The following is a 72,089-nucleotide window of genomic DNA, read 5'->3' as shown; positions in this document are numbered from 1 at the left end:
TCCAAAAAACATTTTATATTCACACGCATATCCATGATAGTCTGCACCAAATTTGAGCTATTCTTCACAACCATGGGTAAGCACTGTAAGTTCCTCAATGCAAACTAGTTGTGTGTGGGAGATGCAAAAACTCATAGCAGAGGAACTTGCACATGACTTGCTGAGTCGGGCAATTGGGCTGTGCATTACACGTTATGCCTCTGGTTACAGCGCCTTGAATAACGTAGTGTGGAAAACAACCCAAGAAACTGGTTCCCCGAGACGATGACAAGTAAATGGCAGTGCGATCGACCCAGGTGCTAATTTTGTTATGAAAGTAATGCGGCTTAGTTAGTTTTTGGAATATATTGTGTAGATTTGTTTCTCTAGAAAGGCGGTAAGTGAATTGATGGAAACAGTTATATTTGTGGAGTGATTTGCAGTCACGAAATGGCATTAATTTGGAAAGAAAAGTAAAATAAAATTAATAAATAAATAGCATGCGTAACACAAGAAGAAACATCGCAATGTGATTCCGGACGTCAGGTCTTGGACTGTGTATTAGAGTTTATTTTTCTATGTTGTTAGAATATAAATAGCATCCTGAGAGATATTTCATACCGAGGCGACAAACTACAAGTGTCGCTTAGAAGCGAGCAGTCCGTAATCAATGCAGCCTTTCGAACCGTAGGGACACAAGCTCTGACTGCACCGTTTCCGCAAGGAGATTTTACACCAAAGCGACACGCGACAAATGATACGAGGATTTCACACCAAAGCGACACGGGTCCTTCGGTCCAAGGCAACTTTCACACCGAAGCGACACATGTTGCTTGGAAACGAGCCAATCAAGAGCAACATTTCACATCGTAGCGGCATGACGGGAAGCACAAGCAAGCATTCGGTTGGTGAAATCCTCAAGCGATAAGTGTCGCGTGCCGATTGTCGCTTTGGTGCGCAATCTCACTAAAGCAAGACACTCATTGCATCGCGTATGCGCAAACAACAAACCACGGCAACATGTTGCAAGCTATTGAGGAAATGGCCCAGTTTGAGCGACGCAGAAGCGACATGTGTTGCCTATCATGTTGCCTAGATCTGTAGTTGTAATGTGCGGTTTATCGTGTCGCCTATCTGTTGTTCGCAAGCAACGCTTGCTAATAGACTGAAGGCACCATGTCGCTTGTCACTTAGTTGGGAACTCCCCCTGTAGCGCGTCGCTTTGGTCTCAGCACCCTTCCTTTAAGGAGCTTTCTGACCGAAGTAACAAGTAGCATGCGAATACGCCATATGAACGTGTCGTTTGCTGTTTGGACCCTCATGTGCAATGAATGCTATTTTACAGTCTGGAAGTGTGTGTCACTAGTGTGACAGTGTGAACATCCAGTGTCGCTTGTCCCATTGGTTTGAAGGTTGCCTTACAATCATGTCGATGGCACTAAGAAAGTTTTGTGGAGTTCCCCACAAAATCATATTTTCATCATCACCGCGATTAGTTTAAAGCGGAAGAAAAGAGAAAGTAAATATCAAAAATACAAATGCTTCAGTGTGTATATCTTTAAAAGAAATGATGATGATAATAATAACGAACCTAATTCATACACAAAAATTTAGTTGCCAAGAGCATTCCACGCGTATTTTTTCTCCTGTATTATTAACGAAAGTATGACGATAACAGGACGTGGTCGACTGTCTAGAATGTTCGTTAAGATCTTCGCGACCACTGTACCAAATATCATAGCAATTATCACATTCATAGAAATGCTTCATGTAAAAGAATCGGATGTTGCAGTGAAAACTCCATTTACTTCCATTATAAGTAGTCGAACACCAGCGCCTCTAGCGGATCATTTTCGAGTGGAACCATCCAGAGAGCGCAGAAGCATGCCGTTTTCCACACTACGTTATTCTAGGCGCTGTAGTCTGGTGATGTATGGGAGTTATGATTTAATACTGCATCATAGAGTTTGAGTCCTAACATGATTAGGTGAATGACTGGACACTATGAATGAATGTTTCCATGGAAATCAAAATGTTTATGCCAATTTTTGAATAACACATGGATTTCGAGGATGGGATATTCCATGGACATTTAAAGGATATCATGATATCCATGGATCTGATGTGGACTTCTTCTTCTTCTTCTCTTCCATTCCCTTATGCCGTTAAGCGTCGGGTACCTCGTTCTGTCCATCTCATCCACTCCGTCCGGTCTCGACTCATTCTTCTCATTTCGTTCTTAGTTTTTCCATATTTTAATCCTATCTTTTCTATTCTATCTTCCCATGTATTTCTTGGCCTGCCTCTTCCTACTCTACCCTCAACCCTCATCTCCATCACTTGCTTGGCTTTCCTATCTTCATTCATTCTATTTACATGTCCATACCACTTCAGCTGGCGTTCCTCTACTACGTCAGTCATTGTCTTCTTTTGTTTTACCTCTTCTCTTATTCTTTCATTTCTTATTCTGTCTCTTCGAGTTTTCCCCACTGTTCTTCTAAGATATTTCATCTCTATTGCTTGAAATTTACTTAGATGTTTGTCTTGGAGTGCTAAGCTTTCTGTGCCATAGCCCATGATGGGAACTACAATTGAGTTGTAGAGTTGCATTTTTGTTTTTATACTGATCTCTCTTTTTCCCACCAAAGTATTACTCATTTGATAATATGCTGATGCTGCCTTCTTTGTCCTATTCATTATCTCTTGATCAATTTTCCCACTGTTACTTATGATAGTTCCTAAGTATTCATATGTTTCTACTTTCTCTAGTTGTTTCCCTTCGCATATTATATTCAGGGCTTCATTTTCCTTGTCCTCTTTAGTCACCCGCATGATCTTACTCTTTTCTATATTAATCTTCATGCCTTTCCTTTTAAGTTCTTCATACCATTCTTCCACTGCTTGCTGAAGTCTCTCAGGTGTATCTGATATCAGTACGATATCATCGGCATATAATAGTGCTTGGATATATACTGGCCTTAATCTCCACATACCTATCTTCGTTCTGTGTGTTCGTCGTTTGCATATTTTAGCAATTTCGTCTAAAAAGACGTTAAATAGGATTGGACTGAGGCTATCTCCTTGTTTTATGCCTTTCTCAATGTCAAATTCACCTGAGTATTCGCCATCTACTCTAATTATTCCTACAGGATTATTATATACAATTTTTATTGCATTCAACAATCTTACTGGTACTTTCTTTGCCTCCAATGCTTCCCATACATATTGCCTAGGGACTGAATCAAAAGCAGCTGTTAGGTCTATAAAAGCTAGGTATGTGTCCTTGTTCTTGGCAATTCTTTTTTCCATAATCGTTCTTATAGTATATATATGATCTTGTGTTTGCCTTTTAGGGCGGAATGCTGCCTGCTTCTCCTCCATATCTTCCTCCACCACTTTTCTGAGACGTCTTTCTAGTATCCTTGTGTATAATTTATAAGCGACTGATGAGAGGCATATTGCTCTGTAGTTATTACAGTCATAGCTACTGCCCTTCTTATGTAGTGGGATAATGATATTCTTCCTCCATTCATTTGGTATTTTGTTTTCCTTCCATATTCTTTGAAACATCTTGGTTAAATTCTTAACTACTTCCATACCTCCATATTTTATTAATTCTGGATTTATTCCATCGGATCCTGCTGCTTTTCCTGTATTCATCAGTTCTATTGCTATTTGTACTTCATCTTCCTTTATTTCCCCTTCTATATCTGAGTCTTGTACCTCCATGTATGGTCCATATATCACCCCTACCTCCTCTGGGTTATTATTTTCTTTCTGGAATTTTTCACCATAGTGTTTCCGCCATACATCCAACACATCCTTTTTTTCTGTGATCAATTTATCTCCATCTTTAATGGTTCTTATTGTTTTTCCATATTTTCCTCTCAAGTTCTTTACAACTTTCCAAAATTGCCTTGTATTCTTTTCTCTAGCTTTTTCTTCAACCATATTTCCAAATTTTTCCCAGGATGTTATTTTAGCTTCCTTCACTATTTCCTTGACTTCATTTCTTTTTTCAATGTATTTCCTTCTATGTTCTTCTGTCTGAGACATAATATATTTTTTCCATGCTTCCTTTTTGTTTTTTACTTTTTGTTTCACTTCTTCATTCCACCAAGATGTTTTCTTTTTTCTTGTATCTACTATTTTCTTTCCGCATACTTCTTCTGCAGATTTTATGAGTGCCTTTTTAATTCTCTTCCATATTTCTTCTATCTCTAGTTGTTCTACATCTGGTCCTTCTGTCAGTCTGGCTGTTACCTGTTCTTTATACTCTTCCTTCTTCTCTTTTTTCTGTAACTCATTTATCTTAATTGTTTGGTATTTTTTCATTCTGGGCTTTGGTGGTCTCGTGAAGCGTGTGTCCACTATTAATAATCTATGGTCTGTACCCAGTTCAGCACCTCTTATAACTTTAACATCCATTATGTTTCTCCTAATACTACTGGTATATATTATGTAGTCTATTATGCTTTTAGCATTTCTTCCTTCAGCCTGGAAGGTTATTTTATGTACTTCCTTATGTGGGAAGAAGGAGTTTCCAAGAAGCAACTGATTTTCTACACAAAACTCCAGTAATCTTTTGCCATTCTCATTCAATGTCTTTTCTCCCCCGTAGCTTCCCATACTACCATGGGCTACCTTCTTATCTTTACCTGTTCTTGCATTTAAGTCTCCCACTATCATTACATACCGTCCCTCCATTACTTCTTTATCTACTGTCCTCTGGAGTTGTACATAAAATTCTTCCTTATCAAGCACAGAGGCATCTTCTGTTGGTGCATATACTTGGATATATGATATTTTATATTCTATATCAAATTTAACTACAATTATTCTTGAGTTAACTGGTTCCCAGCCACTGACCTTTGTTTCATATTCCTGACTTGTTACAATTCCTACCCCTTCTTTTGCTCTTCTTCCCTGTCCAACACCTGAATATCTCAAGGTATATCCCTCCTCAAGCCTTTGTATGCCATTTCCTTTCTTTCTTACTTCACTAATTCCCATTACGTCTATCTTACGTATCTTCATTTCCTGTACTAATTCAACTTCTTTTCCTAATATAGTTTTAATGTTCCATGTTCCCATTCTCGTTTTCCTTTTCCAGTCCGGTCGTTGCTGTGTTGATCTGTCCATTCCGAGGCTCCTGTTTTTTCTCTGAATCCGTTAATACCCTTGCGTGGGGGATTGGCCCAACGCAGGGTGGATTTATTTAGGGTTTACTCCCCTAGGGCAGTTGGCTTTACCATGCCTTTTGAGTCTGCCCCACCCTTGGTTTTCTGTCAGGGTATCCTTCCCTTAGCCTTTGGGGATCCCTCCCCTCCCTGCAAGGCAGCAGGGGCAGTGCTTATTTAATGGCGGCACTTCCTCGCCATGTCACAGTGCTGTCAATGGGCTTTTCTGGGTTTTAATGAGGATGGTCCTGCCACAAACCAAACCCCCAGACCCTGTTAGCACTGCCGCCTCGGTCCGGGACTGCTTATTTGGCATTGCCTTATTCGCAGCTAACCACCATATCTGATGGCCGTTCGCTATCCGCCACCTGCGACCCGCCCGGTTGCTGAGGCTCGCCCCTCCCATAGGAGGCCGGGTCTGATGTGGACATGATGTATAAATTCCTTGGAAATTTCTGTTGTATGGGTAACACATATTTTACTCCATGATTGTAAACATCTGAAATGTTTGACCTCCCAAAAATGAAGTATCAGATATAAAGAAAACAATGCCATGACTGCTTTCAGCAATACCTGATTAGCAAAACATGATAGCATGTTGTAGGGCCTCCCTGATGGTGCAGTGGTAGCGTCGTTGCCTTGTAATTAAGGGGTCCCGGGTTTGATACCTGGTGGTGGCACATAGTGGTTCAGATCCCACTTTAAACTCTAGGTCCAGTCCCAATTAGCCTTACTGTGCACAAAGTGGACTTAAAACACCAAATCAATCAATGATAGCATGTTGCAAAGAAGTTTTGAGTTTTACATGTCATTTTTAAGGTTTGGAATTATTTTTTTTGTTTGCATTTGAAAGATTTTGATTTGATTTATTTTACTTCGCGTTTTGTCCCTCTTGGCTAATTTGTGAAGATGGGGATGAGTGATGAAATGATGAAATTGATGAATGGACATTCACAAACAACCAAGCCCAACCGGGTTTCGAACCCGGGACCCTTGGCATCGCAGCGCGATGTGCTAACCACTCGGCCACAGGGTCGGGCCGCATTTGAAAGAATGTGTTCACATTTGAATGGGGGTGTATATAAAGCGACTAAAATATAATCCTCTTTTAGGTAAGCTCTTTATAGCTTGGTATGGAATTCCATCCATTCCTGGTGCTGAATTTTTAACTCTATGAAGTATATTATGTAATTCTATGACAGTCACAGCTGGAAACTCTTGTAAAAGTTTGTTGTGGAACCAGAGGTGGTTGATGTTATGTACTGTAAAAGGCGCAATCATGGAGAGAAATTAATTTTGCCAGGTTACATCAATTGTCTGTTTCCTGCTTAGTTGCGGGTGTCTTAAGGAATTAAATTTTTTTCAGGCTATTTTTTTGTCTTTTTTGAAAGGTCTTTTGGCAAGAGCCTGACTTCTCTTCCAGGCAATTTTGTGGGTAATTGTGGGTAGCAAATGTTTTCTCATCACGTTTACGATTCTGTTTAGCAGTCTCACATTCTGGTGTCCACCAATATAATTGTAGGAATCTATGCGTATCTTGCCCTTTTGAACGTATACCTACGATATTCAGAGTTTTTGTAACGAGTTGTATAAATTGAGCATACGAGATGTCGGTATTAGATCGTAAATTTTCTGATAATATCAAGTAATCAATTGTTGCGGAATACAGTAACCAGTCAATAAGGTTAGTTTTCCAGCGTTGAAGGAGAGGTGCATTTCGCGGGATCTGTACATTATACATAAATCTTCCTTGAACATGTATGGGTAAGTGATCACTTCCACACATATCCTCATCCACAAACCAGGTAAGTTGGGTGAAAATTTCATCAGACACTATGAATAGATCTATCACAGAAGGATTATTTCCGGATCGAGGAATATGTGTTATGGAACCATCATTAAGTATGATAAAATTATCATGTTCTATCCAGTCCACTAAAATCTGGCCTAAATGATCTGATCGTGAACTGCCCCACACTGGATGATGCCCATTAAAATCTCCTACACAAATATAAGGGCCTGGAATATTGTCCAGAATACCTTGAAAATCTTGTAGTTGTATTTTTCGAGAACGAATTCGAAGGTATGTAAAAAATTAATAATACTGAAATAAAAAAATTGTATTTTTATGTGCACTGCTATGATTTCTACATGATATCTGTTTACTATATTAACTTGTGGGTATAAAAAAAAAGTTTGGTGGGCCACACACTCATGAATGTGTATGCTCACACCTCTTTCATTGTGTTTAAATGGAGGACCTATAGTATTATAATATTTGAGATTGTATTTCTCGTATTGCTTTCCTTTAGTATCATGTAAACAGAGAATTAAGGGATGGGATTCCTCAATTAGTTTATTTAATTCTATTTTACGTGTGGAAAAACTATTTATATTCCAAAAAAAAGGTAAAGTGCTCCCCTGTGCATAGCACCACACCATGAAGGCGTATAGGGGGTGTGGTGGTAACGCCCAGGGGCGGCGCCAGAAATTTTCGACCGGGTGGGCAGAAGCTCCTTATTGATAGATTAGGGAGGGCAGTATAAATGTATGACCATATACCGCGTGAGGCACCTAAAATTACCACCTGAAATAGCGAAGAAACCAGAAACTGTAGCGATGTGAGGTTTGCGGGAAACAATAATATCAAATGGGGCTCGTAAATCGGAGGTATGGGGTGAGTCGAAAAATATCGACAAATGGGGCATCTGGAGCAAAGTCATATTTTTTAAATGGAACGATATACAATAACATGCATAATATAAAAGAGCACACGCAGAGAAACACAACGCCGTTGGTCTCATGCATCTACTGCACATAGGAACGAAGATATGGCCATGTGAAAATATTTAAACAAACTAACAAGTGGCCCACTTGACCGTCAGTACCACGGCATGTACAAGTATGAGATGTCGGAAGCCATTGGACAAGATGAAGACAGAACGTGTTAAAGGAAGAAAAAATACAGTAGACATTGTCAGCACCATGTATTTGACAGTGTTACAGCACAATGAAAATGACCATGACAGTATGTCGAAGAACCACTGCGTAAGAAGCGAGAACCTGTCAAAGTGTGTGTTCAAAGTGGTGGCCGTCAGCTGCGATACATGCAACGAGGCGCCCACGCAAAGATCGTTGCACAGAATGTAGCATCTCGTAGGGAATGTCCCTACAGGCCGCAGTAATGCGATGTTGCATATCCTCTGGAGTTGTTGGCACATCTCGGTAGACAATGTCCTTCAGCTTTCCCCACAGGAAAAAGTCTAACGGTGTCAAATCTGGGGAACGAGCCGGCCATTTGACAGGCCCTCCACGTCCAATCCAATGATTTGGAAATGTATTTTCGACACATGCTGTAGCGCGTCTTGTACTGTGAGCTGGGCACCCGTCATGTTGGTACCACATTTCCCTCCTTGTCTGAAGTAGTATGTCCTCCAATAGTACAGGCAGTTCATGTTGTAAAAACTGTATGTATCGGTCAGCATTCAGTGTCCCTTGTATAAAATAAGGGCCAATGAGATGTTCACCCACTATACCACACCACACGTTCACACTCCATGGGCGCTGGCGTTCCACTTGGCGAAGCCAATGTGGATTTGTCACCGACCAATAGTGCATGTTCCTTAGGTTGATATTTCCATGATTGGTAGAAGTTGCCTCGTCAGTGAAGAGGATACGTGACAAATCGGGTGTGTCGTGTCGTAACATCCATGTGCAAAACCGAACACGGTCCACAAAATCATTCCCGTGAAGTTCCTGATTGAGGGAGATATGATATGGGTGAAACTTGTGTGTGTGCAGAATGCGCAATACACTTCGCTGACTCATCCCAGCATCCCTGGCAATTTCACGGGAGCTAACGTGCGGATTCACAGCAACAGCGGCGAGAACATTTGTTGCACCTGCTTCACCTGTAGTTGGCTTGTTCCGCACACGTGCTCGTGGTGTTACACTTCCGGTGTCTCTTAATTTAATAAATAACTTACCAAACAGATGTCGAGATGGCTGTCATCTGTCCGGATATCTCTCTGCGTACACACGGTAGGCTTCTGAGGCATTCTTTCGGCATTCAACATAAATCAGGATCATGTCCGCTTTTTCTATGTTTGTGAACACCATAATCTTCGCTCTTACCCCTACGACTGCTTGCTATGAACTAACACGATCTCGTGGATCTGCTATCAAAACTTGCTCTGCGTAAAGGCAGTTCTGTCAGGCACCTGAGAAGTCGTACATGCCGTGGTACTGACGGTCAAGTGGGCCACTTGTTAGTTTGTTTACATATTTTCACATGGCCATATCTTCGTTCCTATGTGCAGTAGATGCATGAGACCAACGGCGTTGTGTTTCTCTGCGTGTGCTCTTTTATATTATGCATGTTATTGTATATCGTTCCATTAAAAAATATATGACTTTGCTCCAGATGCCCCATTTGTCGATATTTTTCGACCCACCCCATACCTCCGATTTACGAGCCCCATTTGATATTATTGTTTCCCGCAAACCTCACATCGCTACTGTTTCTGGTTTCTTCGCTATTTCAGGTGGTACTTTTAGGTGCCTCACGCGGTATAGTATGTATGTGTATGTAAGACGTATGTATCCCCCTCTCCCTTACACTACCGATTTTCCTCTTACTTATTTTCCCTTTCCTTTTCTTGTTTTCCTCTTTATTTTTCTAATCTATTCTCGCATCTTGTTCCATTTTCTTTCGCTTTGTCTCTGATGGTCACAATTATTTCAAGGAAGTGTTTACCAATGGGCAGCCATACCTCGTCATACATTCTAAATCACATTCTTTCATGCATGTTAATACATTGAAATAAATGTGAATTAGGTTTAAGCTTGTGTTGCAAATACAAGGCACATACTTGATTTTATGTATTCGGCGACAATGATAGAGAGTGCGACGGTAAATAATCGTGAAGTTTCTCGTAATTTAAATGCATGTTCCTGAGCATAGTATTTTCATCGTATGAGTTTTTAACTGAAAGAGTTTTCTTACTCATTCGGGGTCACTTTTCTTAGCTTACATAGTTTGTACACCTGAGAAATCTATCTGAATGTTTGTAGTAGCGGCGATTGGGTGCCAACATTTGAGGGGCAGGGACAATATACTTTTTCTTGGTAGAAAAGGCTTAGCGTAAAAAGGCCATAGTGCGGGGGCCAAAAGTGGCAAAATTTGGCGAAGGAACTGCATCCCCCACTTCCTGCTCCTACTAATCGCCGCCACTGAATGTTTGGATTAAAATGAACGTCTTAATAGGAATGATTTAAAACACTCACGGAAATCAAATTCTTTGTTCATTGTCCATGAAGTATTCCTAGGTTAATGAAAGGCTATTTTCACAGAATATCACTCACAAACAAGTAAGATCCAAAAATCTGTTCAGAATTGAAGATTTTATTAGGTAAGTTGCTATTCATTGCACTGTCATGTTACTAATGCGGGAGAAGCAATACACGTATGGTTGGTTACAAGAAAATATTTTTTGAGGTAACAAAATGATTTAGGACACAAGGAATTCATCGAAGTTGATCACCGTGCCAGTAATAATTCATCTATTTTTCATAATGACTTGGGTTGCATGGCGTGACCATTTCGAACACACTAGAATATCAACCTCTATCCTGTGCAACACACCCTGGAAACTTGATTCTTTCAGGCAACGAGTCCCTGGCGCTTGGAATCACTGTCAAAGTAATAATTTATGAGGGTTTGTATTTTGAGTGTCAGCTTGTGTTTGTTTTCGCCCCTTCGTAACTTTAATCTAATCACCATTGAACCTTATCGTCGTCATTATCAAAATTAGCAGAAAAATGACTTTAACCTTTAAACAGCCAATGGGTCATATATGACCCATGGTGCCGATTACAACATTCACGTGCTTTTAGGACCTTCATACTTGTACGTGAGGTTGTAAACGCTGACAGATGTTGAGATAAGACATTGAAATGTCATGTGGAAGAAAACCCACCCCCTCCCCCCTTTTTATAATATGCAAATTAGCTATTTTCAGCTAAAATGCAAATTGTACATATTTCAGCCTGTATGAGAACTAGGAACTTGAAATAAGTTTCACTTTGTTGCAAAAGGTCTACTCTTTGAAAACAATTCAAAATTGCACCCTTTCCCAAAAGAACGCCAGATTTTTTCATTGAAATTTATGGACTTGGCCCCTCCCAACCCCGTTTTTCTCACGTGGGCTATCTGAATTGTACACGGTCGCGTGCTCCGATGTTTTTACTTTCAAACAAAAGTTATCCGAAGTAGATTTCTCAAATAGTCTCCGAGATATACTAATTTATTCTCTAATATGCAAATTAGCCATTTTTGCCTAAATGCAGGATTGTACATATTGCGTCATATTTCAGCCTGTAGGAGGACTAGAGACTTGAAAGAAGTTTCCCTTTGTTGCAAAAGGTCTATTCTTTGAATACAATGCAAAAGTTTGCGGCCTTTTTCCAAAATAATGGGACAAGAGTCGAACGCCAGATTTTTTTTTCATTGAAATTTGGGAACTTTGCCCCTCCCAACCCGTTTTTCTCACTTGGGCTTTCTGAATTGTACACGGTCGCGTGCTCCGATGTTTTTGTTTTCAAACGAAAGTTATCCGAAGGAGATTGCTCAAATAGTCTCAGAGATATAACGTTTTTCTGAAATAAGTGTAAAAATTTAAAAATCGCGCGCAAAGGCCGCGGCGAGAGGGGTTACTTTCGAAAACCGGCTTGGCTGTTTAAAGGTTAAATATAACAAATCAACCACAACTTACTCTTTCAAAAATGGAGTTGCATTAGTTCATAGCTCTTAGAAAGTTAAGATGGTAGTTTCAGTTGCACAGCGTTTCATTAGTGGATCAAGGCAGCTAATTCCGTGAACAATGATGTTGTTTTCCGAAAGTCTCAAATATTTATCTCAGGCAATCACCCTCTTAAAATTGACGCATCTTCTGTGGTGATAAAATGCCACGTTTTGTGCGAGTTCTTTCTGTATATTTTTCCCCAAAGGCATAACGCTGTCGCATTATAATGAAGAGGTCCTGTGTTCGACTCCCCTTCCTCTGGTGGAAGCACAATGTACATTAGTTCCACGCTAAACTGTAGGTTTAGTCCCGGTTAGGCTATCTGAGCATAAAAGTGGATTTAAAAACAAACTAATAAAATCGTCTGCTGGATACTTCGTGACATAACTTGTTTTTTCTTTACTTCAGCTGCATCTACAGATTCTGTTGACATTTTCGGCTGATTCATATGGCAAAATTTATGTATGGGACGAGGATTTCTAAATAGGATAAGCCACTCATTAGCAATTGAATAATTCTGTAGCTTTTTCCATACATAACTGGTTTATTAAAATTTATTCACTGCAGTATTGTAGTGATTATTGTGATTCCTTCTTATTAGTAGAATGAATATAAAGTTGATATTTCGCATACCATATTGATATTTGAAGATAACAAGTCTATAAAAATTGTAATGAAATAAAAAAGGGACACTTCTGGAATTTTAATGCAGAGCTAATTAAAACTATATTATACTCTCTAGAATACTTAAACCCGAAGGTTTATGGCTTCGGCAACAGAAGCCTTCAATCCAATCTTTTCGATCCTAGCCTTTCATTAAGCTAGGAATACTTCATGGACAATGAACAAAGAATTTGATTTCCGTGAGTGTTTTAAATCATTCCTATTAAGACGTTCATTTTAATCCAAACATTCAGTGGCGGCGATTAGTAGGAGCAGGAAGTGGGGGATGCAGTTCCTTCGCCAAATTTTGCCACTTTTTGCCCCCGCACTATGGCCTTTTTATGCTAAGCCTTTTCTTTTAGGTCCATCTCAACGTTATCCCTCCATCCTCGTCTTGGCCTTAATACTGGTCTCTTACCAGCAGGTTTCCCAACAAGAATCCTGTAAACTATTTTTTCCTCTGCCATTTGTGTCACATGGCCTGCCCATCTAAGTCTTCTTGATTAAATTATTCTAATAATAATAATAAATAAAAAGTCAAAATAATGTATTGCGTTGCCGGAGTAAGTAACGCTAAGATGATGATTTTATTTGTTTATTTAGAGATTATTTTAACCGTACCCAGGCCGGGATTTATATACGTATGTGGAGGCCCGGAGCTGCAGTCCTCAAGCTCAACCTAAATTCTGATCTAATATTGATCATACCCTGCATAATTTTGAGCATATTCTAGCATAGATAATATTCACAAGTAAAATATGCATGTTATGAACACCAGAATACACTTATTTATCGAATTATTCATATATCTCCAAGTATATGTACTTATTGAATTTGATTGGGTGGGCAATCGGGTGGGCACAGGAATTTTTGGGTGGGCGCTTGCCCACCCGTGCCCACCCCTGGCGCCGTCCCTGGTAACGCCCCACACTTTCTTGATCCAGTTGTGAGTGGGGGTGATGTGATCAGCATCACGCCCTTGACTGCCTTTACCCCCCAGGTACCCATGTTATTCGATGCTGGGACCGCTTCCATCGTTAGAAAAGTTCCCGGATTTGAACTGGCCGGGGATCGAACCTGGGACCTTTAGCATGGTAGTCAGACGCGTTACCGACTGAGCCACCGGGGCCACTATTTATATTCCACTGAATTAAAAATCCCATTCCCTACAATATAGGCCTACTATTGATTTTTTTTTGATACCTGGATTTATGAAATTGTTTGTAAAACAGTCAAGACATTTCCTGTTAGCTCATGAATATGTTGAAGTAGTGGTTGTTGCCTTCTAAGTTCTGATATATTTATTAGTGCTGACCACAGCTCTGGCAAAGTTTGCATTAAAGTAGTGTGATTTGTGGTACAACCAGTGCGAGAAATGATGAACCCCCTCTCAGGCAGATTTGGCTACACTTAAAACAAGCTCAACATGCCCATATGAGCTTTTTGCTCAAGTGTGGAACCCTGTCTAATCCAAGATTTTTGTAAAAATGCCCTCGGGAAGTTCCTGTGAAATGATGAGCCCCCTCAGACTGATTTGTCCACACTTACAAAAGGCACTTCTGTCAGATTGTTGTCCATAATCCTGTCAAAAATATGCCCCTCTTGATATTTTTTTTGCCCACGCCTAAAACTAAGCCCCCCTCACCCACACCCACCCACACCCACCCATATTTACTTCTGGTTTAAGTTCAATTGGACACCAGCCTCAACTCATATATCTAGTACTAAGACAATGTAATATGCAAAAATCTTCTAGAATTGCTCTGTGACTCTCTCATTTCTTACATCATAAACATATGATTTTTCACCTATGAGAATAACACTACATATGGTGTCATCAGGGAGTGTATCGTGGAATTCACAGATAATTTTAATGTTTGTCCTGTCATTAACCACAACTTGTTTTCTTTTTGAAGTGTTGATGACAAACATGGGTCTCTGTGCTTTAAATTCATCTGTTGTGTAATACATGTCAGTATTGCCAGTAGTAACCCTTTTGTATGCTGTAAATGCTTCACATAATTTAAGGAAATCATCCTTGGACATGTCTAAATTATAATTTTCACTAGGAAATACCTCATTTCTGCCATTTTTAAGATATATGTTCTTGATGTTGCAGTTATCAAATCTACTTGAATTTTTTTCCTGATTATTGTATCTTCCAGTCTGAAACAGTACCACCACAAAATCCGGCATGTCATATTGTATACTGGAGAATGAATTTGTAGCATCAAACTCATAATAAGTACCAGCGGCAGGCTTCTGTACACATTGATATGTATAAAATTGTAAAGGAACCTGTGGATTTTTTATTATATCTGCTTTGTATTTAAGAGCATAACTGGCTTCATATTCAACAACCGGGATTCTTAGCTCCATAGTCTGAATAATGCATTTGCCTTCATCAGGTAGGGTATTGGGCAGAGCTTCCCCTGTAGAGTTTAATGTGCTGTACCTCATCAAAGCATTATTATCATTGGCAGCTCTTCTAAATGTGATTCTTAAACCACCCTTCCACATAATATCTTTGTAATCTGAGAAGAATCCTGGCAACAGGCGCATAGGGAACAGCACTGTGTGGCTCTTAGATATAATTTTATCACCAGCCTCAAATCCACCTATTTTGTAGTAAGAAGCCTCGGTTTTGGATAATTTTAGTGTGGCCAAAGCTGTGGAGGTAATGCCGGGATAATCCACTCTGTTTATAACAACACCATGTTTTCTGATCTCAATTTCAGAGAACAGATGTGGCACAAAATTGTCCACCAATCTTATATTTGAATTTGCCGGATAATCTGTTCCATCGAGCTTTACAACATCAAATTTGATGTATAGATCTGCTCTGTGGGGGTGTATAAAGCCATCCCCTACATCAAGATCAACCTCAATTTCTGTGTTGGGTTGATTCAAATTTGCAAATGTCCTCCTGTTTGGGGGAATGATTGTAGCTCATAACTCTCAATATTTTCCATTTTTTTTGTATGTATTTTTATTTAAATATTAATCTCTATGATTGCAGTTGTTGTGGCTCCAGCAAAATCAACTAATTCTTCTTTTTCATTAGTGACCATCAACTCAATGTAATCTATTCTATTATGGCACACAGGAAAATATAATGTTGGGGATGGAGTGTAGATGATGGGCTCCATAAATTCAGAATTAGGTTTAAATGTTGCAATGATGCCAGTTTGTTTGTGAGTGCCTATGCCATTTGATTTGGTGATCATACCCTCGGCCACATTACAGTGAATATTCAGAGTCTCTATGGCTAAGAATTTAGGTATATTAATAGCAGTGTGTTTGATGGCCAGTTCAAGTTTTGTGTTGTTCTCAAATCCTAACAGCTCTCCTATAGTACCCAGATCCACTGTTTCTGTAGCAGATACAATCTCTACTCTGTGAGTGACAGAATTTTGAGTTAATACTATACCTCTGGGTAATTGAGCATTTAGAGTAGATAGATTATATTGCCCTGGAGTGATGACAATTTTTTGATCCCCTACTGCAATTTTGTTGTTGTGGTGTGTAATATTAGGGATCAAGTACATGCCATAAAATGCTCTGAGAGCTATTGTTTTGGGATACACTATATCATCATGTAATTTGAGTTTCAATATTGAATTTTGGCTGGTGAGATGGAATACCCCCATGATGTTTTAAATACCACAAGGCCTTTTGAAAATTTTCAATTGATGGTTTATTTATTTGAGACAGATATCTGAGAACAGATAAACACAAATGTCCACAATTAACATCTTTGAAGTTTTGAACACGGGCATTATTGTAATAAAGATTAGCTGATTTTAGATATTTTACTAAATTTTCAGGTGGATCACCTCCAAATGAATCAAACACAAATGCCTCATCTTTTAAATATTTAAGATAACAGATCCAGTGAGTGCCCTGATTTTTGTACTTATCCAAATTAACTATGCCACACTCTTTGTTGAGTGGTTGTTCTGGTAAAGAATCAGACATGTACACACCTCTAAAATTTTTGATGCCCAGTGGCTTGATTAAAGCTTCAATATCTTGGTTTGTAAGCGGCTCTTGTTTTTTTTAAACTTATTCATGGCTCTCTTAACACCTTTGCCTTGTTTCTCCATGGCCAGGTTATGGCGCTTCAATTCATCTAATTCTGCCCTATTCTTCTTGGCATCTATTACTGTTTTTGCTATGGCAGCTGATCCCCCAGCCAAGCTCCCAACAGCCCCAAGTGCTGCTAAGATGACCGGGATAGTAAATATGAAACCCCCCACATGTGATTTTTTTCTAGATTGTTGTAATTTTTTTAATTGGGGGGTACTAAGCAACAATTTCATACCATGGCCCTTTGCAAGACAAGAGCTTTTTTTCTTGCGCTGCTTTTTGGTTAAAAGACTATCAATAGTTTTAAGAGATTTAAGACCTGCATAAGGTATTTGATACATAACACCCTTGGCCTTCATTGTAGGTTTATTATATACATATTCACAGCCCCCACCCCAGTTTTTGTTTGGTGTTCATAGCTATGGTGGTCCCCAATGCTGCTATTTTTTCACTTAAAGAAGCATCTTTGCTTACAAATCTACCAAATGCAGCCTCTTCTAATTTCTTGTCTGCAACATGTCTCTTGTCAAGATCAGAATGTGTGTTGTATGCTATGTCATGGTCTCTGCAAGCAGCATCTAGGGGATTAACACCAGGATCACCTCTGTTTAATCTATGGTCCAATTTTGTGCCTGGACCACAATACTGATAGCCTGGAATATGTAGTTCAAATGACAGCTTGTTTATAATGTCATTAACCAGTCCCCGGCCCTCAGAAATATTCCAAAATTTAGGTGGTAGAGTATTAATAATTTTTATAAGATATCCAATCCCCTTAGTGTCATTCACTATAAAATTAGACAATTTTGTGCTTATCATGTCCATAATTCCAACCTTTTCATTGTAAAAATTGTGGTTGCCAGCATTTTCCTCCCCAGCTATCACCAATAACCTATCTACAAGTTTCCTGACATCATCAACCCAGACAAATTCTTTAGGCAGGGTGTTGTATTGTTTGATTCCACTGCCTGTCTTAATTTGTGACCATATGGGCTTGATTAAATTGTTGTATTTTGCTCCACTGCTAGACTTGACTCTTTTTTGTGTGGGATCATTGTTCTGGTATAGGGCATCTGATTTTATTAATATTTCTTTGTAATGCTCATAATCTTGATCTGTATAGCTGCCAGGCCTTTTCCTAGTCATCAGTTCCCACAATCCAGGTGTGCCGGGATATTTAACAAAACCACCTTTTTCTCCAAGATGAGATTCTGAATATGCAATGAGATAATCTCCCATAAATGTTACTCTGAAATTTCCATCACGCTCTGTGTCAGCATATAAGCCAAAGACCTCATCTTTGTTGTCTTTAGGTGTGCTTAAATATTTTTGAGCAAGAAGACCCAATTCAATAGGATCCAGAGTAGCTTCAATTCTTCGAGGAGCAACAGGACTAGGTGTATGAATACTGGAAAGTGGGGTGATTGGATAAACTAATATGTTCCTTGCAGCTACAGGTACAAGCTCTGTGATCAAATTTTGATTTTGCTCTGTAACAGTTTTGATATTTTTACCCAATTCACTAATAGCATCAATAATAGGCTGTTCTGTTTGTTTGTGTTGTTCATAAATTCCTCGGTTCTGTGATTTCCATCCCTTAAATCTTTTTACAAGATAATCTCTTAATTTAAGATCATCAATGATTGACCTTTTCATGGTTATTTATATATGTTTGAATGTCTAGAAAATTGTTGATTTTATTTCTGTATTTGCCACTATTGGGTTTTCTTGTCATATCAATTGTGACAAACCCATAACTGTCCTGGTTCCAGCACCTACTGCAAAACTTGGAAAAATCATTGTAGCTCAAGTCCCCACCTACATATTCATCATGTATGTGTTTGAGGTTGGTATGATCTTGATGAAACACACATATAAAATTGCTGTTGTCTCGGATCATCTGCTTCGGTATTTTAGAAAAAGTCTGTGCCAGGTAGAAGCAATCTATGTTTTTGTGCCGCCCCTGTGTAAAGAAATTTCTAACCTTGTTTTGATTATCCAGTATAATGTCATCAAACACAACAACAGAATTATCGAAACATTCATGAAGTGGCTTAACATCTGATTCAAAAGTGGCAATATCCAATCCATCATATGGCTTCATCAGCTGCTGATATTTTAATTGTTCCAAGCTCTTAGAGAAAACATACAACTGCCTGTTTTTCCAGTCTAACCAGTTGGGTGCCAATAAAAAATTATCAATCATAAGTGTAGTTTTACCACAAGCCGATGGCCCAACAATAAGACATCTAATATTATCAGGCAGCAACTTGCCATTTCTCTTAATCTGCTGTTCAGGTTCTGGCAGCCTTTTTATAACATCCCAGGTGCTCATATTATCACTTTGTCTGCATCGATCCAGCTGTGTTCTGGAAGTCCTAGCCATTTGACAAATAACTTGTTGCCTTTTCTGCGGATGATTTTTTCTATGAGATATGTGTCAGGCTGTTTAGTTTTGCTGAGTTCTTCTTCATAGAATCTGCCTTTGAGAATTTCTCCTCGGTGGTCTTTTATTATATGTGTGTTAAGGGTCCCAGGTTTAACTTGAACCACTGTAAATAATTCAGTGCTCCAGTTTCTTGTAAAGCCTCTTTTGAATAAGTGCTTATATTTGCTGATTCTTACTTGATCACCCACCTTGTATTTGGCCTTTCTTGTTGTTGGCTGGTATCTAGGATAATAAACAGTCCTGATCAATTTTTGCTCATCAGATGAAGTTACTTCAGAGGGTTTCATGTTGATTGTGGAATGGACCGAGTTGTTATATTTATGTAGAAGTTCTGGAAGAATATTAAGCCATTTATAATTACCTTGAAGTGTAAATTGTTTATACATAAGATTTTTTAGGGTTTTGTTGAATCTCTCTACAATTGAGGCCTTGAGATCACTGTAACTCGAATAATGTTGTATTGACTGGCTTTTAATAAATTGTTGGAACACAGAATTATAAAATTCCTTGCCATTATCTGTTTGCAAATAGCGCGGTGATCTTCCACTCTGATTGATGATTGTCCTGAAGGCTTCTGTAACACATTTTCCAGTCTTGGATTTGAGTGGCACAGCCCAGGCAAATTTTGAAAATGTATCTATTACAGTGAGTAGATACTTGTAGCCCTTGTTGATTTTGTCTAAGTTTTTCAGCTGTCCACTTGCCATCTCAATCAAGTCGCTCTGCCATAAATCATCTATGCCTTTTGTAACTACTGGCAGTCTCTTATAATTATGTCTGGCTTGTCTGTGTAATTCATCAACAATAATTTGTCTAGACATAATATGTAAACAGGAATATTGCAACTATGGGGTGTTCAGCAGCTGATACTACAGGATTTTCTAAATATAATTTGTCTCCTATTTGTATATGAAATTCCAGAGAGCCATCATGTTCAGCATAAGATGTTTCTAATGTATTGGGATCTGTTAAATCCTCTAACTCTACATTGGTGATTTTTGGTTTGTTGTCAGCATTTGTTATTGATAAGGTGGGGTAGTGGTGTGCCTGTGGTTGAAACCAATATTTGATCTTGATTGGTCTCAGTGTGCCCCCAACAAAAACTGGTAATAAAATTGTGCAGGGGACAGCATATATATTTTGCCACCTGGTGTAAATGGTGAATCATATTCTTTGTTGGGGATGCTGTACAATTCAAGAATTACTGTATGTTTATGATTCTCGATTATGCCGGTTATTTCTTTTTCTGCTGTAAGCAATCTGCTTGTTACAGATTCAAGGTGCTCATTGATGGTCCTAACAACATCGTCATGGCCTGGCTTGATTTTTATGTCCACAACAAGTTTCTTGTATTGTTGCACAATCTCTTGAAGCTGGGTGGCAAAAACAGACAGAGCATTTGCTTGATTGGATTCCATGGTCCCTAGCTGTTGCTTGATATTAGCTACAATTTGTTGCAAATTTTCAATAACTGTCAATTTTGAATTTTGAGCAGTAAGATCATGGACTTGTCTTCTGATATCCTCAAACAGGGCATGCAGTTCATTAATATGTTGATTAGTTGGTAGAGTGGCCACTGTCTGAGTAAGTTGTTTGATCTCTGTTTGGATATTCTTGATATCTTCTGATTTCAATATGCGATTCACAGCTCTCTTAATATTTTTAAGTTCCTGTGATGTAGGCAGATTTGATACAGTATTTTGCAAAGATTCAAGTGCCAATTTCACATCATTTAATTCAGAAGCATCAACCACACCACGCATAGCATCTTGAAGCAGGGCTATATCTGCCTGAGTAGGTGTTGATTTGTAAAATTTCAAGTTTTGTTTGGATATCATCGATCAAGTGATGAAAATGAGATAGTTCAGATTCAGTGTTGAGGTTTTCAAGCTTTGTGATCTGTTGCTGGACACTGACAAGTGTGTCTACAATACCAGGCAGGCGGGATTCTAGAGATTCTTGTACATTTGTCAGATCACTTTGCACTGCTGCTATTGTACCCTCAAGATGGGTTATGGTACTTTGAATTTTTCCAAAATCTTCATATGTTTCAAGTTGCAGCTTGATGTTGGCAACACTCCGAGTTATTGCATTCAAAGCATCAGAAGATGGCAAGTTGTTCATAAAATTTTCAAGTGTCTCAATTTTTTCTTTAACCTCGGCTATGGCATTGTTCAAGGGGTCCAGATTAGGTATCTGGAGTGATTGAATCTGTTCCTTTAGAGTGGAAATCACTAGATCAAAATCTTCTTGTGATTTTATGCTTTTGACAATTGTTTGGAGCTGTGTCTGGACATTATTTATCTGCTCTTCCAATTGCTGTTTCAATTGCTCAGAGTTGGTGGCCTGGCTCTTAAATTTGGCTTGAAGAGCTGCTACAGCTTCTTCTAAACTTTGAAAATTATCCAATGTGGCCAAGTCAGTATATTTCTGAAGCAATAATTTGAGTTCAGAATCAATTTTAAGAAGAGGGTCCATGCATTGTGATTGCAAATTTGTAATTTCTAGTTGAAGACTGGCATTGAGTGTGGTTTGTAAAGCTTGTAAATCACTTCTTAATTTCTTGACTCTGACATCAAGCATCAGAATCTCATCACTGTGATCTTCATGCCTTGTATGGCCAAATATATCATTAGGCATTTTGTTTAGTGGTTATTTATTATTGAATATCTGATTCTTAATTCTATAAAAAAAGGTATAAGCTTGTCATAGGATCCCGGGACCTCAATATATAAGCAGTCACCAGCAGAAACAGTATATACAGTGCCAGAAATCATGTTTGAGTGCTTAATTCTATAAATATTTCTCCCCACTGAAATCTTGACATTACCCTCAGGGGTTGTAATAAATTGCAATTGACCACCTACAGGTAATTGGTAATGATTTAAATTATTGTTAAATATGTACAATGTTTTACCTGTTTCATCATCAACATCTGTAAGTATGCTGTTCAGATGAATAATTAACAAAGCACTTAGTTTAGATATTATATCAGAAGAGGGTTGTGGTGTTGGCAGGTCCATAATAGCCTGTTTTTTGAACCCAAATAAGTTCATAGGCATGTTTATTTATTTCAAATCATGCTCTGTAATTGGGCATTGATTACCACTTTTCAAATCACAATGACCCCATGGTAGAGTATGTATGCCACATGACAAAATGCATCTCTTATCATCATGTGGGTCCAGAGCCACTTTTCTTACAATATTTGTAGTCAACAAGTGATCCACACTCTGAATTCTGGATTCTGATGTTCTGATTGTGCTACATAATTTGAGGCAATTTTTGTAATCTTCAAATTCAAGCTCTTTGTCTACAGTCACTCTGCCAATGCCCTTGGCCTTTTTGGCAACAGCGCCACTACATGTTTCAAAACTGTACATCTTGGCCCTTAACCCAGCAAATGCCACAATAACATCACCAAGTGTCTCATCTTTTAACTTGCCAGGCACCTTTTTGTTGTGGTGTTTAATTTTTGAATGTTCAGTGGTATCAAAATATTTAAACAATTCAGGCTGTGCTATATCTTGATAAACATATTCTGTTTGAATATCAAGAACAAAACTATCTGTGTCCATGTACATCAGTTTTACACGATCCTTATAAAAAGGCTTCAACACATCATAATACAATTTTAACATGTGTAATTTGGCCAATTCCAATATCACAGCCCCTACATAAATAGGCTTATCAAACTTAATCTTTGTTTTTTTCATGTTGAAAAGTGCCATATTCTCATCATAAATTCTTCTGTAATTGAAGTTGGGCTTTGCAATCAATTTTTTGCTCCGGCTGGGGTCAGTAATTATTTTAACATCAATATGTTTTCTGACATTTTCTATTGTTTTGCCATACACAGAATTGACCATCAATTTAAACAAGGTCTTATCAAATTGGCTCATTGCAGATGTTCGAAGCTCTGTGTTTGTATCAATATATGGTTTCAACCATCTTGAGTGCCTGAACCTCAAAACTTTTCCAACTTTGGTCACTTGGACACCATGATTCATCAGGAACTGGAGGTTTTTGTAATATATGACATAATCCTGTTTCGGCTCTAGAGTCATCATCAATTTCTTCTGTTTAGAGCCAGATGAGCACTCAACCTCAGGAATTGGGGGCAGATCAGAAAATGTGTTGTGTAAATCATCAGGAATTGTCAGATCAACTTCTAAGAACAGCCCATAGTCATTGTCATCAAAATCCTGAAGATCTTCAATGTTGAAATCTTCAACCCACTCAAGCCCTGCATATGGCAATTTATCCATCATAGCATAACCATACAGGCTGTTTGCATCCACATAAAGTATATAATTTGATGGCAGTGCTGGATCATAATCAGGAATATATTTGTTATTTGCTCTGGCATATCTCTGAGTACATTGCACCATGCCCCCTCTTATACATTGTTCCATAAACAGATACATATCTTGATCCTGGATCAGATCCAATTGCATTTTAGTGTTTAAAAACATTGCAGACCATGCTAGGCCCGGAGCACTGTAAAAATACATTGGATCCAGCTTATAATTTTGCATGGAAGATTTTCTGAATGCCTGAAGTATATCAGCTAAGAGAGTGACATCAAGTTTTAAATAAGCCTTGTGATAATCACCAAATGTCTGGCATTTTAAATTGTTCCACATCAACTGGGCATGGTGATAATCTTCATCAGTGATTCCAGATCCTCTGATTTTGCTGTAAAACTCTTGTTGTGGTGGCAGAGAACACTCATCAAATTTAGAAAAATCTGTAACATAATCATATGGATATACACCCTTCCGCCTAATTAATTTCAGGTCCTGATTTGGAAACGAAGCACATGTGATTTTGAATTGATCATCAGATAATTGAGTGGCCAGTGTAGCCAGGCTAGCCGATAAAATTCTGTATGAATCAAGAAATCTTAAGTGAATAGGAACACCATTAACTTTAATTATTTTGCTAATGGCAATATATTTTTCATTATTTTCAGCTAAAATATTTAAATTCTGCTTGTCAAACCCCTCGTACCTGATCAAATAATGAAAATCATAATTGGATGCACCATGGCAAAATATGGGGACAAATTTTGGTCTCTGGATCTTAATATTACAGCTATTACACAGGGCCATTAAGAATTTACCATCTGTATGAGAATGGTGTTTCACCTTGATATTTGTATCTGAAAATTCACAATCACATACCGGGCATTTTTCTGCATTGTTGAAATCTTCAATCTGATCCTCTGTTAAAGGCAACATGGGTTTTGATTTTAATAAGACATTAGATGCTATGTCATGGCACTCATTTTCTATTCTATCTGCAAATTCTTTGATGGCATCTGCTCCCATGTATAAATCTTCTTTACTAACAACCCCATCCTGTACAACCACATAATAAAAACTAGAAGGTTCATGTAGCTGGTATGATGTAATTGAAGATTCATCAGGATCTGGGCTACAGAATGCAAGAGGTTTGAAATTTGATTCAAAATCACAGACTATATATGCTGGGTGTTCCAACAAGGCTTCAAATTTTTTGAATTTGGCATTTTCACTTGGATTAGGCATCACCATATGAACAGGTTTATGGTTGCCACAGTATTTCAGATGCTCAATTAACTTTTTTTTAGCAATTTCTGCATTCTCTTCCCGAACCCCATTCACCATTTTTCTACCATCAAATATAGACAAACATCTTCTGCACAACTTGAATATTGTATTGGATTTGTCTAGTTGTGTTCTGACTAAAGCTTTAAGATTATGTATCAGAGTATAATGGCGTGTATCATCCCCTTCAATTAAGAGCAGATCAATCGGAACAGCAGAATCATCATCAAATGCACTGATTCTGAGAGGTGCTATCAAGCAATTGCCACGGCCAGTAGAACAAATAAATACATTAATAGATAATTGTTTACCATTGATATCCCTGGCCTTTTTTTCAAATTTATCAATATTCTGAACAGACATTGGATATTCTACACCCTCCATTGCCTCATCAAAATCATTTTCATGTTGTTTATAATAAGTTATTCTCTCAAGATTCCTTGAAACTGGATACAAAGCAGCTAAAATACACCACAAAAAGCATTTCTCATCATTATTTTTTACGTTAACCACGGCTGTTTTGTTTTTGATATTGGCAGGTAAAGGCAAATATGTAGATCCTTGTAATGGGCTGAATTCAGAAATATTAACATAGAACTTGTGTGAAGTTCCGCATAGGCTCCATCCTGATTCTTTTGCAGCAAATTCAGAGTGTTTAATATTCAATTGATCTATCAAACTGCTTATTATTTTGTCTGAATTTGCATTTGAATATACCGGTACAGTTTCTGTTATGTGGGGCTGTGTAAATTTTGTGCCATTTGGCTTCTTATATTGTGTAAACAATTTGAGGGACAGCTTATAAGAGCCATTCTGTGCATTTAGAATTGCCTGCACATCTGGATTTATACTGTTCAAAAAATTCTTAATGTCACATCTTGGCTCTGATACAAAACGGTGATCCCTTAATTGGCCGTTAAAACTGCTATGGATGGGTTCATAGCGTGGCTGCTTTGCTGGTCCAGCATTAACAGGTGCTACATGCTTCCTTTTCAGACCAGATGTAGATGGTTGTGGGGGCAATGTTGATGACTGTGCAGAACAAGTACCTTTATGTTTATATGTGAAATATTCCAGATTATATTTTCTATGGCATTTAGGGCATATTTTTGTGGGAGTTCTGCATTTGTCTGGATTACAATTCCTTTGATGCCTGGCCCAATTGGGGCTGGTTATATTCTTATTGCATTGATTACAATATTTTTGATTTGGCATTTTTGTTGTTGTTTATTATATAAGATTTCCTGGGGTCCAAATCAAAATTCTATGCTTAATAAAAAATATCAGTTGGGTTCAGCAGTGTGATTTGTGTGTGTGTGTGTGTGTGTGTGTGTGTGTTAATATTTTTGGCTTTGGTATTTATATAAAATTTCTTGGGGTTCAAATCAAAACTCTATACTTAATAAACCTATGACAGGTTGTCAAAAATTCTGTATATTAAATCAAATAGATTTGTAATTCAATTTATGCAAATCTGCATTATTTTTGTGTATAAAAATATGAGCAACACTGCAACAACACACCCTTACTCTTCAACAACTCTCACAATACTGACTGATATGCAATGCAAAATCTCTTTATATAGCCTAAGCACAGACCGCATTGAAAACATCTGAAACAATAAGCCAATCAGAATATAACACATCATCACATTGTCATAACCAACCAATCAGAAAACAACACATGTCTAATAATTTGTTGCACAACATGATGCAATAGAAATAAACCAGAAATAGGTCACAAGTGGGCCGGAAGTAGGCAAACCGGAAGTGGACCGGAAGTAGACCGGAAGTAAATATGTGTGGGTGTGGGTGGGTGTGGGTGAGGGGGGCTTAGTTTTAGGCGTGGGCAAAAAATATCAAGAGGGGCATATTTTTGACAGGATTATGGACAACAATCTGACAGAAGTGCCTTTTGTAAGTGTGGACAAATCAATCTGAGGGGGCTCATCATTTCACAGGAACTTCCCGAGGGCATTTTTACAAAAATCTTGGATTAGACAGGGTTCCACACTTGAGCAAAAAGCTCATATGGGCATGTTGAGCTTGTTTTAAGTGTAGCCAAATCTGCCTGAGAGGGGTTCATCATTTCTCGCACTGGTTGTACCACAAATCACACTACTCATTAACGATTTATACAGTGCCTGAAGATTTTCCGCCGGAGGTTTTGAAATGATCTATTTGATGATCTATGCTTGTGTAGATGTTGCTCAATGTGGTTAGATTCAGACTGGGGTTGCGCATTTCGTCCAATTTGGGGTGATGGCGTATTCTCCTCGTCTTCGGATAAACTGTCAAGTGATGAAGATTCATAAAATAGCTCTTTAGGTGGTTTTGGAGTTTCTCGTGTCCATGTATTACTTCTACGTGAGTGCACCCCATCTTTGCTCACTCATGTATTTTTTCTGTTTTCGCACTGAGGGTTGCGAGGATGTAACTATTTTAGGAGTTGCTGACTCTAGCTGTCACAGATATTGATGGACGTGCCATTGTACATTGGATGACCTCAGCGTAAGAGGGGAGCCTTGGAAATTGTTTAGCAGTTAATGGAGGTACCAAAATGTCTCTTCTGGTCAGAGGTGGTTTATATGTCATAATATGCAACCGTTTTTCCCCTTTACAACGAGCTCAAGAACGCTTCTGTATCTTTGTTCGTTCCCGAGATATACTTAATTGAAAAGAGCATGTTGCTCAAAAATGACATTTTGAACAACCCTCATATAATTCGTAATAATCATATTTCAGCAAAATCCTTTCACAGGTTTTGGAGCAAAGCAAAGCTGTGTCCGAAATATCATCAACATCGTGACTATGAGGGTCAACTCCTGCCTGATTTGACATGGAATGAATGACCCGACCCATATTTATATATATAATGTCATTAAATGTCTCAAATTATTTTATAAAATATACAATATATTATATCGACTGTCTTTCATTCAAAATGTATAATTGCAAATAGATGAACAATGATGTGCATAAGGGAGGAGGGATAAAAAATAAGATATATATTAAGATGATAATAGTTTCATGTATAAAATTCACATATAAATGCTATTACGTGTTTTATTAATATATCTATGTACTTCGTGGTTGCTAACGAAAGACGATGAGAAATGGAGAAGAAGTAACAAGTCGGTCTAATTTCTGTGTTCTGGGGATTGCTGGGTTTAGTGTCCTTAGAGGTGAGGCTCTTTGTTGTCCGTTCTTTTTGTATGTTCTCGATATTATTCCAGTCATGTATATTCGAATCTCAAACTAATTGTTTATATTTGTTGTTAAAACAAAAACTCTTCCCCCGTTGGAAGAATTTTGTGGGGGGAGGGGGGGAATTTCAAGACAAGATCGTTGGTGGGAGGAATTCCCCCCGTCCCCCCGGGATTCCGCACCCTGGTTTGGAACATTTATGTTACATATTATGCTGTTCATTAAATCACATTTTTGTAATCTGTAATTTTAAGGCAGTATATTGTTTGAAATAAAATATTCCAAACCATTTCAAAGGTAGAATTACAAGTATTGTCAACTGACCCCGAACATATCGTCAACTCACTCCACATACAGGTTGAATTGACAATTGTCACTCTTCAAAAAAAATAAAATAAAAAAGCAATAATTTTACAATTTTTTTGGAGCATGGTGAATTAAAAATTTGTAGTGGTTGAGGAAAATACAAATATTGCTCGTAGGATTTCATCAATAGTATATCTTAATTTTTAAAAGCTGCAAGAATGTAAACATAAAAACATGGTCAAGTACGATTTGATGTTGCTCTTAAAGTAGGGTGATCATAATATTTTGACCCAAAGGTCACTTTACTCCCTCCTGAAAAATTGGTTAGGCCTAATTAGCTATAAAATTATTGTCATTAACGTATTATTATTATTATTTATAGTAACCGCTGTAGCTCAGTCGGTGGTCGGCCTCCGTGGAGGAGTGGTTAGCATAGTGGTCCCGGGTTCGAATCCCGGATAGGACTTGGATGTTTGTGTTGTCCGTAAATTTAGAAAACCGAGAATATAGAAGAGAAAAACTGATATGTACGAATGTTGAGAAAATGTGTGTGAATGACGGGGGATACCACCGAATAGGGGTATTTCTTTATTTTATATATAAAGAAGTCGGTATGGCGTCTGACTACCATGCGAGAGGCCCGGGTTCGATCCCGGCTGAGAGAACCGGGACTTTTTCCACCTGTTTATGCGGCTCCGGCGCTCGCCCAGTGTTGTATAAAGTGGATACCTGGAGGAAAGTCTGGGAGGTAAATGCGGCCAGAGGCGTGGTGCTGATCACATCACTCCAAGCTTCGGCCGAGATACGCCTTCATGGCGTGGTGGAAAGCACAGGGGAGCACTTTACCTTTTTTATTATTTATTATAGTATGGATCACATAAATGATACATCATGAACAATATCTATGTAAAATATGATCTCTCGTTGTCAAGAGCTATTAATTTTTATAATCTCGGTATGACTACTATGCCAGAAGTATTTTGCAGAAGGACCAATCTTCTTGAGAACAAGTTTACTCTTTACTAACCATTAATAAAGCTCCCCGAAAAAGTTGCATCACATATTAATATCTAACACAAAACGCGGGATTTGACATTTGAATTTCCGCCAAGACACAGAAAGTCATTCTTTTTAAGAATCTCTCAAATTTAGACTTGGTTTTCAAGCTAATTCCTAGACTTTTAAAAAACGGGACAAATAGTGTTTCTTGTATAATATCGACGGGACAACTGGGACACGCCTATGAAACGGGACTCTCCCGGTCAAAACGAGACGAATGGTCACCCTATCTTAAAGAAACGATTTTATTTCGAGCAAAGTGAAACAAAAATTATTTGAATTTCACGTTATTCAGTTCATTTTCATTTCTTGTGCGGCGAGGTCGAGTAAAGATTGTTGCAGTCAAGAAATGATTGTTGCGCCGGTGCATGGAATTCGCCGCCCCCAGTTTGTACTTCAGTTATGAGTTATTATTTTTTTCTTTTTGCTCAGGCCGATCGGGACTAGACCTACAGTTTAAAGTGGGATCCGAACCACTTGTAGCTCCACCGGGTATCGAACCCGGAACCCCTTGATTACAAGGCGACGACGCTACCACTGCGCCATCGGGGAGGCCCACACACTGTACTCGTTATTTCAAAAGTGGTAATGGAAATTTCCACAAGCGAAGTTGAAATATTTTTTTAAGAAAAGTTTTTTGAGAACTGAATTTGAAAATTCAGGCGCCAGTTGAAAATGCCTACATTTTACATTCCCAATTTCGCCTTCAAATAAACACTCAAAGAATCTGTTAATTGCATAGGAAAGGCAACCTTACTTTCGAGTAAAAGACTCCGAAGAACTTTGCGGTGGCGGAAACGCATCACCCATCCCATCTCTTCACCCCACCCCTAACAGCGGTGCTTGGAAGGGAACCAACGAAAAAGAAAGCCCTTGCCATTGGTAACAGCATTGCTGGGATACAAGAGATCTGACCAATAAGGACGTTTGAAACCCACGTGACTGTCACCGAAAGAGCTCTCCCCCCAATTTGTGCTGGAAACAGCAAAAGAAGACGACCGCGCCATCTACTGGCCACCGATGGAAATGCAATTTCAAAGCCCAGCGAGGTTTAAATGTAGCTTCCACTTCTATTACCTAACTTTTCTATGATACTACTGTACCTGTCTCTATTATTATTATTATTCTTTGTCAGTTTTAAAGTTAAAGTACAAAATATCGCACAATGTAATTGAAAACATGTTACTTCGCATAAAACGTTTCCTCTAAGTAGTAAATATCTAATAAAAAAACTTTAGTATTTACGTCTTATTTGCTCTCCCATGAATATTAGGGTAGGGTTGGTTAGGTTAGGTACAAAACAAGTAGGAAATTGTTCCTTGTACATGCGTGTCAACATCGTAAGGATGCTTGTTAACAGTAAACTTTTTTTGCCAGTTTTGGAAGTTAACATACAAAATCACACATATACAAATATAAGTTTCTTTAAAGATTGGTAATACGTCTTGTGTACTACTAGGTATGTAGTTTCTTGCAAAGTTAATATTGAGTCATTCCATGCGAAATCAACACAGCCTTTGACCTGACCATCTCCGATTTTCATGAAATTTGGGGAGTTGAAACTATGCATGGAACTTAGTAAGTATAAAAATTTTTAGTTTCGTGCGTCTTGTAATTGTTAAATTATTCAAGGTCAAAGTTAGCATAAATTGCCTTTTTTGAGCCCGCTTAGCTATACTAAATCTGCTGTAACTCCGCCACTATTTTGCCTAGGAAGCTCAAATAAAGCTTATTGTACAGGGAATTGAATAAGCTTTCCAGTGATATATAACAAGCCTACCTTTGGATAAAAATATAATTTTGTCACGTGACCTTGACATTTGACCTTGAATATCTCAAAACATGTCATCACCAAAAATCGTGGAAAAAAAATATATTTGGTCCCTCATTCCATACTATAAAACATATCAAAAAATCATTCTGGGACTGCAATGGGATCAGAAGATACAAAATAATATGTGTAACTATGTGACTGATAAAAGCCCCATTACATGAACTATGAAGAGTCAAATGTCCCTTAACACTCCCTACAAAATGTGAATGAGTTATCCTGGGGGGCCTCCCCGATGGCGCAGTGGTAGCGTCGCCACCTTGTAATCAAGGGGTCCCGGGTTCGATACCCGGTGGAGGCACAAGTTGTTCGGATCCCACTATAAACTGTAGGTCCAGTCCCGATTAGCCTAACTGTGCATAAAGTGGACTTAAAACAACATATCAATATCAATCAAGTTATCCTGGGTATAATTGGTCATGAAAGAAATAGGTTAGGCACAGGGAGATCCCTAGCCGTGTGTGTCAAGCGCAGGTCCGGCATATTGTTGACCGCCATATTGAATTCAACGCAAAAATTTCAAAGGAAAGGCGGTGATGTGATATATCAAACGAGGCTAGAATTTCACGAGAAATGAAGTGACGAAGGATTTTCCAACGTATCTTACGCCAGCAAAAAGTTATACACATATCTTTCACTTACGATATATGCACATTATAATGTTGTCAATGTTCCTGTGAGCACACTCGTTGACGTCTCTCACACTCGCATAGAACATTTGGTAATGTAGCATGTGCAACAACATCGCAAGCAGCAACTATGTCTTCTCTCAGATGGTCAATATCAGGGACTTTTAGTGCATGCACCATTCTCTTCAAATGTTTCTGAAGGTAAAAGTCCTCCTAAGATGTTAGATCTGGGGAATGTGCAGGCCTTTTCATAGATCCCCGTCTGCCCATCAATCTACCTAGAAAATTACCATGAAGAAATTACGAAAATGTCCACATAGTGTGGTCACACTCTGTCCTGTTTCAAAACTCTCGAAAAGTGCCATATCCCGTAAGCAAGGGTGAAAAACCTGTTCACTTAACAAATCCAAGAAGCCCTCACCATTTAAGGTTCCGTTGTTGAATATGGACCAACCATTTCCGTTCGCCATACATTATACCACATAATTAGCTTACCAGCAACAACCATTCGACTGAGCAAATCACAGGTATTGCATATTATTTTTATTAACTTCACCGTGAACATAAAAATTTGCCTCGTCACTGAAGAATTTTTCATTCCAAAGGAAGTGTCACGTAATTGTTTGAGATACTTTTCCCAATATTCTTCACTATTCAACTATTTGGTGAATGTAGCTGATTAAAATCATATGCAATGGTGCGTATACTTCGTTCTCTCCCAAGATGTCAGCGTGATCTCGATGAGTTCCTAACACGTTAGGAGCATTCCAATGCTTCGTTTTTAACACCTCGAAAAGGAGAAAATGGTTACAAGCATGCAGTAATAAATTTTTGCTGGTTAAATATATGTTGGATAAACCTTCGTCACTTAATTTCTCGTGAAATTCTAGCCTCATTTGATATATCACATCACCGCCTTTCCTTTGAAATTTTTGCGTTGAATTCAATATGGCGGTCAACAATATGCCGGATCTGCGCTTGACACACACGGCTAGGGATCTCCCTGTGCCTAACCTATTTCTTTCATGACCAATTATACCCAGGATAACTCCTTCACATTTTGTAGGGGGTGTTAAGGGACATTTGACTCTTCATAGTTCATATGATGGGGCTTTTATCAGTCACATAGTTACACATATTATTTTGTATCTTCTGATCCCATTGCAGTCCCAGAATGATTTTTTGGTATGTTTTAGAGTATGGTATGAGGGACCAAATATATATTTTTTTCATGATTTTTAGTGATGACATGTTTTGAGATATTCAAGGTCAAAAGTCAAGGTCACGTGATAAAATTATATTTTTATCCAAAGGTAGGCTTGTTATATATCACTGGAAAGCTTATTCAATTCCCTGTACAATAAGCTTTATTTGAGCTTCTTAGGCAAAATAGTGGCGGAGTTACAGCAGATTTAGTATAGCTAAGCGGGCTCAAAAAAGGCAATTTATGCAAATTTTGACCTTGAATAATTTAACAATTACAAGACGCACGAGACTAAAAATTTTCATAGTTACTAAGTTCTATGCATAGTTTCAACTCCCCAAATTTCATGAAAATCGGAGATGGTCAGGTCAAAGGCTGTGTTGATTTGGCATGGAATGACTCTATTGTAAACTCCATTCGGAAATTGTTCCTTGTACATATGTATGAACTGAACGGTAAGAGTAGCTACTGCTAAATATTATACGTGCATTCTTTGCCAGTTGTTATTCGCAAACAACACATTACTTGTTTATTTGCAATGTTACATTCGTACCAATGGCGACGGAAGTGACTCGAATAACATTACACGTGTTTAAATCTTGAAGATTACAAATTACTAGGATTGCGAAAAAGCAACTGGTACATTTCGTGTATTGTATTTGGTTGAAGAAATTTGTTACAGCAAACACACATTCATTTATTTGGAACGGCATTTTAATACAATTTTGCAAGCATCAAACGCATTACTTTAACAAATTTTTATTTATATATCTGTACCCGCATGCACTCAAATCCTTCTTACGAAATTACATTGAAACTGCTAATGCTAATATCAATATACAACATTTTCAGAACACACACGAAAATGACCACCTAATATTAATTTCTGCACATATATTTATAAACGTTGCTTTATTTATTGCCGTTCCTGGGATAATTAACAAATCCGCCTTTTTTGCTGTTATTTGGTAATGCAAAACATGCAGCAAACTTTCGCAATTTACAACAGCTGATCGAGACTTTGTCATTTATCAACTATAAAAGTGCAAACACTTAACGCGTTAGGCGGAGCCCCGACCGCCACTTACGTTACACGGGACTTTAAGTTAGGCGGACATTGAACAACCGCAAAATGGTGTTAAGTGGGGGATAAGACGTTAAGCGGAGATGGTGCAACCGGCCCTTTAAATCGCCTTTTAAAAGACTGTGTGATAGTTATGCGTTAAGGTGATTGATAATTACGTGAATCTGGAATTTTCGAACATTTCTCGTCCCGAACGCCTGGATTTCAGCATCCTGCAACATTGAATTTTACTTTGGAAACATGGCGGGTAATGGTAAGTAAGAAGGTATCTGTTCACCTTGTGATTAATTTTTTCACGTTTACAATGTATCTGTGTGCGTTATATGTATTTAAATTGTAATGTTCCAACATTTGAATGGTTATCAAACGACAAATGTAAAAATTCCACTTCATAACATTTAGTTGTTGTGTAAGATCAAGTCTGTCAAAGTCTTTTTGAGCGGGAATGTTTTTCTCTTATTTACGTAGTTCAAGCAAGGTTCAAGTTTGAAGTAGGACATCGAATCAGTTTATATCATTTCATAGATTTTAAAAGTCCAGTAATAACGCTGGAAGAAGTACAATAGCCCGTTATGTTGAAATACGTGTGTTTTATCACACAAGTAGTAACATTTTATTCTGTTCCTCCGTATGTTTTACGAATTTTAAAAGGTAGTATGGGAACTGATGTATGTTTTTGAATCAGAACCAGATATTTCGTTTCTTGACCGTAATCAGTAGAAATTGTGAAGTGGACGAGTGTTCTCTTTTGTTCCTGTTAGGGCGGAAAATATTTGGTAGACATTTCATTTCATAAAGTTATAAGCTACATGACCAGTTTTGAATCGAAATTTTATACAAGATAACGCGATTTTAATTCCACTCGGATCTTTTACTGGTATTTTTCAATGAAGAAACAGATAAGAATGAAAACAATGTATGTAATTAAAACTTTATGTAAAGATACATTGTGAAATGAAAAAGAAATGAAGTGCACACCTAAAATGCAATTAAACCGTTTTTCAGCATTTCATGTATTCATGACTTCATTACTGCTGCAAGACAACGTACATTTCATAATAACTGACACTTACATAGTTTAAGATGACAATTCTTGCAATTGCAAATAATGGAGATATCAACTGGTAATTCACAAAAGCAAGGACCAGGAGTAAGAGATAATCAGGACATTATCCATCCAATATGTGTTGGGGTTAGTGATTCTTCCATGCGTAAGGTCATACTGCATGAGCATACAATGTATAGCGATCTTTGCCGGGTCCCAAAGCATGATGCCTTAGAACACATGACAATCGTGCTGGACATTTATCTAATGTTTAGCTTCTAATAATCTTTCTGCTTAATAAACTCAATAATAACCAAAATGTCACCGTAATTTACCCCCAAGCCCACTGAATGTCATGTACATTGAACTCCTCTGGAACTCACCAAGTACTCCTTGGCTAGTTGAAAATTTGGAGCGAATTTACAATACCGGAAGTATCTTCAATTGCTTTCAAAATCGGCATATACACTAATTTTGGCCTCGTAATCACAAATCTGCAGTTAAAATAACTATAAATTGCAAAATAAGTCGAAAAAGTAAGTCCGTGAACGGAGTAAACACCCTTGATTTATTAATGAAACAACTATTTTTTGCAATGATTAGCGTTTCAAAACTGTTTTCAATGACCCTTAATTTTAACTATGTTAACCTAACCTAACCTTACCGTGAATGGTTCGTGGGGCAAACATGTTTTCCACCTTTATGCAAGATGCCATTTTCTCACATGCAAATAAAAGCTATGCAACGGGTCTCACTTATTGCACAACACTTGAGCAAAGTTGTATCAGAGCGTATAGAAGAAATAGTGTGTGCACTCCCTGAGTTGCCGTGGTCCACCGCCTAGATGGCAGTGGTGACGTTTGAGAGGCTGCAGAAGATGCTCGCGTTGCTTACATAACTAACTACATAAGAAACAAAAATACACGTTACTTACGTTTGGAGAAAAGCTCAGCAGCTGGATAGTTCGGAGAATTTCCGAGATGATTTTGCTGTCTTCGAGGCACTTAATTCCTTTCTTATCTCCTTGGTGCAGAAGAAAAATCGACATTTCAGATAGTGAAATACGAGTTTAGGTAGCGTACGCAGCACATGATCTTCACAGCATCCTAATTGCGAAGTTTTTACAGCAATTATATTTAAATTGTCCAAACACTCAAAAAAATATATCACCCCATAAACTATTACCACATGATATTTTTTCTGCAACAAATTCTTCCACTCGTAACAGCACATCATAAACACTTTTCGATGCATAGGTAAGGTATTTACAGCCGTCGCCTGAACCATAGTCTTGGATTAACGTAAGTGAGGCAGGTACATTAGTTGGTTCCCCGTGCAGAAAAGTTGTACACAGTTTACAATCCGTCACTTTGGAAATATACCGCACTATGTATCCTGCCAAATGATACACCAAGTATTCTTTACCAACACTTTGTTCATTTAAGTTCGGTATGTTGTTTTCCCAGTCCGGTATTTGAATTTCACCTTCAACAATGGAAATTTTTTCCCTTATTTTATTTTCAGCTTGTTTCTTCACCGAAAGATTTTTATTTTCGGTTGATCTTGCCAGAGTTCGCATTTGATTAACAAAAGATGTCAGAGGAGATTCAGTCCTGTATTCACAGTTTCTGCCCGAAAATAAAGCAAGTTTTGCTGGTACGTAAATTGATTGCAGCATATGTAAGTGCAGAAAATCCACAGTGGAGGGATGATCATCACAAGTGAACGACCGCAATATACCAAAATTGCGTTCTAGGTTATCTTGATTAAATTTTCCTGTCAAAACGTACTTGTAATTGTTCTTCCACAAATATTCGGACACTTCTAAAGTACTTTCTAAAGTCACTCTAGCGTTTGTTCTGAAGCAAAGGAATTTTGATTATCTCTAAGGACAGCATTCCATTTTATTAAAGTTGTATGTGCTTCTGATCCTTTATATAGTGCCTGTGCAGGAGTGAATGAATTTAATGCGTCAACCAGGCAGTTTAGGTCCCTTGTGAAATTATCCGTTGTTTCACTGACTTCTAACCCCTCCGCATTAATACTCCGATAAAATTTTATTCCATTAGCCACAGATCTGCTGAACAGCTACATTGCGAGTCTTACATTCATTCGTTGGAATGAATTAGGATCCAAATGAGCAGAGGTCACTTTGTAGCAAGCTTTCATACCGGAAAGTTCAGTAGATGAATCATGTTCGTACACTTTTCTGTAAAATGAATAATCAACAATATCACCATTATAGTACACCTGCACTTTATCGTGGAAGTTATTCCTTATGCATTTAAATATATGTGGTGCATCTGAAAATGCCCAAAGCTTTCTACTCGAGTCAGCTGGATTGGATATAGAGCACTTAAGATTGTTTCTGTTTCCGAAAATTCCTAAGCATTTCCATAACTTTTTTGTTAGATTGGCTACCGTCAGATGTAAAACCAATAATTCTGACCCCTGCTTTTTCCAAATGTATGATTACCTGGATAAGTATTTTTGTGAGAATGTCACCAGGGGTGGCATTCCTGCTAGCATATACTGCTATGGGTTGAATCCAATTATACAGAAAAGGAACAAACATAAAAACTAGAGCATGATTTGCTAATTGATTCTTGCTTTCGTCTGGAGTAAGATTTCCCAAATCAATAAAGCCGTCTATTTTTACGGAATTTGAGTTAAACTGAATTGCTTCCCTAAGTTTAACGTCATCAAAAATCAGCATTCCGCTACGCTCATTCTCATTCTAAATATTTTCACTAAAAAAAATGTGTTATAGCGTCGATGGCATGGGAATTTACGCCGTAAAGACATTTAAGACCCTTCACCAATTTTCTGAAGTGAGCTTCAGAAGGATAAGGTAGCAAATCGTGATGCAAACAGTGTCTATACCCCTTGGGGGACTTAATTTTTAATAGAAGAGAATCCAGTATAAACTCAGAACTGTATCTCATTCCTGTCTTACTTTTCAGTTGGCATTTCTTTAAGATTGTATCAATTACAATTTTTTGATTTTTGCTAAGAGACGCAAACTGTTTTGACTGTGTGACCGTTGTCTTTAATTTAGCATCTTCAACGCCTTTTTCAAGCAAATTTATTTTAGCCTGTGCGACCTTTAGTTTATTCTGTGTTCTAATTAAATTGCATTTCTGATTCTTAAGTCTTTTCTTTAGCAATGCTATTGTATTGCTAGCATCCGCAGTGTGAAGCAAATCATCCTCTACTGATAAGCTTAATGATACATTGCGACGAGTACTTACTTTATTATCATCTGTCCGCAAGAATTGCCTTTTCATGGGAGATTTTCGCTCTTAACTGTCTTAGAGAGGTATTTGGGCAGATTAGGAAATATATGAGGAACTGCTTCTGGTTTTAATTTCCACCTTTGTCGTGGAATTTCTTCTGTATCGCCATCCACTATGAACGAATCCACTTTCACTAAAAGGTCAGTGGAAAAATGAATATCACACACATAGCAATTATGACTTAGTTTTTTTATCTTTTCTAGGGATGGCACTCTCCCATTTTGAGAGACCATTACTGTCTTTAGGTGGCCTAAAAAATGTCTACTGCCTGAAGAACAGCGGTCATATCCAGATCTACAGCTGGGTACGAAACTCGTAGGCATCTTGTAGTTTAGTTTTCGCTCGCTGCTGTCTCAAACACAATAAAAATGGGTAGAACACAACACAAACTAGTCACAATGGATCAATCACAAATCTAACGACACTAAACTCAATAACGTAACAACATTGTCATTAATAAAAGTACACAATGTTATTCTAGCACAACAAAACAACACACTCTACGTAAAGCGCGGCCGCACTGCAAGCAGAAGACGCTCGCAAGCGAAGGTGCTGCCAGTGTTTCGGTGGGGCACCGCTCTATTCACTTGGCTTACGGGAAGAAAACGAAGTGCACACACTTTCTCTTCTATACACTCTGGTTGTATTACACAAGGTGGTAGCAAGACTGTTGTGCGGAAAGGAAGACTTCTTCATATCAGAAAACATGGTTTCCATGTTAGTGTATGGCGAATCATAGCAGTAATTGACAAGGTTATTTTGCAATTTCTAGACGTGACCACCAATTTTTAACTGCAGATTCGTGATTACGAGGCCAAAATTAGTGAGCATGCTGAATTTGAAAGCAATTGGAGATACTTCCGGTATTGTAAATTCATACCTAAAATTTTGAGCACTTAGAGGAAGGCATTTTCAAAAGTTGCACAGATACTGGTACTTTGGGGTCCACCTTGCTGGTTACATCTGATTCTGTTAGGGTAACAGTTCCGAATGTTTAAATGATTTTTCACAATTTTTGTAGAAAGTACTTTAGAATACTGGAAATGATTGTGGACAGAAGTTTGAAGCTTGGAGAAACTAATTAGCAAAGTTAAAAGCTCCACTAAGTATAACTTGCTGAAGAAATTGTGGCGTGAAAAGTAACTTATGCAAACATCGTCACTTTGCAGAGAGTAGCCATTACTGGTTAACTGTTAGGTTAATTCATGAAACCCCCATGCAGGCTACGCCAGGAGCTGCATAATGCCTGGTATGTTTGCCATTGATGTAAAAAAATTATGCACTTATTGCTAATATTTTTGGAGAAAAAAAATTCAATGCGCTAACACCGAGCATATTTGCAGCGGGAAATTTGAAATTCTGCATGCTTCTAAATGAAATTATATATTTCCGGAACTAAGAACGTTAGAGGTACAAATGATACCTTGTTTTGTTCAGTATACTTTGGGATATAATTCTGATGGAAAAAAAAAATACGTAATCAGTTAGAAGAGGAAGAGGGGAAACTATTTTTTTTCACGAAATTTGAAATGTCTGTGATGTCTTTGTCTCCCCCTTCCGAATCCATACCTAATAACTAATTGTCAATTTCACTCGGAGACATCTTATATGCCTTTTACTCTTGGAGGAGAAAAAAAGCCTCAATGCCACAGCTCACAACTGGTCACCTGCCACAAGCTGGGGAACATACACTGAATGAAAGTTCAAACTCAAATAATTTCAATTTATCCAACTCGCTTTATTAGTCTGTCATTCCCTCTGCGGCAACTTGCCTAAGTAAACACGTGAGGCAAGGCAAGTCATTCAACAATACTTTCTTTGTAATTCTGGTGCAGTTTAGTAAAACGGCAAAGAGCAGTTGGCTGTTTTCCAACACTTCGTTGGCAGTTGGAGGCTTTTAACTTTCTCTCCCTGTCGCCTCCCGCTGCCCCCACCCATGCTTTTGGCACCAGGAATGTCGGAAGGTCATACTTCTATTGCCAAAAGTGTGTTTTGAAACACCAAAATTGAGAAAGAATCTGTGTTTTCGAAACCAGCGAATCACTATTTTTCGGACATTGCTCCCCCCCAAATAGTAACAATGAAATTAAACTTTACTAATTGTTAATTACATACCTCTAGACTCATGTAGAACTCAAAACATGTATCTCCGATCAATATCCAAGTTACAGTATGTTAAAAAAGTACCATACTCGGTGTCACAAGCCGTCCTTGAAGTGTTAATGCTAAGAGCCCTAAACCTGACCCACCAAACCTAACAATGAAAGCATTTACATACATAATACTCCTTTGCATCACACACACATGAAATAGATGGCAGTAGAAGTACATACCCAAGACGACAGGAAATGAAGGGCTGTTTGCAAAATGTTTTTGTACCATGAACGAATCGAAATCGAAGCTTTGACCTCTGTTAGTAACCTATCCTGTCCACAAGAATGTGAACATTTGGATAGATGTGACATTTGATGCTGATGTTCTCATCAGGACAATTTCCCAGTGTTGGCTTACTGACACTGTCTTCAGAAAGTTGGCCAGGCAATTTTGAAGTAAAGCTTTGTTGTAATCGGATGCCCAAAATCTTTTAATCTGAAGGCGAAGCTTAATGGGGTTGGCAGTTTCAGTCAATGGTAATGTATGTATACAGACAGAGGCGTGGCGTGCATGTAGCTGCTGTTACCGCAGGTAACACCAAAATATAAAGAATTGAAGAACCCATCTTAAAATATTATTACATACATAAACTGGTAATATTGTCGTAAAGTAAACATTGCAGACTGACATTTTTTCTGACCCCGGCAAAAGCGAAGAGGATGACTGATCCGGTACCCTCCTCAGGCAACAAGAGGAAAGGGCCCTGAGCCACCACAAGGAAGACTTCGCGTAGCGGAAAAGACTGTTATGGCGGGAGGAGGAGGCGGGTTATTGTCATTCTTGTTTAGCCGGCGCAGTTGCCGGTGATCCTTACCCGATACAGATCAGTGTTGCCATATTCAATTGACAGAAAAGAGCTAATTTGCCTAATCGGGTCTATCTTACTCTGATGGTGTCCAATCACACTGGAGAACAATGGCGCAGTGGTAGCGTTGCTGGCTTATAATCAAGGGATCCCGGGTTTGATACCCGGTGGAGGCACAAGTGGTTCGGATCCAACTTTAAACTGTCCCGATTAGCATTACTGTGCATGAAATCGCCAAATCAAAATTTAAAAAAATCAAATCACACTGGGGGAAAACTAGTAAGTGATATTTTGTATTTACTCGAAATATAAGCGATTACGAAAGTCCTCTTTGTCCTTCTTCGACATCATGGGTGAGAAGGAGAGGAGATGGATGGGTATGATCAAGGGGTTTGCTGTCCTTCTAAAAATGTCAACCTAAAATTCTATATTTCAGATGTATATTATTATTTCGGTTACAGGAATTTGTGATAATTGTTGAAAGGGCCGATTGAGATTGACATATGTTGTCGCAGGAATGCGATAATTTCGGATTAAGCAATGTTTTTGAGGTAGCAGAACTGTTTTTGTGTGAAAACATTACTTACAAGCATAATTTCCCGATTGTTATCTTAGCACGCTCTGAAGTGTCAGGTGTCGCAGGTTCGAATCCTTAGCAAGAAATGGTTATTTCATTGTTATTATTTTACTTACATAATTATAAAAATTAATAATTACATATACAAAGAAATAATAATTTTATTTCAATAATTCACCATGCATCCTCATCGTCACGATTATCCTATAAAGCGAAAGCCTTAAAGGTAGCAAAGGACGTAAAATATACGAAATAGTAGTGGTGTCAGAAATAAGATTTCAGTGGATTTAGCGAAACATGGGAGTGGGAGTAGTTAGGAAACAGATGAAGACTACATCTACTCTACATACGTCTTATTTGATACTAAAAGTTTCGTGATTTGGGCAAATCTGGTTTCAAAAGAACTAAGATGGCAACAGTAGTAGAACTGGACTTCTTGCAGGTTCCGAAGGAAATATTGGGGAAGGGCCGATGCTGAGAGGGGAGGGGGAAAGGAGGGTGCTTCACGTGTTACAAAAGTAAACAACGGTTTGTGGGAGGGACTGTGCAGTGGGAGTTTTGTGACTGGTGTCTTTCGTCTTTATGTTGTTTTCGGGCATTGTCAATTAATTAATGGAGCTTGCTCCGAGTTCCGAGGTGGCGGGTTCAACCTATCTGAACAGTGTGTGTAATCGTGCGATAGAAGATATTTTGAAGCAATCTTTTGGTTCGTTCTTTTGCAGAAAAAAGCGAAATTGTGCCGAAAGGGAGGCCAAAGCCTATTTTGAACGATTTGAAAACCAAGTCGTCTGCTGGATATGACCGACATTTCAATGTTTCGTGGTATAACGACTATCCGTGGTTATGTGGATGTGCACAGTTGTCGAAACTCTTTTGTTGACCATGTACTCTATTTTCAGGTGAAAAGAACATGTGGATAACATGGACCATGACCCACCCAAAAATTCAAATTGAAATGAAAAACTCCACTTTATGACAGCATCATAGAACTTTTTTGATTTGATTTGATTGATTTTGCTTCACTTGTGCCACTTTTGGCTAATTTCTGAAGATGGGGATGAGTGATGATCTGATGAAATTGATGAATAGACATCACAAACGTTCATGCCCAAGCCAGGATTCGAACCTGGGACCCCAGCATCATATAAGTATCAAATTATGTATTATTGTGTAAACAACCAATGTTTGCGATTTCACTTCAGTCCTTATGTCAACATTTTTTTTTCCTGATTAATAACTTTACCAAAATCTAGTAATGAATTGCAGACGTACCAGATTAATATTATATGAACTACTTGGAAGACATGGGGGGGGGGGGGGGGCATGACGTGGGGAGGCACCCAAGTCTTACGGCTCCTCCCTTAAATGTCCTACTGATAACCGGTAACACTTTTAAAAATCCCATGCCACGTCACTGTACACAGAAGACTTTCTTTCCTTCTGTGCTTTCTTCATTGATGGCTGCAGATGGCTATCAAAACATAGTCCACACAACAGAAGTTACAAATGTTTTTCACGTTACTCTCCATCAATTTGGGGTGTGTGTGTGTGGGAGGGGCAGTTGTTTCCTCACCTTTTGCCACTTTTGACCCCGCTCTATGGTCTCTTGATGCTAAGCCTTGTTTACCAAGAGAAAGTAAACTGTCTTGTCCACCCCTAGTTTTACGACCCAATTGCTGCTACTGTTCTCCAGTATTGTAAACAGATCTTCAAAAGTATTACTTCCCTTGATTGGTATCCACGAGGTCAACAACATCTGTCTGCCATATTTTTTTATGAGTTCAAACATTCTTGATGGGTTTGGTGGTAACACCACTTTTATCCAAAGGGGGTGAAAGTGAAACATTGTAGGTAAGAATTCTGTTATTCCTCTTCCCTTTGTGTTCTCTACTTTTTTCTAAAGCAGCAAATGAGGTTTTATAGCATTATGCATACATTGTCTTTTTGTCTGCACATCTGGTTCAGTACTTGGAAAATTTGGGAGCTTTTATTTCTGAATAGGTGCTGACAGTGGTTTTGAGTGGATTACAAACCTTCCATGAAACATGGAAATGCTGTTGTGCTGTCTTCAGAAATTAAGTCACACATTCATTTATTAGAATGTGAAGACAAATTTTTCTTTTTGCAAGGTAAGGGTTTCCTCTGCATTCAACATATCGAAGCATTTGTTGGATGTTGTTTCCATTCTCATTCTGAGATTTCCTTTCAGCTCGTGATGTATTATCAGTTCATAATCAACATCGGTAATGTTAAGGATCTATTGAAATGTTTGTTTAGTAATGACGTCATGGTAAGAAAGCTGTAATTCAAGAATGTTTTTTTTTTCTTTTTTCCTTTTTTCCTCCAGTTTACTTACCGATGAGTTTATAGTTTGCTCCAGACTGTTGTCCATGGCTGGTCTCTGCTTATCTGTAACTGACATGGTAAGAGTCCTGTTGATGTCTCGGATGTTGTATCCAATCAGTTGCAGCGTGGTGAATTTCGATTGTAAATTTTCCTGGTCCAGAAACATTACTGCCATCTGGGCTAGTGTCATCAGAACAATCACATGTGCCTTAGGGTGGAAACTATGGGCATTTAGGTACAGTGTGGTATGCATGACTTTTCTAAGCACAATATGTCCAAGTGTGTCATCAATTTGGCAGTGGATTAGTTTGCCCAGGGATGGTAAACTTTATGTTGGAGTGCCAGTCGTTGAGGAATTCTAGAAAGCTGTGTAATGCCAGTATTCCATGTAGCCAAATTATGAATGTGTCATCCACATATCTATAGAAGCATGATGGTGACAGTGGGACATCTTTGAGGACTTCATGTTCAAAATTTTCTATGTAGAAGTTCATAATGGTCAGTGAGAGGGGTGAACTCATGACAACTCTTGTCAGTTGGTTCATAATATTTCCCGGTGTAGAGGAAATATGTGGAAGCGAGAATGTGGCGGAAGAGATCAACAATGGTTTGTTGAAAGTTTCTTCCCAGAAGTTGCTATGTCTTTCCCAAGACTCTGGTGATCAGGGAAACTAGTCAAAGTTGACAAGGATGTCATTAGGAAATACCTTGTGTTTCTTCAGTTCGTGAATGATTTCAGTGCAGAAGTTTGTACACTGCTGATCACAAAAAGTGGCACACTCGTTTGAGTTGAAGTTCAGCTTCGTGGCCGAAAGTACAGCCGAAGTAAGTTTTCGGAAAGCAGCAGTGTTGCTTACTATCAATCAATTTAACCATATGCAGGGAATTTTGTGTCTCTCAGACTCAAAGAAAAGGGTCAACGGAAAGATTGCAGCGTAAATATTAAATAACTGGATTTTCCACGTTTGCAATCAAAGTAATGTAAATGTGAAATATTCCTGAAATTTTTTTTTTATGTTTGTGACGAAGTAGTTACCACAATTCGTTAGAATGTGAGAGCCCCGGGTTCGTATTTGGCCTGAGCATGGGTCTTCTTCATTGTCCCGAGTAGCCGAATCATTTTCAGGAAATGCAACAGCACTATTTCTGTCTCGCTTGTTCTTATTGCGTTTTTTCTTTTTTGTTATTTAGTGTTGATTTTCTTTCATTTTTGGCTACTCGCGACAATGAAGAACACCCATGCTCAGGCCAAATACGAACCCGGGACCCTCGCATTCTAACGAATTGTGATAAGTACTTTGTCAGGAACATAATAAACGTGTTTCTTTTTAAAATAAATTTCAGGAATATTTCACATTTACATTACTTTGATTGTAAACGTGGAAAATCCAGTTATTTAATGTTTAAGCTGGAATCTTTCCGTTAGCCATTTTCTTTGAGTCTGAGGGACACAAAATTCCCTGCATATGGTTAAATTGATTGATAGTAAGCAACACTGCTGATTTCCGAACACTTACTTCGGCTGTACTTCTGGCCACGAAGCTGGACTTCAACTCAAATGAGTGTGCCACTTTTTGTGAACAGAAGTGTACCAAAATGTTGTTTGCAAATGTTCTTGTGAAATCCCTAAGTTTAGGTGTTGGAAGATACAGAGGCAAAGTAACTTAACATGCCCAACCTACACACATAAGTATGACGTGGAATGGTATTTCTTCACCTGAATAATGCTGCATATATGTATGCAACATTTGTAAAGGAGAAGAAAGTAGTGAAATGCTGTGGTAACTGAACTTAATCACATAAGTCATGATCATGGTTTTTTTTTATATATGTAAAATAAGGATGGTTATGTATTATGGTGAGGAAATTCTCATAGTTTGTTTTCAATTGCAGGAATGCCATTTATGAGAGAAGCTGTTCAGAACTTTGTGGTGAATAGTAATGATGCATTGGAATTGAAATTAGGTAAGCTCTTTGGAATAATAAAATTTGCTGAACATGCACATTGCTCCACTGTTTGACTACACCTAAAAGTATTTAAAATGTAATTACATTCTGGAGCATCTTTTTGGAATGGTTTCAATTGTGTTGAGAAGTCTACATTTCTTTCTCAAGGCCTCTAAAGGCACTGGCCACATATTTTTAACTCTGCGATAGTCTCATAGTTTTAAATAATTTATTTGTTAATTGTTTTACACTACTATCTGCTAAATTGTAAAAACATTTCTTATTTGTGCATTTCTAATGGCAAAAAATCTGAAGAAATTTTTCCCTTTTTTCATTAAAGGGTAATTAAAAGATTTTCACACATTTTGTGATCACAACAATGTTTTTTAAAATGCTTTAAAATAATATAAGGGTGGTAAAAAGGTTCATATGAGGAAAAAGCGGCAATTTTCAGGGAATAAAGTGTTATACAGAAGTGAACCTCGTTTTCATTTTTGGATCAAAATGAGTAATCATAAGAAGATTCTTTTTCAAACAATAAACCTTACAGACTCCGGTTTTTTCGTATTATCCTTCTCTCTGCATTGCAATATGGTCTACCATCAGATGCCTTCATGTCCTACTCTAGGGTGTTAATAAATTCTTCTGTGTCTGGCATGTATTTCCTTTTTTCCACAAACTCTTCTTCACTATCACCACTACAACTACTCACCCCACTATCTTCATTTAATCTACACACTTATAATTTCAACATCACTATAAGCCACAATATTATTATTATTATTTTCATAAGACCTGACACTAATACTTTGTGTGAGCTATACCACTGTACCTCACTTTATTTTAAAAATGAATAATAGTGATTGGCTAACTTCAACATGCAAACACACCCTGAGCAGTGGTTAATGTGTACTGGGTGATCTTCCATCTACCACCTCAGTTATTTGCATTGCAATCAAAATTATGAGGCTGTGTTACAATGGAAGCACAAATGATGGAGTTTCTAACATTCAACAATGAAGATCTAAATCCAGAAATTTATAATATGTAGCCAGTTGTAATTCGAAGTACCGTGAAAAAAATGCAATCTTTTCAAAACGTTGGTAATCCCTCGAAAAAGCTCCAGACTGTAAGTACTTGTAATATCATTAATTTCTTTGCAAATTAAATTTCACTAACCAATGATATGTAATTTTGATGATGCTGGAGCTGTAGTTGCCCTCAGCTGAGTGGCATTTTTGTTTAAGTTCTTGAACCTCATATTACTAGAGACAGGGTGAATGTTCATAGTGCATTTATCTTGTAATATTTTCAGTGGGGTGTACCGATATGAAAAATTGCAAATATAAAATGACAAACTTTCATGGAGAACATAAATGTGATTAAGATCCTTGTTATTTAATGACTATGTTTCTAATAGAGTTTGCCTTAGAAAATGAAAATCTTATGTACACATATTTTATACAAATGTACATAAATTATGCTAATATATTCTTAAGAATTGCTGATATGATGTTATCAGCCAGTGGCCATAAAATATTGAATCATCTGTAATATTTAGCATTTACTATGAATGGAACATAATGTTACAACTTTATTATTTTCTTTCCCAGTAAGAAATCCATCTGATATAGAAGATGATAAGTGCAGCTTTAAACCTCAGATGTCACATCAGGTGTTTGGTGAAAAGTAAGTTGACTTGCTGCAGATTTTTTTTTTTAGTGGAAATGCTTTGTCTAATATAATAAATGCATCTTATTATGTCCTGTAACAATTGAAATTTTGGACTGTGCCTAATGTAATCTTTAAATTTTTGTTTCATATCATTCTGGTTGTTTTGTTTGTGACACAGTAGCTTAAAAATGATGATACTTTTTTTTAATAGGAATTATGTTTGAGGTTGTTTTCTTAGAGGAGGAGTAAATGTCTGAAATGGAAGGTTTTGCCTCGCTAGAGAATATGTGAAACTAATGTTACTCCCTTCCATTTGTGCAAGTATTTCTACAGTTTCTTACATTTTATAATTCAACCGTTATTGATTCTCTGTCTTTGTTAGCTTAACTGCCGTAGTTTGTGTAATTTCTACCCCAAACTTAACTATTTTAATATTAGAGGATCAAAAACTTGAAATTTTTTCCACTTATTAAATCAGAACTTTATATCAATTTTGCAACAATCAACCATATCTTTGATTTCTCTCATCTGCTACTCTGTCATGAAGTTCATTGATTTTTCCAGGATTGGATAATATGCTTCTTTTATGCAAGAACACTGATGACACTGTCCGAACCGGGTGAAACTTATTTCTCACGTCTCATTACAGGGCTAATTGTATCTCTTATTTTATCCCTTAAATTTTTGCTTTGATTTTGTATGCATAGAAGACTCCTGTCCTTCCATTCCATATTATATTAAAATACTGTACTTTCCTTCTCATTGAATTTTCTGATTGTTCCTAAATACTGCATTTACTACTGAAAATAAGTATTCTATGTATGTTTAATAATTGTTGTTTCGTACCATATCATATGTTTTTAATATTGTAATTTTGTTTCTCTATTCCCCAGTGAAACTATATTTGGATATCAGAACTTAAGGATAAAATTATACTATACAGCATCAAAGTTAGTGACTTACCTAGGGATGACATACTCAGAAAAAGTGGATCCAGAAATGTGTGATGGCGTTGAGGTAAGATATGGCAGGAAAATGGAATTAGATCAAGCTTAGATAGAAAAAAAATGTAATGTGATTCCAGGCCATTGACCAACTGTATGCTCGAAAATTATGGCTCATCTTTTAATATACAGATTTAAATGCTTTGCATGACTTAAAATTTGTTTCAACATGTGGACACCACACACAACAGAGATATTGGTCCAAAATATGGCAATTAAGTAAAATTCCATATATTTTGAAGTACTTTTACCCATTCATCTATTTCTTTTTCATGAAATACCATTGTATGCACACATATAAAGTAAAAACAAAAGAAAAGTGTAAATGTTAACAGCATAAAAAATAACAAAAACATAAACAATTCTAAAATAAAAACATTATGATAAAATGCATATGTACCTTGAAAATATACTTTTTTTAGGCCACATAGGTGCAGGTGACAAAGTATGAATTGGTGGTAGATGAATTCCGTAGGAATACTATGAGCAGGGTAACAGATATAGAGTGTGTTTTAAAAGTCCTGCAGGATTCTAAAAAGTAAAAACTTTAAATAATAGGTTTATTACAACATAGTATTGTCTTTTTACACAGGAAAATTTAAAATTTTGTTCTGTCCACACTGCTGGAATGAGGTGTATGCAAGTGATCACGTGATTCAAAGATGATGTTGATGCAGGAAAAATCTCAGTGAGTGTCATGGCTTAGTGCATGTTATGGCTTGCCAAGTTAAAATCTTGTGTTTTGGTGCAGAGAAGGTTCCAAACAACATTTGGAACAACACCTCCAGCGGTGACTAGTATCCAGAGATGGTATGAAAAGTTTAAGGCTACGGGAAGCATAGCAGATTTGCCACATAGTGGGAGGCCAAGGTAGAGTAACGATGTGGTGGATGCAGTGCAGGAGAGCGTGGAACGGAATCGAATGAAAACTCTTAATCAGAGAACTGGGAGTGGCAAGGTCTACATTACACAGTATATTATACGCAAGAAAGTGAAAGGCAGGCCCTACAAGTTGAGATTGCAGGATCTGATGGAAGAGCACTGACACAAGGAAAGACTTTTGTGAAGTAATGTTAACTCAATTAAATGGTGATGCCCTTCAGTCTCTCATTCTTTTCTCTAATGAGGCGACGTTCTATGTTTCAGGAAAAGTGAATAGACACAATTGCCGTATTTCGGGGGTTGAGAATCCAAGTGAGTTCGAGACAGGATAGCCCCAAGGTCAATGTGTGGTGTGCATTTTTCATGGACCACCTCGTTGGTCCATTCTTCTTCGAAGAGGACACAGTGAAGGGTGCCAGCTACCTGAACATGTTTGACATTCCTTGTCCCGGAACTTCAGAGGTTAGACATCATCAATGAGGTCCACTTCCAGCAAAATGATGCCCCCATGCACTTTGCCCTTGAAGTTGTGAGTTTCTTGATGTTCAATTTGGGAAGAAATGTAGTGGTCACAGAGGACCCACACCTTGGCCCGCAAGGTCACCAGACCTTATGCCTTGTGATTACTGGCTGTGGGGACATATCAAGACCTGGGTGTTTGCACACAAACCGACAGATCTTGACGACCTGAAGTTCAAGATACGTGATGTGATTCACAACATTCTGGATGAGCACTGGCAGAATGCAATTCTCAGATTGAAACAAAGGTTGCAAGAGTGTTTGGACGTGAATGGTGCCCAGCTGGATAATCTGACGATGAAGCAAAACCACATTAATTTTATAGTTTCCTCTGTGTAACAAACAATATTTCGTTGTAATGAACCTATTACTTTAAAGTTATAGGTTTTTAGAATCCTGCAGGACTTTTAAAAAACACTGTACATTAGGCTGTTTTCTGAAATACTTTTATATCTAAAATATGAAAGGGAAAAATTTATTAAAATAGTAAAGAACTATTTGTCTGGTAATATTTATGTATTCCATTGCGCAAGAATCAAATATTTTAGCATTTTGAAAATGCAATAACAATTGGTATTTTGTATTTAACAGTTACTAAATTCGAACAAGGCATGGATTGCACCCGACAAAAGATTTATGTAAATATCAACATTTCTTCACAAAATCAGATATTGTACATGGATGTAAGTTGACATAGTACGTATCTGTATGGTATACATTTTCCTACTCTTTGTGTCTCATCCCTCTGTTTTACAGGCAGATGATGTGCTGATAAAGGTTGCTGAGAAACTTCAACCAGGGTATTTGACAAATATAGATGATTTCGTTAGCAGCTTAGCGAAAGATGTTAATTTCAAACCATTTGGAGAACTTAAACATTCTTTCAAAATCGATGGATGTAAGTAATTTATTTCACTAAAATGGAAGTAAATAATAATAATACTGTATTTTATAAAAAATCTTGGTATTTTCTGCACTATGAAGGTTGGACATTCCTTAAATTTTATGATCCCAACATTCAGGAGTGAAAAATTTCACCATGTTCCGATTATAATCCTTGCCAACCTTGCTACAGTTTAACCATTCAAGTTACATGAAGTTTTCCAGACAACTGGTGGGGGGGAGGGGGGGAGTGTCCTTTGCCCCACCCATTGTATGCACCCTTGGTCACAATACATACAATTTGCAACACCCGATGAATCCACATTACATGAATGCTACCTCCCACAGTGTTATGAAGCTACTGCAAAATTTTACATCTATGTGTAAACATGAAAAAGTGTGATTCAGTCTGTCATTTTGAATGAAAATACTTTTTACTTTTACCTATATATTTCCGTTGTTTTTAGAGCATAAAAAATTAATATTTTACATTTAATAGAATATTTCAAGAAATTTTGGAAAGGCTTTTAAAGCAAGAACTGTTTTATAGAAATTATTATAGTAGCTATATTCTTGCACCATTTATGCGATAATGCTTCACAATGCTGTATCCTTGGCTAATGTATGTGTTTTTTTTCTACACTGATACAGTTGAGGAAAACGAGTCAAGGACTTACGAGGTCTACCTATGTGATATAAATGCTCCAGGTTTTCGGAACTTCCATGAGCGGTTACAGACTTTTATTTTGTGGTACATTGATGCCGCAAGCTTTATCGATGCTGATGATGACCACTGGAAATTCTTCACACTGTAAGTTTGATATCTCTGTTAGTGAAAGTTATCTTGATTTTATTTAGCTAATTTTTAACAAATGTGCTGTTATGAAGTGAAGTTCAATAGTAAACACATTGCTTGTTTGTGTAATTCAGTATATAGAGTGCGTCAAAAGTCCCTTGCCGATGAAGTAGTAGTCGCCTTATAATCAAGGGGTCCCGGGTTCAGTACCTGGTGGAGGCACATTGCACAGTGGTTTGAATCCCACTTTAAACTCCAAAACAACAATTCAAATTCAAAAGTCCCTTAACACCCCCCATAGAATGTAAAGGAGGTATGCTGTGTACAGTTGGTCATGATAGAATGTGTTAGGTCCAGGGGGAACCATAGTTGTGTTGCCAAGTGGAGGTCTGCCATATTGAATTCAACTTTAAAATTAGATAGAGAAGGAATGATGTGATAAATCGGGCTAGAATTTCATGAGTGGTAAAGGTTTCTTCAACATATCTTGACACGCACATACACTGGTCCTCTAGGGCTTAGGTCTGGTTACTAAGTTAACCCTGGATGGGACTTCTCAGTTGTCTTAATTGGGTAACTAAAGTGCAGCCCTGACTTGGTCACTGGTGTCGGATTTTATACCTTAAGTTTTTAAATACGGAGAAACTAGTACTCACTTTTATCCGCGAAGCTGTTTTTTCTTCTTTTTCGATTAATTTCAGTGGCCACTGCCACCATCCTCGTTGGAACTTGCTGCGCTGTTGTTTGGCATGCGTCTTTTGTTCGTAGTTCTCTGGCTGCCGTTAGGTGCGCCGTGCGTCTTGGTGCGTCGTCTGCTATTTCCGGGCGATAACTGCTGCAGTAGTGGAATCCAAATATGGTGCGCTTGCCCGCTATCGATGTTTAGTTTGTGCGGGAAGTGCATTATGGCGTTCGTTTCCTTGATTTTGGTGTCTATGAGCGTGTGGGCAGTGTGTTTGACTCGAACCTTTTGAATTTTATGGCTATTGTATTTGATATGTCTAGCAAGACCAGTAGTGGGTTGGGCTTTTTTCGCATCTGCTAGGTGCTGTTGGATTCTTTCATTGACAGATCTGATGGACCTGCCGATGTAATGAGCCTTGCATTCACACTCTGCATCATATACACCTGGGTTGTCAAGGGGAGAGAGGAAGTACTGTTTGTGCTTGTTCAGTTTATCAGTTATTTTGGAGTTGGGTTTGTGCGCTACTTTGATGCCAAATGGGAGAAGGGCTTTGGCTATGAGGTTGGAAGTGGTGGGATGGTAGGGGAAGGCAAACCATTTATATTGGTCGCTGGGGGTTGGTTGTGGCTGGGCTGTTTGGAAGGTACGCGGACGACACAATAGTTGTATACAAAAAGGCAGAAGAACTCAACCTCCTAGTGAACAAGCTAAATAGCATCCACCCCAGACCCAACTTCACCGTAGAGCATGAAAAACTTGGTAAAATCAACTTCCTGGACATCACCATCAGCCGTGCACTTAACAAATTCACAACCACCCTCTACAGAAAACCTGATGCAGGCAACCAGTACATACATGCTCTCTCTAGCCATCCCCCTAAGCAAAAAGCCAATGTGTGGCTAAACTTTTATCGAAGATCCTTCTCCTACTGTGGCAAGGAAGAGGATCTACGAGAGGAGATAGCCACCATCACAGAAATAGCCCTGAAACATGGCTACACTGAATCACAACTTTCCACTTGGTGCAGTAAGGCGGAAATACAGGTCAGACACCCTAACCTACCACAATCAACCCATCCACAAACAGCCCAGCCACAACCAACCCCCAGCGACCAATATAAATGGTTTGCCTTCCCCTACCATCCCACCACTTCCAACCGCATAGCCAAAGCCCTTCTCCCATTTGGCATCAAAGTAGCGCACAAACCCAACTCCAAAATAACTGATAAACTGAACAAGCACAAACAGTACTTCCTCTCTCCCCTTGACAACCCAGGTGTATATGATGCAGAGTGTGAATGCAAGGCTCATTACATTGGCAGGTCTATCAGATCTGTCAATGAAAGAATCCAACAGCACCTAGCAGATGCGAAAAAAGCCCAACCCACTACTGGTCTTGCTAGACATATCAAATACAATAGCCATAAAATTCAAAAGGTTCGAGTCAAACACACTGCCCACACGCTCATAGACACCAAAATCAAGGAAACGAACGCCATAATGCACTTCCCGCACAAACTAAACATCGATAGCGGGCAAGCGCACCACACTTGGATTCCACTACTGCAGCAGTTATCGCCCGGAAATAGGCAGACGACGCACCAAGACACACGGCGCACCTAACGGCAGCCAGAGAACTACGAACAAAAGACGCACGCCAAGCAACAGCGCAGCAAGTTCCAACGAGGATGGTGGCAGTGGCCACTGAAATTAATCGAAAAAGAAGAAAAAACAGCTTCGTGGATAAAAGTGAGTACTAGTTTCTCCGTATTTATATACTACCGCGTCTCTCTTTTCCCAATTATGAATTAAGTTTTTAGTAATGAAAAGGTATGGAACTTCCTTTCAATAAAGATTGATTTATTATCAATAATGTACAATGATACTTAATCCCTGGCAATCTTAGATTTAGGTTAACTGATGCAGATTTGATGACAAATCTGAAACTGGTAACCCTTCCAAGATTATTCACAATTGCTTTGGTATCGGAAGCAACTAGAGCCGAAGCAGCAGTTTATGAGAAACCAGCCCAAGCAAATTGCAGGGTCCGAAGACTGGGTAGTTCTCCTTACAAGGTAAACTTGTGATACCAGCAATAGGGTAAGAAAGCTGAAATATACAGAAAAACGGCTTCCTTTTATACTTCACAGTTATTTACAAAAAAACAAGGAAACTGGTGGATATTTACAGGTTTCTATGGATTTACATAATTATGACATTTAAAATAGACTTTTACAATAATTACATAAAATAGTTAAAGTTGTAAATAATATACCTTTATAATATATTTTCCAAATGCCAAAAACGTTTACATAATGGTTAATTTTGTTGTTTTTAAGAAAATCAGATTAATTCTTGAATATTCTTAATCTTGTGCAAGTCACAGATAATGTAAGCTCGCGCAGATGTTGAACTTCCTAAGTTCAAATGGTAGCATGAACAAATTCTACTGGGGCGACACAATATTTAACCAGGGCAAAATTATGAATGCATGCTTGTAACCAATTTCTCCTTTTCGAAGTGTTAGAAAAATCATTAGAATTCCTCTTAACGAGCGAGTAATGCAAGGAGATCACACTGACACCTAGGGTAAGAAGCTCACATGACATTGCACATGATTTTAATCAGCAACATTCCCAAAGGGTTGAATATTATCACAGTGACAATACTAATTTTTACGTTCACGATGAAGCAGAATATACAATACAATATACAATACTTGTCATCTGATAATCCACATTACACAGATCCCAGCCGAATGGTTTGTGCTGGCAAGCTAATGGCATCGCATGGTTTATGGCGAACATGATTGGTTGGTCCATTTTCAATGATGAAACCTAGTTGCTGAGGGCTACTTGAATTTGCTAAGTGAACTGGTTTTTCAGCCTTGCTTATGGAATACAGCACTTTTTCCAGAGTTTTTTTTTCAGCAGGATGAAGTGCCATCACCGTATGAGAACATTATGAGACAGTTTTCTCATGATAAATTTCCCAGCAGATGGATTGGAAGCTGGGGACTTGTTGAATGACCTGCACGTTCCCCATCACACACAACTATGGATCTCCCTGGGCCTAACATGTGTCTGTCATGACCAATTGTACCCAGCATAATGAACTTGCGACTCACCCTGCACTTTCAAGAATGTTGATTTTTACTTTTTCAGTTTTTGTTTTTTCACCGTTTAAGTAGTGCACTTAGATTAATACTGGCCTATATGAATGATTTTCTAGTTGAAGTCCAACTAGAATGAATACCATTCTTGGATCCATATATGTATCAGGTGATATAGCCATAGTACTATTTAACTGCATATTCATAATTGGGAAAAGAGAGACGCGGAAGTATATAAATACGGAGAAACTAGTACTCCGCGAAGCTGTTTTTTCTTTTTCGATTAATTTCATTGGCTACTGCCACCATCCTCGTTGGAACTGGCTGTACTGTTGTTTGGCGTGCGTCTTTTGTTTGTAGTTCTCTGACTGCTGCTAGGTGCGCTGTTGTTAACTGTGCGTCTCGATCTGTGTCGTATGCTTCCCGCACGAGCTAAACATCAATAGCAGGTAAGCGCACCACACTTGGATTCCCCTACTACAACAGTTATCGCCCGGAAATAGCATACAACACAGAGCCAGACGCACAGTTAACAACAGCGCCCCTAGCAGCAGCCAGAGAACTACAAACAAAAGATGCACGCCAAGCAACAGTACAGCAAGTTCCAACGAGGATGGTGGCAGTGGCCACTGAAATTAATCGAAAAAGAAAAAACAGCTTCGTGGATAAAAGTGAGTACTAGTTTCTCCGTATTTATTTTTAACTGCATAGTTATAATTCTAACAGATTAATGTTCAGTACTAATGAAAATATGAATTACCATGAAACCCCAATATTACGTTCCCATATTTTGTGTTTACCTGCTTAGCACATTCAACCTTCAGGTCATGACAAACGGCCATGTTAAACAATAGGGCATTTACCTTGATTTTACGTTTGACTTAACTCCTACTTCATACCTTTTGCCAAACTGTGCTGATGTCATAAAGTTTACCAGCAGGCTATTCCATTGTCCACACAACTTCTCCCTCCACTTTTCCTATTCCTATCTTTTGCAACAGTTGGATTCATCAAGCAGCCTTGAACTTCTGGCAGGTAGACCTATCAGACAAGAGGATACATGGCTGAGTGGTGGGAGGGGGTGCACAAGTTGAATACATCACACCTCACTTGACTGACAGGAAGGGGAAAAGGAACTCCTTACACCTCCCATCAAATAGATAAAAGTCGAGCCTTCTGCGTTTGGATTGAAGAACAAGTGCACTGTTAGTAAACCGATAGTTGCTAAATGCTGCTTTCCTTAGGGTTTGAATACAATATTCTGATGGGCTAATTAGGATTAGATATGTATACAGTTTAAAATTGGATCTGAACTATTCCACATGTCTCTATTGAAGCTGATTATAGAACACTTGCATTTCAATATATACATATGATCACCTATTGACATCTAACAATAATTGATGCTGCCTTACTTGAGACTTCCAAAGCTAGTAACAAATTGCCAATTGACAGAGATCAGATGTCTCAGTTGAATGTAATACGGAGCATCTAAAAGCAGTCATCCTCCTTCCCCTACCATGAGAGTGAGGGTTGTTAATCACCACTGATTTTTCACCGCACCTCTTGCTTTTGTTTTTCTTAGGAATTCATAATATTTCTTCTATTAAATTCTTCTCACCCTTTAGCAGATGGCTGGTTTCCACCGAAACCAACACCACGTGGCAGCACTTAATGTCATTTCTTGAGAACTACAGATGATAATTCAGCCTGTCTTTTTTGTTCATTTATATACATATGAAGATATGAACTACTGGAGTGACGAAACATATTTTTATTGTTACTATTTTTTAAACAAATGCATTTTGAAAATGTCAATTTTTTCCATCCAAAAATTAGATTATGTAACTTACGAATGGATATTTCGTTTGAACTACTGGTCATGTTTTGTGATAGGTTTTATTTTTACTTGTAATAATAAAGAAAAAAAAATATTTGCAGTGTGTTTGCAAATAGGGCTCCAGCAAGTAACCTCCAATTTTAAAAATTACCCGAACCTTACGATTTTCTAAAATTTTACATATTCCCATTTACTATTATTATTTTATCCCTTTTTATTCTTTATTAAAACTTTGTGGATATTACACAAGTTCTTGGCCCTTCACATAAAATTAAACTCAAATTGTTCTGTATTCTAACTTGGTACACAGATTCTTTGTGTATAAAAGTTTGTCTATTTGAGTTCAAATATTTTAATAACAAAAATGCTATCTTGGGTAATTGGCGAAGTGACTTGTGGAGTACATTTCAAGCTTTCTTTTCTTCTGAATTGCAAGAGAGAGGCAACTTGATCAATTATTGCCAGCCAAGTAGGATTAATTTGTTTTCCAGTAGTTTAATGTGACCAGAATTTCAGTTCTACGAGGTGGTATCAAAAAGTTTCGAGACTAGCTCTGTTTACAAGAAAGTACTTTATTTATCTACGTTTACGCACAATCTTCTTCAAAATAGTCACCTTGTACAGCAATACAGCACTCCCAGCATTTCTCTCATCGGACCTTTGGTTTGACTATGTTTGACACTTAGTCCGGAGACCGAAGTCCCCTTCCTAGGTGCCGGGCCCAGCTAAACGGTTTGATTCCAGGGTACGTGTGACCGGATCGGTTTTTACCCCCGACGAATAGCCGACTCGTGCATAAAGTGACGTTGAATAATAATAATAATCAATAATAATGACGTAGATAATAATAATAATAATTGATGTTAGCCAGCAGAAATGCTTTGCTGACTTAACGTTGAACTAAAATATAAATACCAACAGTTATGAGGATTAGTATACTATTTGTATGAACACAAATCATAGTCAAGCATAGATAACAAAAATGTATATTATATAACACACAAAAATAGACAGATTACACAACCCCTCGCTATCACTCAGCATTCACACACTCTCTCATACCGCAGGGGGAAAATTACATTAAGATAAATACATTGGCCCTTTTTTAGACACCATGCAATATTTAGTTTTTCTTATGAATATTAAACTGCGCCCGAAAACGTTAATATGCTTAGAATTAAAGATACTAAACTTTCATCTGCACGTGCTCATTACATTCTGCCAATGGGCATGACACGTAAACTTTTTATTGTTGCAATTTATTTAGACATTTAAATAATTGTTGTAGAATTATCACTAATGCGCCTTGGAACTTCAATAACATTAGGCTTAGATATCAGCTGCAAGGCATACATGTTTACAGAATAAAAATGAAGACACTGATGTATGAATACATTAAAAATAGCACGAAGTTAACTTACTTCCTCACTTAGCAAACTTGAGAGGTGATCTATGCAAGAGATACACGATTTATGCTGTTTTTAATCAAATATTTTACCGAATAAAGCATATAAGGTGACATAAATAAAAATTATTACTCAACAGTTCGGCGCAGAGCGTGGAAAAACAACAGTATGCTGTGAATATATCTTCCGAATTAGCAATTGTCGTGAAATTTAGATGATGCTGGCGAGAAATAATTATAATCAATACCTTCGCGACTTTTAATTTTAAATACTGGTATCTTTTCGTCCGACGGCCGATCTTTGGAGGCTTGGGTAGATAATCACTCACACATATAGAAAATTAACAGTAGTATACTATACCATCTCGACGTTCTAGACGTTCCAGCGACGTTTACCGTAGTCCTCTAAACGGCGGCGGGACGTCGATCCGCGGTCCTCTTTGCAACACTAACACTTCCCCACATTACTTCTTTGTAGCGGCACTTCGCAATCTTTTTGGACACACCTTCCTTCTACGCTTCAACATCACGGCGATCATCTTGTCGGCCTCGTAATGGAGCGATTAATTGCTTCGCATCGTCTCTCTCTCTCTTTCTGGGGGGACGGCGAAAACGGGTGAAGTTTCTTTACCGGGGGTACTCGTGGATTCTCGCTGCTAATCTCACGCGGGACGTCGGCGTCGTCTCAAGACGCAGTAGGTGTCGCTTCATTATCTCAATCTTCTCTTCTAGATGGTAGATCTAAGTGTGGGCTGGTGTCGCTTCATCTTCCAATTTCTCTCTTTCCGTAGAATTCTCGTCGGGCGTCGGCGTCTGTGTACTCTAGGGTGCTGATTCGGCTTCTGCTTTCGGCGGTATCATTTTATGACTTCTAATCGGGCTGTGGGCGTCGTTTGTGGCGATGTGGCGTTTGTGGCTTTTGTAGCGCTTGTGGCGGCGTTTTAGTGGTGTGATGTCACGATGCTGAGCGATGATCTGCTGCGTTGTCGGCTTCATGCAGGCTAGGAACACCCGTAGCCCTCCTTCTCTTGATTTTAGCCCGCCATAGTTGTATTAATGTTCCTCGTCACAAAACGAATAACGCGAATCCAGTGCACAGGTCACTAATTAACACTGCGTATTCGTACAACTAGTCACTGTCACTCACTCACGCAGGATAAAATACACGGCGCGGTAGAAAAAGAGACAAAGTCCCGAATCTTTACTCCGACTGTCGCAGAGCTGTTGTCGGTTCAAAAACTGGCGGTAGACTGTACTTGTTTGTTCGTTCTGCCACTATATAAAGACAGCTTGAAACTTCGAATACAACGGACTGACTTTTAGGCGCGGAAATCTGAAGTTACGACGTTGGTGGTCAAGCGTCCCTTTTTTGCTTGATCCAGCTTCTTCAAGCACACGTGTTGCGTTAGAATGGGGTGAAAAGAATAGTTCTACCCTCATCCGGTACGTAACATGTTCCTCCAGTAATTGGCCTCCCACGTTGACTTTCCGTCGCCAAATGCACAAAAGTCGCTCAAAAACAGTGAAAGATTTATCACAGCATATTGTTAGTTCCGAGCTCCTACGACTGAAAGGGGGAAAAGTCGACAAAAGCAGAAAAACACAAAAGGTTCAGAAACGTGGTGTTTTTCTGCCGAAGCTTCAAGCGGATACGAAGGTTACAGAAAAATATAAAATAATGAAAACCTAGGATATAGAATAATAATAAAAAGTAGGTGACAAAAACTGATTGTCATATTTCTGCCACTGCTGGAATGCATCCTGGAAGTCTTCTTTTCTAAGCATGTCAAGCATCTTCTGCGATTCGCGCTGGATCTCCGCAATGGTGTCAAAACGGCGACCTTTGAGGTGGATCTTCATCTTTGGGAAGATGGCGAAGTCCGCAGGAGCCAAATCTGGTGAGTAGGGTGGGTGCAGAAGTGTGATCATCTTGTTTCTGGTGAGAAACTCACGTGTGAGGAGAGCATGTTGACAGGGTGCATTGTCGTCGTGGATCAGCCAGTTTTTTGCGTGCCACAGATCCGGTCGCTTTCGCCGAATGTCCTCCCTCAGATGCCTTAAAACCTGGCAGTAGGGATGTGATGAAGCCGAAAATTTACCGATGCCGATGTACTCACCGATAATCTTTGGAACCGATATTGAACCGATTCCGATACATAAGATTATTAAACAGAAATGGGTTGTTATTTTCAGCATGACAAAAATAAATTTGCTATGTACATTTCTATTGCATATCTATCATATGTATACCGCGTGAGGCACCTAAAAGTACCACCTGAAATAGCGAAGAAACCAGAAACAGTAGTGATGTGAGGTTTGCGGGAAACAATAATATCAAATGGGGCTCGTAAATCGGAAGTATGGGGTGGGTCGAAAAATATCGACAAATGGGGCATCTGGAGCAGAGTCATATTTTTTTTTAATGGAACAATATACAATAACATGCATAATATAAAAGAGCACACGCAGAGAAACACAACGCCGTTGGTCTCATGCATCTACTGCACATAGGAACGAAGATATGGCCATGTGAAAATATGTAAACAAACTAACAAGTGGCCCACTTGACCGTCGGTACCACGGCATGTACAAGTATGAGATGTCGGAAGCCATTGGACAAGATGAAGACAGAACGTGTTAAAGGAAGAAAAAATACAGTAGACATCGTCAGCACCATGTATTTGACAGTGTTACATATAATGAAAATGACCATGACAGTATGTCGAAGAACCACTGCGTAAGAAGCGAAAACCTGTCAAAGTGTGTGTTCAAAGTGGTGGCTGTCAGCTGCGATACATGCAACGAGGTGCCCACGCAAAGATCGTTGCACAGAATGTAGCATCTCGTAGGGAATGTCCCTACAGGCCGCAGTAATGCGGTGTTGCATATCCTCTGGAGTTGTTGGCACATCCCGGTAGACAATGTCCTTCATCTTTCCCCACAGGAAAAAGTCTAACGGTGTCAAATCTGGGGAACGAGCTGGCCATTTGACAGGCCCTCCACGTCCAATCCAACGATTTGGAAATGTATTTTCCACACATGCTGTAGCGCATCTTGCACTGTGAGCTGGGCACCCGTCATGTTGGTACCACATGTCCCTCCTTGTCTGAAGTGGTATGTACTCCAATAGTACAGGCAGTTCATGTTGTAAAAACTGTATGTATCGGTCAGCATTCAGCACCTGAGAAGTCTTACATGCCGTGGTATTGACGGTCAAGTGGGCCACTTGTTAGTTTGTTTACATATTTTCACATGGCCATATCTTCGTTCCTATGTGCAGTAGATGCATGAGACCAACGGCATTGTGTTTCTCTGTGTGTGCTCTTTTATATTATGCATGTTATTGTATATCGTTCCATTTAAAAAAATATGACTTTGCTCCAGATGCCCCATTTGTCGATATTTTTCGACCCACCCCATACTTCCGATTTACGAGCCCCATTTGATATTATTGTTTCCCGCAAACCTCACATCGCTACTGTTTCTGGTTTCTTTGCTATTTCAGGTGGTACTTTTAGGTGTCTCACGCGGTATACATATATATTCTCAAGAGATGCGAATGTACATTTGCATCTACAAAATGCTATGTGAACCTTTAAGAAGAACATGGATTCTCAAGAGATTAAACATTAGTACACAAGCAGTTCTTTGAAATACAAAATGAATTCCTGTTCTGCCAGATTCAACTTCAGAAACACAAGATTTGGAAGCACTTCAGGAAGTAACCGACTTCTTCTCTTATCTCAAATCTGTTCAGCAACACTGAACACTCAATCACTGAATACTGATGCAGCAGGTATGCCCAAGTATTTTCTCAGCACTTGCTTCAGGTTTGAATACTCATTTTTGAATTTCTAATACAACAGCAGGTCCTGGTTCAGCAATGTACTGTTTTATTTCCGATTTATAGTTAGGTTGATCCTCTGAATGAGTTTGCAATAATTTTATTACAAAAACTCTACAATAATGACGAATCATAGCCAAATTTTCAATAAATCTTACAAAACTAGAATATAAAACTTAGAAGGTAAAAACTCTAGTATAATCTGTACCGGTTTAAATATCGGATTTTTCACGATTCCAATACCGATGTGTCAATTTCGGCCGATTTTCATACATCTGTAATCGGCTTCGGCACATCCCTACCTGGCAGTAGAACTCGCTATTGATGGTCTGGCCCCTGGGGACGAATTTGTGATGCACAATGCTGCGAATGTCGAAAGAGACTATGAGCATGCACTTGGTTGAGCTGCGGACCTGCCTCGCCTTTTTTGGTCATGGAGATGATGGGCTCTTCCACTGTGAAGACTGTTGCTTTCTGTCAGGGTTGTACCCGTACACCCAAGTTTCGTCACCAGTAATGATCCTCAACATGAGGGATTGGTCACCCACGGCCTGCTGACTGAGTTCTTGGCAGACTTGGACGTGGTGTTCCTTCTGCTCCTGGGTCTGCAGCCTGGGGATGAACTTGGCAGCAACACGGTGCATGTTCAAATCACACGTGAGGATTGCCTGCACTGTTCCGTATGACACACCGACAATGACAGCAATGTTGTGGATTGTTCTCCGAGGATCCTCATGCACAAGTTGCCGAATGGTTTCGACATTTTCGGGTGTTGTGCTCGTTGAAGGTCATCCTGATCTCTCCTCATCTTCCAGTGATGTTCTTCCACTCTTGAAGTGCCCATGCCACTCAGAACACCTCGCATGACTCATTGCAGCATCGCTGTACACTTGCCGAATCATGTCAAGTGTCTCTGGCAGATTTACCCAGTTTCACACAGAATTTCACGTTCACTCGTTGTTCTAACTGGCTGTCCATGATGAAATCGCAGACGTGGTAACACACGTGGTGAGAAGAGCACCAGCTGCACAGCTCACGATGTACACATGACGATCTCTTGGCACACTGACTTAGAAAGGTTGGTGCTCCCTGTGCCTGTGCGTGCAGCCTTGAGCTGCCATCTGTTGGCATGTTACAGAACTAGTCTCGAAACTTTTTGATACCACCTCGTGTGTCCTTCAGTAATAGCATTTTCAGATAGATAGGTTTTCCTGTAACATTTCCTACATAGCTATTGTATTTTCCAGCATGTGTTCCCAAAGAAATTCTCTCCAAAGAAATTCCACCTGCAATTGAAAGTTATGGTATAAACTCTGGTAGATGTTATTCCTATTTAATCCTTTACTTTTTGGTAGAACACTTCAGAATTTAAATATGTGTATACTGGCTGAATGTGTGTTTTGTTACCGAAATGAGTTAATGTTCCATACATGTTAATGCACCACGTTCCGAAGTGAAGTATCTGGATGTCAAGTGGTGTGAATTATGAATAATAATGAAATATTTGCACAAATCTTGTAGTGTTTTCAAAATCCACATACGTCAAACTTCAATCAGGTCCCCTGAAAAATTAGTGTAGATGGACATACGACAAAATAGCATTCAGCTGATGATGTATTAGAAGCAAGTAGTACTCACTTGGCCCATGTCAATTCATGAAGCAACAGGTTTTTACATGGATGGTGGCAGTGGTCACCAGAATTAATAGAACATTCAATCCGTTTCATGGACAGTGTGAATAATCAACGTGTTTCCAAGAATTTTTACTCTTTATTTTTTTAACAATGCATTTTTTCTTTTTCATTAGTTACGAAAAGTACCACAGTGAGGGAAATGTTATGTATGCAGTTGCTGGATTTGCTACAGTGTATCAGTATTATGCCTATCCATTTAACATAAGGCCAAGGATCAGCCAGGTACTTGTTTTACCACCATTTCAAAGGCAAAGTTTGGGTGCTGAGCTGTTGAAAGTGTTGTACAAGCATTACGTTGGAGACCAAACTATTGTGGATATCACAGGTATGCAGATTTCTCTTTCAACTGTTAACTTGAAAACTGTGTACTAGTATCAGGGATTAAGTTCAAATTTATACCTTCCAATTCTGATACAGCTGATATCAATTTGGCTCTATATTGGTACAGTAACTTTCATTCCTGTTTTCTTTCTTGTAAACAAAATACACAAGGACAAAGAAATTTATCTTCTAGAATAACAGTGGCTGAGCACGTGAAGTGGTTGACTTTCAGTATCGCCACTGAAGTTCCTAGGTTCGAATCCCAGCCTGGGCATGGGTGTTCTTTGCAAGTGTCTTTTTATCAATTTCATGTGATCATCACTAATCCTCATTGTCAAAATTAGCCAAAAATTGCAGAAAAGTGATGTAAAATAACAAAAATGCAAATACAAGAACCAGGTTCTCTCCCGAATCATAATTGATTGTTTTAGTGAGGTTCACTGAATTCTGAAAGTTCTGTTTTTACAGTGGAAGATCCATCAGACGAATTCCAACGCTTGAGGGATTATGTTGATGCCAAGAACTGTTCGAAACTTGAAAGTTTTCATTCAGAGAAGCTGCAATCTGGGTTTTCAAATGAGATGGCAAAGGAAGCTCGTGAAAAGCTTAAGATAAATAAGGTAAAGTCCAAGTACATGTGGTAGTCTCAGTCTCAGGACGTTCTTTTTAATTACTTGTAAAACATGCTTTTCTGCAAAAGGGAGCAAATTATGTGTAATGTTACTAAGTGTAGTGTGTTTATATTTAATAGAAAGTATAATAAAGCAGCAATATATGACCGAGGGCTTATTACTGATTGTGCTTGTTCTTGTATCTAATCATCACTGATTCTCATGGTTGTGAGAATGGTGGTGATCTCTAATTAGGAAGGAAAGAAATTAATATTATGCATTCCATTAAAGCAAAGCTTATGTCTTGTGCTATCATTAAATGTTTCACTTACTTTGTTTAATAGTATATCTGAAGCACATATTTAGTTTACGAGTTCCATCTGATAACTGTGTGCAACAATTTAAATATTGTGCGAAAGCTGTAAATGTTAGGTAATTTCTGTTTCCCGAATGTTTTCAATTTTAGGTAATTTCTGTTTCCCCGAATGTTTTCATTGGCAAGACTTTTGAAGGCTGATTTTTTTCAGCTCTTTTTGCATTTATTTTATAGTAATGTATATAGTGGAACCCTGTGTGTTTTTTTCCTCACAGATTTTACATTTTCCTGCATTATACATTCAATCTTCATGGTCCCAGTAAAGCAAGAAGTTTTAGATTTTCTGATTTGGACAAGTTTGGACAAGTTAAAATTTAAATTCATGTTCATCGGACTGTGTGTGTGTTGGGTGTAGACAAAAGAACATCCCAAGATTTTGTATGTAAATTATCATATACTAAATACAAAAATTCACTTAAGTAACTATAAATATTTATATAATTATTTTAAAAACTTTAGTAGAGATCAATGTTTTCACTAATGACACTACGTCTGTGCCAACATGTCCACTCCTACTTCTTCCCCCTGCATTACTGTGGATCTTATGAGAAGTATTTTTTCCCCCAGAGGCTTAAAGAGTAAAGTTAACATTTACATTTTTTCCCCCACAGAAGCAAGCTCGAAGGGTGTATGAAGTGCTGCGATTATGGGCCACTGATACTAAAGATGAAGATCAATATAGGTGCTACAGGTTGGATGTAAAGAATAGGCTAAATATTCCATATCAGGTAAGTAAGTGTTTATTCAGGAATCATACCTAATTAAAAATAAGTGTTCCTCAAGTGCTTCAATTAACCTACAATTATAGTTGAAAAATTCAAGTGTAAGATGCACAGCTTTTTATCAAGCCATAAAGAAAGGTATGGTAGGAGTAGTAATAAAAGCCTATTCAAGAAAGACTTGCATGGAAATGTATAAAAATATACAAAGGAGAATCAAAAAGTAAGGTGAATATTGAGTTTATTCCGAAACGTGAATGAGTACAAATACATTATGTTATGCATATGGTATCACACTACAATTCCACATAGTCGCCACAGCGGTCCAAACATTTATTCCAGTGGGAGACCAAATCGTCCATCCTGGTCGCAAAAAATTCTTGCTTGAAACTGTTGAGCCAGGTAAGGGTAGCCTCTTGCACTGCTTGAATTGTGTCAAAACATTTTCCATGGAGGTGTTTCTTCAGGGGTCCAAACAGATGGTAGTCCGAGGGATCGAGATCGGGACTGTACGGGGAGGGTGTTTGAGAACCTCCCACTTGATACCACCGATGTGTGGACGGGTACATTCGGCTGTATGCGGTTGGTCTCGCATTGTCATGCAAGAACACCACACCCTGTCACAGTGCTCTTCTGCATTTTTGGCGTATGGCAGTTTTATGTCTGTCCATAGTTTGGCAGTACCTCTCGGCTGTAATTATTGTACCCTGGGGCATGACAATATGCACCTCCACTTTTGTGTAATGTTCCAGTTGCTGCACCATGTTTTGACTGGCCTATTCAACGGAAGAAACAACGTACTATACCTCAACACCTACAACATACAAAAATTATAATTACACACATGCAAAACAATCGATTGTACAACTAAATTCATCTTATTTTTTGATTTGCCCTTGTACATACTAACCTGAAGTAAATATGGCTGTGGTGTGTCTCAAGGTGCCTCTGCTGCTTTGACTACCATGTGTCTTCTCTTAAACTTTCATCCACACAAGTTTTTGAGAGTTAAAGCAAAGAAAGTTCATATGGGGCTAAATCAGAACTGTATGGAGAATGTGAAATCATAACACTTTCTGTGCCATCTGAGGATGAGCTCTATCCAGACCTGGTTTTAGATACGTGGAGGTCCACCACACAATTTGAGTTATAAGTTTGAGGCTGATTTATGTCAGATTGTTAGTTATAGTTTTTTGTGTTTTACACTTCAAATATGTAAATTATCCATGTATTTTCCTCAGCGGAGGGAGCTCTTATCCTGGCAGATGGAGACCTGGGGCTGTACCCCCCTCCAAATCAAAAAAATGTGGATATTTCTTATGAATAAATGCGACCATGTCAAAATAGGCCTAGGCAATCAAAGATACTGATTACCTTCCTAGCAGGCTTTCGCATCTTGCCTCTGGAGATGCAGTTTTCTCTACAGAGCTCTTACCATTTGTCCTGAGTCATTGTGAAAGAAATTTATCATACTTTGTATATCACCAACATCAGATAGTCGGTTTGAAGCAGTTCCTAGCTTCAGAAATTCTAAACTGAAATGTTATTGCAAATAAAGCTTGTTCAAGAATAATAGAACCATATTTTGTAGAATGTATTAAAATACAGGATGATCCATAGTTTATTCTGCAAATGTAAAGTTGTTATATTAGAACTGTTATTATTGGAAAGGATGTCTCCGTCGGTTAATAATTGTTTTTTTTAAAAGTTATTGCATTTGTAGGGGTTGTTTCCTAGCATTTAAAGCCAATGCAGGAGGGATAGCAAGGATTCATTCCAGAATGTACAGCGTGCAGCAGCGTTCATAGCATAATTTGAGTAGGAAATGATTAATTGCCATTTTACAGCAGACTGTGCTTCAGTTGTTGTTTGTTACTCTGTGCAGCGTGGGTTCCAATATCAAACAGTAGAATGAGAGAGAGTGCATGGATTTCTCGGGACAGGCCCTTCCACAGGAAGTGATTTTCCATTATGGTAACATTCTGTGGACAACTCGGTCCTCAAATTTGTCCTCTTCGGACTTCTTCTTAAGGGGCATCCTGCCACGATCTCGGAACTGAAGTATCGCACCAGAGATGTCGTTCCCTGTATCCTGACAAACGTGTTCGAGGAAGTAATGAACAACATCCGATGCTGCTTGGAAGAGTGTGTGGCACACCACAGTACTCATTTGCCAGAGATCATATTCAAACAATAACTGGTAAATGGCATTTGTACAATTAGTTATTAAGGTCATTCAATAAAAATACTTTATTTCACATACAATTGAGACTTCAAAATTACACTATGAATGCGGCTGCACCATGTATAAGCTTATGTGATTGTTCAATATCCATATTGAGAGTAATCCTATGGGAGGGATTATATCTGGTGGCTAATGGATCAAGTATTGGTGATCTACTGGCTTAGGAAATGCACATTCAACCATTTTGGTAGCAGTGGATGAGTTTTTTAATGACAAAAAGAAAAACTCAAATGATTACAGCATAAGTACAGTATGCAGAATCTCATTACACAATCCCTACTTTATTTGCAATATTGTAACTTTTATTATGTAAAATCTTAAATTCACTACAAGAGTTATGGTTTATAGCAAGAATATGTACTAATCCCATCAGTTTGCAGCACTTGTGGGTCTAGTTGGTTACAAACCAAATTGTCTACTTCATTGATTTAGTTTCCAGCAGTATATGTGCACACCATTTGCACTACATTCTGGCACAGTGTATAGTGTATCATTTATTGAATCATTCTAGTGTACAGCGCTTACATGTTATAACACTATTTCCTTGCACCAGCCTGACACTAGGATTCACTTGCACATCTGTTTCTAAAACATCCCAATAATTTTTTCATCTCTTGTGAACAGAAAGAGGTAGCTGATAAGAAGAAACTGCAACGTGTGTTAAAACCTCAGGAGTATCAGGCAACATTATCATTCACGAATAATGAGCAACGGTTGGAAAATTTGGATCGTCAATATAAAGAATTGGAAGACCAGTATCGTCATGTAATAGAGCGATTGGATATTGACAGTATTGATTGAACTCAACTGAAAGGACTGAATTGTTGGGAACCATTACATTGTTATCAAGTTTAAGAGTAACGCGAAAAAATATCTTAACAATCTAATACTATTGATTCGAAATGTTTGTGTTTTCTCTGCATCATTGGAAACATAGAAGCTGTGAATAAGGGAACATATTACATTGCATAATACATATGGCACAGTCATTTTCATATAGAATTCTTCACTGTATGTTCCTCTGTTCAAAAGTGAGAAAGTACTCATTTTTATTCTGGATGAATGTTTTTGTATGTTTAAGTATCTACTGTAGATTTTGTAAAATATTATTTTTATTAAAGATAGAAAATCCAGCAGGTGATAGTTGAAAATGTAATTTCAGTTCATAATGATCCATTAGATTGAAAATGAACAGCAAAGTGCAAAGAAATTGGTTATTTTGCCTGTAATTGTTCAAAGCTAAGTAAAATGCTATTTTTATTGGGATGTTCATTATTATTATAGTTCGATAAGAGTATGAAGTCAGAATTAAATTTGCACATTATAAATGATGTCTTTAGTTGTTGCTTTAGTTTAAGTATCCCAATTTCTTAATTTATGTTTATCATAAAATATAATTGGTTTAATAATCCTCAATACAAGTGCACCCCAGTTGTAAACATTTTCAAAATTGTATCAATTTCATATAAACTCTGATGTTCATCAACACTTAATATATATTCCTCTAGGTTTTTGCAAATTAAATTTGATTTTGAGTCATTTGTAACTCCATTGTAGACAAGATCTACCAAATAAAAAGGCTGAAACACAATGTAGTTTCCTCAAAATAGGTTTTTATGCATGATAAATCTTTCCCCTGCACACTGCTACATTCTTAAATGTGCTGTTGCTGAAGTTTCTCCATCTTTGCACCACCAAGTACTCATTGCAGAGACTGGGTAAGCCAACAACTGCCTATACAGGACATCAATGGAGAAAATTCCTGCCAATGACCTGGAATTGAGCCAATGTCTTGCATTTAACAGTTAGATGCCCTATTGATTGGACCACTGTTCTTTTTGAATGTGCAGAGAATAGGCTTGAGTTGCGAATTGATGAAATAGATAAGAGCAAGAATAATAAATACTTGCAAATTTAATTAATGTAATGTTCAGGGAGCTTTCACATGATGGAAGCAATCAAAGAAAATATTATGAGTATAATTTTATATTGGGCATGTGTAAAGATTCTAAACAGTGATGATCCAACATTGATAACATGTCTGTAATGTTTGCTATCACAATTTTACAGCATGTTTATATTTTATTTTTTAACCTAAGTGCTTTTTCCCTGAACAGCCTAGATTTGTTGCTTCAGTCTGAAAGCTCCCTAAGTCAGGTGCACTGTAGCACTCCTAAGAGATCAAATCAATGATCACAAGTAGGGCTAGGAAGTTATGACAAATCATCTTTTTTTCTGGGCTTTGAAGACCTGATAGTCAGTTTCATTTCAGTTAGAACCACTAAACATTGTTTTTATTTTGCATTTTGTAACATTTTCCAGCCTTTTTTGTTTGTAGGCCATTTTTCAGTATTTTTTGCCATCTTTATTGCATTTTTGAAGTTTCTTTTTTCTCCTTAACAGTTTTTTCATGAATTTTAAATGCATTTGCTATCATAACTTACATATTTAAATTCACTAACATGGTATTTTAACAAGTACACTATTAATCGTAAATATGGTCAATGCTAAAGCACAATATTATTTTTAACTGAAATCTTTGGTAATGGATTTTGTGAAATTCATTGTGGTAAATTTACTTTCCTACCAGCAAACTAAAAATAGAATATAAAAAAGGAAAGTTAAAAATTTGTACTTACGTATGTGAGTATAGTGCTCTTATTGTAGAACGACGTTTCAGAGATTGACTATCTCTTTCCTCAGGTTCGTATAAAAACTAAGTACTTGGCATAGTACTGCGTCAAAAATGTAATATGAGGATTGTGGTTAAGGGTTGGTTAGGGTACATTTAAAATATTAAGTTTTTGCTATTAGAAGTACGTAAAAACCAAGCCGTTCCCTAATAAAACTTGTACAGTAGACCTATTCACAGGTAAAAAAGTTAAAAATCTAAAAAACCTGCATAAATCACAATGCAACCTGCAGGTTTGGCCTTTCCTACCCAACTGTGCTTATCCATCCACATGAAGGTCAATTCACAACGAATATTTCCCCTCCCCTTAATTTTCTCGTTTCCCCTTATTACATCACAAATCCAACGTGAATTCACGTTCCTCTCTTGCAGCTTGCATAACTTCCGGAGTGACGTGGAAACCGATATTGGGTTCAATCTTCCAGGCTTTATCCCATTTTTTGAGGAAATTGATCCACCCTTCTTCCAAATTTCCTTCGTCCCTATTAAGATTATTCTTCCCCCCCCTACAAATACTCGCTGTTTCATACACGTTTCTTCCTAATT

The 72,089-nt window shown here is 38.1% G+C and overlaps 2 protein-coding genes across 5 annotated transcripts in view; one reads left to right on the top strand and one right to left on the bottom strand.

Moving 5' to 3' along the window:
- Positions 1–5,121, bottom strand: part of LOC145986772 (protein CFDP2-like) — a 6,078-nt gene extending 957 nt beyond the window's left edge. Inside the window, exon 1 of the mRNA XM_083121166.1 lies at positions 4,144–5,121. Coding sequence (XP_082977292.1) covers positions 4,144–5,121 — 978 coding nt within the window. The remainder of the gene's footprint in view (positions 1–4,143) is intronic.
- Positions 5,122–33,391: 28,270 nt separating this feature from the next.
- On the top strand, positions 33,392–70,182 carry Hat1 (histone acetyltransferase 1). Of its 4 annotated transcripts, none has more exons than XM_083141488.1 (10): positions 33,392–33,444; positions 46,190–46,261; positions 47,857–47,932; positions 48,811–48,934; positions 51,079–51,220; positions 51,856–52,015; positions 64,693–64,904; positions 65,369–65,520; positions 66,499–66,615; positions 69,476–70,182. In XM_083141488.1, exons 1-10 carry the CDS (start codon positions 33,429–33,431, stop codon positions 69,650–69,652), a joined length of 1,248 nt encoding a protein of 415 aa, XP_082997614.1. In that variant the 5' UTR covers positions 33,392–33,428; the 3' UTR covers positions 69,653–70,182. The 4 variants fall into 4 exon arrangements, with proteins under 4 accessions (XP_082997614.1, XP_082997623.1, XP_082997633.1 ...); XM_083141497.1 differs by lacking the exon at positions 33,392–33,444 and adding an exon at positions 34,257–34,326; XM_083141507.1 differs by lacking the exon at positions 33,392–33,444 and adding an exon at positions 34,315–34,338.
- Positions 70,183–72,089: the final 1,907 nt, after the last annotated feature.

Source organism: Lepisma saccharinum, chromosome 1, assembly GCF_977018435.1.
Source record: "Lepisma saccharinum chromosome 1, izLepSacc3.1, whole genome shotgun sequence".
NCBI lineage: Eukaryota > Metazoa > Arthropoda > Insecta > Zygentoma > Lepismatidae > Lepisma > Lepisma saccharinum.
The sequence above is the reverse complement of the archived record's forward strand: the minus strand, read 5'-3'. Positions and strand labels throughout refer to the sequence as shown.

Coding starts and splice junctions, on each gene's coding strand:
- Hat1 (XM_083141478.1), top strand. CDS start 34,646: ATGTTGAAATACGTGTGTTTTATCACACAAGTAGTAACATTTTATTCT. Junction 52,016..64,692: donor CACTGGAAATTCTTCACACT/GTAAGTTTGATA, acceptor CTTTTTCATTAG/TTACGAAAAGTACCACAGTG. Junction 64,905..65,368: donor AACTATTGTGGATATCACAG/GTATGCAGATTT, acceptor CTGTTTTTACAG/TGGAAGATCCATCAGACGAA.